At 38.1% G+C, this 72,089-nt stretch overlaps 1 protein-coding gene across 1 annotated transcript; it reads right to left on the bottom strand.

Annotated features, from left to right (window-relative positions):
* Positions 1–37,792: 37,792 nt before the first annotated feature.
* Positions 37,793–44,572, bottom strand: LOC121378626 (zinc finger protein Noc-like). Its single transcript, XM_041506890.1, has 2 exons — positions 44,177–44,572; positions 37,793–40,221 (listed from the first exon to the last, which is right to left on the bottom strand). The coding sequence occupies exons 1-2, from the start codon at positions 44,237–44,239 to the stop codon at positions 38,722–38,724; spliced, it is 1,563 nt and encodes a 520-aa protein (XP_041362824.1). The 5' UTR covers positions 44,240–44,572; the 3' UTR covers positions 37,793–38,721.
* Positions 44,573–72,089: the final 27,517 nt, after the last annotated feature.

Below are 72,089 nucleotides of genomic sequence, written 5' to 3' on the forward strand. Positions count from 1 at the left end.
AATTCCGACATCGAAGTAAGTTATTGGAGCAGGTAGTGTCATTAAGCCTTCTACAGCATCTCTCAAAATCGGTCTTCACACAAACGAAGCAGGTGCCGCCGTCTTAATAGGAGGAAGTTACAAGACAAGATCAGCAAGAGATTTTCGTTTATTCGAAAAGTAGACGATTTCATTCTTTTTTATTACGCTGGCATTGTACGGATTTGTATTTCTTCGGCCAGATTACTCATTGTAAATTCAAGCGTCACCATTTCGAGCTGTGAGAGAGAGAGAGAGAGAGAGAGAGAGAGAGAGAGAGAGAGAGAGAGAGAGAGAGAGAGAGAGAGAGAGAGATGATTCTGGTATATTGAGTGATTGCTTTAACAAAGTTAAAACAAAATATGCGACACAGAACATCTAAATTTGGCGCACAAACAGTTTATTGTTATTTCAATTGATGGTAAAATGTTTAATTTTACCAAATTTAATGTCAAAATGTATTTTGTCATTGCGAAATTGAACATCTACAGTATGTGACGAAAAGTATAGTCGACTGGCCCACCTTCTTTGGTATTTGTCCTGTAAGAAGATACGTTTTGGTCTCTTTGGTTTTTGTCATTTTCATTTTGTCAGACACTCGTCGTAGTTTCCATTGGGCTACTTCTCGGTACAGCCAGTGCACCACGACTGGTATATCAAAGGCCGTGGTATGTGCTATCCTGTCTGTGGCATGATGCATATAAAAGATCCCTTGCTACCAGTGGAAAAATATAGCGGGTTTCCTTTCTGAGACTATATGTCAAAATTACTAAATGTTTGACAACCAATAGCCGGTGATTAATAAATCAACGTGCTCTAGAGGTGTTGTTAAACAAAGCAAACTTTAACTTTCATCCTAAAAGAAATAACTTACGGGCCGTAATGGAAGAACATGGTGCGCAAGATGATCTGCGTTTTAAAGGGTTTGTTTCAAATGTTTAAGATGTCACAGACTGACAGAGACTTTGTAACGACTGTAATTATAAACAGCAAGGGTCTCTTATATACACTTTCCCATAGGACAGAACGCGCATACCACGGCCTTTGTCGATATACCTGTCGTTGGGTTCTGGGTAAGACGGGTTTTAACAGAACTGTTACCATGTTATTGAAACATTGGATCTGAATGTAAATTTACAGTCCCGACAGAAGTAAATGAAACCGGAGGAAGATGTATAATGATAAATAATAGCCGATATTAAGAAGAAGAGAAAAAGATGTAAATCACTTTAAACTATGTTCTGAGTATTGTTATAACTTTAACTTTAAAAACCCAAAGTTCTCTTTATTATGTTTAAACAAATATATTGAAGGGTATGACAACAGCATTTTATTACAAATATTAACAATGAAAATAAAGATTCGTAAATACAAACTTTAAAATACGTGATGTCATTTTATGTTTGTCAAATCGTGATGACTCATATTTAGTACAGACAAAGTCATTGGTTTGTAAGCACCAAATCGTCCATTGATATTGTACCTTACACCAATGCATGACACCTTCTCGGTGAGAAATTATGTTTGTTTTTTTAAATTATTTCCCCGGTTATGAGTGTTGATACAACGCGGTGTCCATTGCACCACTTGTATGTCACCTTCTGACAGGACATCATCGTGTATATTTCATCGCAGCTGTCAATCAACCTTAGGAGAATACCATATAAGACCATTGCTGTGCGTGTGGCTCTAGCTTGCCTGACAGGTTTTCATGCAGATTTGGCGGGAATCCGTCAGTGAAATGTTCGCGTGTTTTTCATCTGTCACGGCTTGACGTGGACATCTCAACACGTGTGTGGCCCCACTGAAACACCGGTTGATATGAATCACAGATAACATGTTATCGATGTCTGTAGCCAGCTGTAGCTAATAATGAAAACAGCGCGTAAAATAAGTAAGATTAGGTTTGATTATGTGATGATGGCGGTGGTGATGGTGATTGTGGTGGTGATGGCCACCACGGTAGTAGTAGGAGAAGTAGTAGTAGTAGTGATGGTGGTATTGGTACTGGTGGAGGTGGTGGTTATGATAGTAGCAGCAGCAGCAGCAGCAGCAGTAGTAGTAGTAGTAGTAGTAGCAGTAGTACCAGTATAGTAGTAGTAGTATAGAAGTAGTAGCAGCAGCAGTACTAGTATAGTAGTAGTAGTAGCAGTAGTAGTAGCAGCAGCAGCACTAGTATAGTAGTAGCAGCAGCAGCAGCACTAGTATAGTAGTAGCAGTAGTAGTAGCAGCAGCAGCATCAGTAGTAGTAGTAGTAGCAGCAGTAGTAGTAGTATAGTAGTAGTGGTGGTTGCAATAGTATTACTGGTGGTAGTAGTAGTAGCAGTAGTAGTAGCAGTAGTATAGTAGTAGTAGTAGTAGAAGAAGAAGCAGTATTAGTTGTAGTAATACTAGTGGTGGTGGTGGTGGTGGTAGTAGTAGTAGTAGTAGTAGTAGTAGTAGTAGTAGTAGTAGTAGTAGTAGTAGTAGTAGTAGTAGTAGTAGTAGTAGTAGTAGTAGTAGTAGTAGTAGTAGTAGTTAGATTTGGTCCTGTTGACAAGTATTTGTTGTTATGTACTTCGTCCAAAGCGTTATGTTGTTAACATGTTGACTATTTATAAATTTTCTGCTTGTTGGTTTTAGCCAAACCGCGAATAACAGTGCATGCCTCGGGGTAAATACAGTGTTCCGTGTAAGCCGGAATGTTAATCCGGTAACTGGTAGACGTTTGCCAGGTAGTGGGGGTAATCTCGAGATTATCAGTATAATCTGATAACCGATAGGATTAAGGGAGCCGTCAACCTCGATAGGTAGCTAAGTGGATTAGAAAATTAAAAAAACACTGAGCTGGATTTATGAAAATATTGACATACATGTCATATTAGTACGAAAATAAATGGCTGTCTTGGACATATCTTTCCGGGGAACTGTTAAGTGTCCATGAAAGGCGTGCTTGAAACGTATGTCTTGGGCAGATCCATCCAGAGTACTCATTGGCGTAGCCAGGATTGTGTATATTGGGAGGTCATCCACATTGGAGGAGGATGAGGATGGGGCATCCACACTCTTTTACACGTGTTATGGGGTAATAGGCAAAACGGTGGGAGAGGGGGATGTGATTGGGTACCACCACACACACCCCCCCCCCCCCCCCATGGCCCTCAGCTTGCTACGCCGATTGCTTTGAAATGTAATGGTTCATACAGCGATCCCCCATTTCAATCAAATCTGTATTTTCTATTTCTTACATTTCCTCCAAATACAGGTTAAACATAGTTAAAGGTTTGCTGTTGTTGTTGTTGTTGTTGTTGTTGCTGTTATTCTTGTGTGTGTGTGTTGTCGTGTTGTTGTTGGTTTTTGGTGTGTGTTTTTTTTTTTTTTTTTTTTGGGGGGGTGTGTGTTCATTGTTGTTTTTTGTGGGGGGGGGGTTTAAACGGCACCTCTAAAATCTCATCTTGACCAAGTTTTGGGAAACAAATAACCATGGTTAAACTGTGTGCTTTTGTTTAAAACTTAATAGCCCATGCCTTTCCTATTAAATGTTTGATGAACGACTTGTGTATTAAAGGTGTAATGTAATATATATCCACCGTGGTTATGTATTGCATTGCACCATTCATCGGTCTGCCACGTTTTTACTCTTTTGATCTAAACAAAACTGTTGATGGATGATATATGTAAAGCTTAAATGTTATGTAAGCATTTCAATTCAACACTTAAACCTTTTCACGTGCAGCCATTTTGCAGACGAACACCAAACATTTGCCCTCAGTTCGTGATGTGTTGCATGAAGAAGAAAAAAAAATAGCCGCCTTTTCATTTTCTTTAACATGCATACTACGAGGCCTAATGACGTATAGCTGGAAAAAAAAAACCCATAAAAAATCTAACTTACGATGCATGAGTGTATTTCAATAGTGAACCAAGCATTTTAATTTCTGTATCAAGAGGCATAATGAAGTTTTAACGACAGAAAGATTAAAGCGCAGAAGATGGGCCGCGTACATTTCTATGGAGGCCATAAATCAAGACATGTATGTTATTTTAATATCTCATATTACTGTGAACGGCCTTTTTATTCTATTAATACCTCTAAAGGAAAAGCTACGACTGCATGAAATTATTCCAAATAACAATAATTGCGATCATTATATTTCATTTAATTCCCGATAACGTGACAGGTTTATGCATAAGTGTCTCTCCATTAGCACATCGTCTCGGCTGATTAGCATATTACGTCATATCCGGAGGGAGGCCTTGAGGGGTGTTTGTTGCAACTGTACCAAACGTGCTGGTGCATATTTGTGACCGGACTGTATAATTTAATGATGATAAATTAGTCATGAAATCATACTGACGTGTAAATGAGTAAAGATTCCGCGCCTTTAAATAAACCCACACTGATTGTAAATGCGATTTGGCTTACTATACGCAAAGTTTAGGGACAGGATAATGCTCAGTCGATATAGGGTAGTTGGGTCATAGGATACAACCCTTTAAAGAGACAGACCCTAGTTTTTAAACAATACGGCGTATTTTTCACTATTAAAGCTGTTGTTTTTGATTGTTTTTTTTTTTTTGTGTTTTTTTTGTTTTCGTTTTTTTTTTTGGTTTTCGGGGTGTGTGTTTTTTTGATAATTCAAATCAGATATTACTAACATTTTATTGTTTAGAATATCCACTTCCATACATCCAAAGTGTTTATGGTAATCCTGGTGTTTGCAATGCTACAAAATGCTTTTGTTATATATAATTCTAAAACCGCAAGTACATCTGAGAAGTAACGGTTATAGAGACAAACTCTAGTCTATTTTAGAGGATATTTCCCCGTTTCAGCGTCACAGACTCTTGTTTCGCTCTATTGTAACTTTATCCAAATGTGTTACAGGGCCCCGTTCAACGAAGTGATCTTAGCCCTAAGATTACCGTAAGCGCATAGCTACCCTATGCACTTAAGTTGATCTTAGGGCTAAGATCGCTTCGTGAAACAGGTCCCAGGATCGTAGATTAACCAAGTGTCTATTTTCACTGGTTTAATCTAAGGTGGTACTTTTAAGGTGATGTCACACGATTCGAGTGCCTCGTACGAGAATAGCTACGAGAAAAGACGATTGTGACAAGACAAATATTACGATGTCATCGGTTGCTATTCTTGTTCGAGGAACCCGTATCGTGTGGGGGACGGGACGTAACCCACTGGTGAAGCGTTCGCTTGCTGCGAGGTCGGTCTAGGATCGTTCCCCATCGGTGGACCCATTGGGCTATTTCTCGTTCCAGTCAATGCTCTACAACTGGTTTAACAAAGTCCGTGGTATGTACTATCCTGTCTGTGGGATAGTGCATATATCCCTTGCTGCTAATCGAAAAGAGTAGCCCATGAAGTGGCGACAGCGGGTTTCCTCTCTCAATATCTGTGTGGTCCTTAACCATATGTCTGACGCCATATAACCGTAAATAAAATGTGATGAGTGCGTCGTTAAATAAAACATTTCCTTCGTATCGTGTGGCGTCGTCTTTAGTAAACCCATTGTTCTTTTTCTCTCGTCCCGATCCGCACCATAATGACTGATATATCAAAAGCCATGGTGTGTGATGTCCTGCATGAAAAAGTGCATATGAAAAGATTCCTTGTCGCTAATGGGAAAATGTAGCTGGTTTTCTCTGAAGACTAGGTGTCAAAATGATCAAATGTCTGACATCCAGTAGCCGATGAGTGAATTATCAATGTGCTCCAGTGGTGTCGTTAAACTAAACACAGGCTTTAACGTGGTACTTTTGACTGTAAAATGTGGTATGTATGGCGCAAAGTAAAGAACTGACGGTAGCGTTGTACCTATACTAGTGTTAATTTATTCCCCTTGACTATACTTTAAAGGGACATTCCTGAGTTTGCTGCAATGTTTAAGATGTTATCGACTAAAAGAGACTTTGTAACGATTGTAATTACATATCAAATATATTTTTCTGCATAAAATATTAGTGGTTGTATATCAAACGTGTTTCTGATCGTTCTAATATTTGTAATAGGTTAAATTTCATTTTATTTCCTAAAATATAGTTTTTTCGTACGTACAAAATTATTGGAAGACAAAATCGAGTTTGGGTTTCTTACAAATATTAAGACGACCAGAAACACATTGAATATACAGACACTGATATTCTAAACAAATTTTTTTATTTAATATTTAAGTTTAATCGTAGAAATATTTTGTTAGTCGGAAACATCTTACAATGCAGCAAACTCAGGAATGTCCCTTTAATTAAACCTACGTTAATAGCCAACAATATATGAAATACTATTTATTGAACATAATGCCCTAATAGTGAACCCTGTTAAGTGTGGTATGTTTTAAGACCACAAACACAATAAGTAAAATAATAGGCATACATGTATATGGTTTACTGTTACAGCTGATGAGAATATGTAGCACAATACCATAAGTTAAGTAGAACTTGAGATAGTTTCAGAGTAGGCAAAGTAAAGAACTGACGGTGGCGTTGTACAACGCCACTTATACTAGTGTTAAGTTATTCCTCTTGACTACAGATACAAAACTCCCGCGGTAATTAAACTGCCAACAGCCACCGTGATACAATTTACAACCATCTGTGATTTGTAACACGACGATTAGACGGGGCTATAAGCTGTTTTATTTACCACCCACTGACGGGTGTTTTACTGCGATATATCACAGCCACAGGAGCACATGTTAAGAGTGTTCGACCTGCCTCGATAGTACAGTGGTTAAGTCATCGGTCTTAAGGATGTCAGATGACGGGTCAGACCCGTAGGAACCAGGGGCATGTGTGTGTGTGTGTGTGTGTGTGTGTGTGTGTGTGTGTGTGTGTATGTGTGTATGTGTTTGCGCGCGCCCCAACTCGAGGACGAAAATATGCTGGTTTTTTGTCCCACTCTATGTAAATAAAGATTAAAATGTAGTTTGTGTCTCCACCCTATTAGAGATTGTGGTTTCCTGCACTTGCAATTTTGCTCAATCATCCAGCCCATCCCGCCTCCACTCCAGATATGGTTTCTACAGATCTACGTTGGTTCGTACCCACCTCCACTCCAGATATGGTTTCTACAGATCTACGTTGGTTCGTACCCACCTCCACTCCAGATATGGTTTCTACAGATCTACCTTGGTTCGTACCCACCTCCACTCCAGATATGGTTTCTACAGATCTACGTTGGTTCGTACCCACCTCCACTCCAGATATGGTTTCTACAGATCTACGTTGGTTCGTACCCGCCTCCACTCCAGATATGGTTTCTACAGATCTACGTTGGTTCGTACCCGCTTCCACCCAGAGTTCTGTGTGGTTTAAGGTCACAACACCGATTTCTCTCTCGCTAACTACTAACCACTAACCAATAACTCACAATCCTCGACAGGCAACCACTATAGATTTAAATTGCGTGCCCTGAACACAGCGTGCTTGAGCTTTAATTGGATTATAAACATCGAGTTAACTATGAACCATTGCTTGAAGAACAAAAAAAAAAGTACTAAAATAAATTACGTATCCTTATCCAGTAGGCCTCTGGTTGTCTGGCATTACTGACTCGCTATCTTGAGATACGTCAGATGGGAGTAAAGAGCAACGCTTGATGTGATATCGGTAGCCTCACGTGTCGGTAACACGCCACAACGCGCTCCCTTTCCTCTTTGAGCGGCCTCTGCCGGCGTATTACCATGAACTCTGTCTAATAAGTTTGTCAACCGCTATCTGCTTATCTGGCGTTACCAACCCCATCGAAGCTGTTTACCAGTCGACAATATCCATCTGGTTTGTAAGGGTTAAATTATTATGACTGAGGAACAAGGCACGTATGTTTTGAAATGTTGATTGTGTACATTTTTATTTCTTGGAAAGTAGTGGAGATAGTTGTTAACAACTCATCACCAAACAGTAATTCATATTAAGTGTATGTACGCCTATATTTCCATGTCAGTCAAAGAAAGGAACACTTTTCCAGTCGAACTAGGATGTGGAAACCCTGAATGAAATTTGTTGACTCACAGGTCATAATTCATCATTCCTTTTACTATTCTCTGTTATTTATTTGTTTATATTTTGTTGGCGCGTTTTGGTTTTGTTTGTGTTTCTTTTTTTGTTGTTGTTGTTTTGTTGTTGTTATTGTTGTTGTTTTTTGGGGGGTTGTTGAGTTTTTGGGGTTTTTTGTTTTTTCTGGGGGGTTTCAGTGGTGATTCTTTCGTTTCTTTTTTGTTTTTGTTTTGATTTTATTTGTTAGATTTTCTGTATTTTTGTTTGTTTTGTGTTGTTGTGGGGGGGGGGGGGAGGAGAGGTTGGAATGGAGGGGAGTTCTTGTTTTGTTTTGTTTTTGTTTTTGTTTTTGATGGTGTTTGCTTGTTTTTTAATGTTTTCTATTCCATACCAGTACAGAGATACGAACCCAGTCCCTCTCCGATAACTAAATGACTGCATCGTTGTTAATGCCGGTATCATTAACACTCGTACATTACCACACTTCCGTTTGGAATCGTCTTAATACTTTATATAATACACTGCGTCTAAATACGAACATGATAGATTGTTTTGCGTTACGTGACGCGTTTACGTATGCGCTTTTTTTTGTTTGTTCCCGCGGCACACCTGGCGAAATCTACTTACTGACTCCATCCATCTCTCGAGGTATAACTGCTTACTTTATGGCTGCTACTGGCGGGAGTCCATCCATTACTTCACTAATGCCCGCTCTTCCTGATGACGTTTGGCGTAAAACAAGAGCCCCACACATGGGGTTTTATTTGATGAGAAAGAGCGGTGTCACTCCGGGCGACAGTTTGCAGGTATCTTTTGAAAAGTTACGCGAACAAGCATCTGTGATAATTAGCCTCTCGGAGGAAGCTGGTGTCAGCTGTTTGCGTACACTCGATTTATCAAGCGTTTTAAGACGGGTAATACATCGCCGTTGTCTGTTTCACTGCCAATTGTAATATATTTCGTACAGCAGACACAACATAAAATATATTAGTCACCGGTGTTGTTGCCATTCTTGTCGCGCGTCAGGAAGTATTTTGGAGTGGCATCGTGTTATAATAGAGTAGGGGTTTAGTACGAAACGTATTGCACTGTTCAAGATTAAATAAATTTCGTAACACACCTGTATTTTGGAGTGACGTCTTGTTATTACAGTGTAGGGGTATAGTACGAAACGTATTGCACTGTTCAAGATTAAATAAATTTTGTAAAAAAAAACAATATTAGCAACAGCCATTAACCTCTACTAACCAATAACGTCTAAATACTAACATCTAACCCTAACATTTAATGTTAGTCCTGGACAAACAACCCAAATAACTGAGGTGTCTGTACAGGGCAGTGAGTTTGAACGATAATCGGATATAAGGACATAATAGATTAAAAATTTAAATGAACCGAATATGAATAATTGTTCTTTGCAAGATAATATAGTTATTTGAATACCCACAACCATTCTGGAAAGAAATGAAGAAAAACAAACAAAAAAAGGTGGGGAAAAAACAAAAACAAACAAAAATGAATTAATAAACATGATCGTTAGGTTCAAATGTATGTTTAACTTTCACAAACCTGACCGTTCAACATTTCCCCATGTTTTCATTAAGCCATTTTATTATTTGGTCTCCCTGTCGTTTTCCTGTCTGCTAATTGGTCGGTGCCGAACTATTTTGGCGTACTTTTGGCATTTAAACAAGAGAGTAACTAGCTTCCGTTTGGCTTAGAGACGGTCTCACGCCACACTTATGTATAAACACGTGCACTATTTTCAATTCGGCAGATCAAAGCGGCACTCGACCAGTGTTAACAACATTCAAATGTTAGCGCTGGGTGTTATCGGGTTGTCTGGTCCCTTAACCCTCTGTCATTAATATTGATTTTGCGGGAGACATAACGTTTGAGAGAGTCGTTAATCATGAGCTTTATTGAAATAAGTGTCTCCTTGCTTCTGCTGGCTTCTTTCAAATATCGCATAAATCTAATTCCATGCGGGCATCTGGTCTCTGATCAGAAGGCATTACCTTACTCAGATATGTGCATTTTGGTAATAGCTATTAGCGCCGACAACCAGAGAAGCGCTGTGAATTCTATTCCAAGCCAGTTGCGTGGTCTGCTTTCATCTGAGATAGATCGGCTGTTTCCGCTTTTGAACTCGGGTGTTTCCGCATTCGACCTCGCGTGTTTCCGATTTTAAGATCAGGTGTTTTCGATTTTAGACGAACATACTCTTTTCTCTTTTTCTAAATTATTTCCTTACTGTAGATTGTGGTAACGTTTATTAGCGCCGACAAGATAAGCGCTGGTGGTCTTATTCATACCATTTGCTGAACCTACTTACATTTGAGATACATCGGTTGTTTCCGCGTTTAAAACCGGATTCTTCCGTTTGTTAACAAACATACCCGTACGTTTTCCTTATTTCTTCATAATGTATTTTTGGCAGTAGCTTCTGTTGTGTGACTGGTTTGCATTTGAGACAGAATGGTTGTTTCCGCGTTTAAACTTGGGTGTTTCCACTTTTAGATAAATGCAGGCTTAAGCGTGATATTTTGTCTTCGTTATGCACTTTGTTGACAGACGAAACGCATTGAAGATATTAATTTCAGCCAGATGCGTCATGTGGGATAAAACTCGGGTGTTTCCGCTTTTAACAAAAATACCCCCCTTTTTCATTAACTTCTTTCTCAGTTAGGTGAATATGTTTGTGATAGCTGTCAATGCCTTGTAAAAAACACCCCACAAAACAACAACAAAAACAACAACAACAACAGACGTACTTGCGGGGTGCATATACAAAATAGTTTTACCATCTATGCAAGGATTCGAACGCAGTACCTACTCGTCTTAACTGTGATAACGTAACTTCCGGTGGGTACGGGATGTAGTTCAGTGGTAAAGTGCTCGGCAAAGATGCGATGGCACCTTGGATCCATCGCCCGTGGGTTGGTCAGTCGGATCGTTTTCGATCCAACCAGTACCCCGCGACTGTCTGTGGGTTAGTGTACATAATATACAATACTGCTAGTATACATTACTGTTGGTTGGTGTGAGTAGCCGATGACGCGAGAGCGGGTCTCCCTCTTAACCCCCCCCCCCCCGTCTGTCTGTCAGTCTTTGTGTGTGTGTCTGTCTGTCTGTCTGTGTATGTCTGTCTGTCTGTCTGTCTCTCTCTCTCTCTCTCTCTCTCTCTCTCTCTCTCTCTCTCTCTCTCTCTCTCTCTCTCTCTCTCTCTCTCTCTGTCTGTCTCTCTATCTCTCCCCCCTCTCTCTCTCTCTCTGTGTGTGTGTGTGTGTGTGTGTCTCTCCCTCCCTCCCTCTCTCTCTCTCTCTCTCTCTCTCTCTCTCTCTCTCTCTCTCTCTCTCTCTCTCTCTCTCTCTCTCTCTCTCTCTCTCTCTCTCTCAACCAAATATCGAAATAACCACAGTTTAAAATGCGTTGAGGTGTCATTAAACAAACATTCCTCTTCTTTCTCTAATTTGATGTCTTTTGTACATGATTCGTTCATTTTCGAGGGAATATCTCCTTCATGTACTCATCCGTAACCCAGTTAGTGCAAGAACAAAATTGCTATGGTACAGAAGAAAAGAGAGAGGGAATCTGGTATTTAATGACTACAAAGTACTCTCGACAAAGGAGAGGCAGAAGAACTCCATATCTCTCCAACAGCGCTCGCCTCGTCCATCAATTAAGGTGATGTATTACAAATGTGAGTGATGAAGAGCTATGTTCTTCCTACAAACAACTGCGTTCAATCCATCACAAATTGCGCCTCTAATTATCCCGCCCTGCCATCCATCTCACGTCTGCTCGCAGCCATTATCGTCTGTCAGTGTCCATCAGCATCACGTCTGCTTTATCTTACACCTATCGCCAGTCTGTCTATTGACAGGCGTGCAATTTGTTCAAATTGTCTTAGTTCCGCGCGGGAGTACAGCGTGCAGCAAAAACTCCACTTTCTACGCTAGCACGCTGTGTGACTCCCTAAAGGCTCATACCAAGGTAAAATAGATCAATATAGCAACAAAAAAAGCGCCCCCGAAAACATTTAATTACATCAGCCAACTAATTAATATAATTGGCTGTTATAGAGTCATTACCGACAAGATGCTACAACTATTTTCAATCAGTACAAATATAGTATCTTGGCGCAACGTCAAATGATCATAATTAAAAAAAAAAATGTTGTAATATACAGCCACAGCAACGCGTTTTTGTTTATTTTAGATAAACGCAACGATAACCGTGGAAACAGTGTTTGTGGAAGTCGAGTACTTGTCAGTGTTGTAGATTTAAAAACAGTCTGAATCCAGATAAACAGTATGCTCAAGTAAATGATCATAGGCGTAGCGACACAAAGGCTTGTAGTTTTTTGGCCTCACTTAGATCACCCAGCCTCTAGCCCCCAACCTATAGGCTCCAGCCTCCAATCTCTATCCCCCAATCCCGATCTTCCAATCTCTAGTCTCTAGCCTTTAGCCCGCAGTCACCAGTCTCTAGTCCCCAGTCGCCATCCTCCAATTTCCAGTCTCTAGCCTCTAGCCCCCATCTTTCAATCTCCTGTCTCTAGCTCCCAATTTCCAGCCTCTAGCCCCTAGTCACCAGTCTCTAGTCCCCAGTCCCCATCCTCCAATTTCCAGTCTCTAGCCTCTAGCCCCCATCCTCCAATCTCCTGCCACTAGCCCCCAATCTCCAGCCCCTAGCCCCCAGTCTCCAGCCCCTAGCCCCCAGTCTCCAGTCAGTAGCCCCAGTCCCCAGTCTCTAGCCCCTAGTCTCCAGTCACTAGCCCCCAATCTCCAGTTACTAGCCCCCAGTCTCCAGTCACTAGCCCCTAGTCTCCAGTCACTAGCTCCCAGTCTCCAGCCATTAGCCCCCAGTCTCCAGTCACTAGCCCCCCCCCCCCGTCTCCAGTCACTAGCCCCCAATCTCCAGCCCCTAGCCCCCAGTCTCCAGTCACTAGCCCCCAATCTCTAATCTCTAGCCCCCAATCTCTAGTCTCTAGCCCCCCAATCTCCAGTCTCTAGCCCCCAATCTCCAGCCACTAGTCCCCAGTCTCCAGTCACTAGCCCCCAATCTCCAGCCACTAGTTCCCAGTCTCCAGTCACTAGTCCCCAGTCCCCATCCTCCAATCTCCAGTCTCTAGCCTCTAGCCCCCAATATCCAGCCTCTAGCCCCAGTCTCCAGCTTCCAATCTCCAATCGCCAGCCGCCATCCCACAGCCTCCAGTGTCCAGTCTCTAACCTCCAGTCTCCTGCTTCCAATGTCCAGCCTCTAACTCCCAGTCTCCTGCCTTCAATGTCCAGCCTCTAGCTCCCAGTCTCCTGCCTTCAGTGTTCAATATCCAGCCTCCAGTCCTCTCCCTCCAGTGTCCAGTTACTAGCAACCAGTCCCATGCCTTTAATGTCCAATCCCCAGCCTCCAGCCTCCAATCTTCTGCCTCCAGTGTCCAGTCTCTAGCCCCCAGTATTCTGTCTCCAATGTCCAATCTCCAGCCTCCAGCATCCAATGTCCAGTCTCCAATCTCCAATGTCCAGTCTTCAATGTCCAGTTTTCAACCTCCAGCCCCTAACAACTAGACTGTAGCTTCTAGCCCCCAGTCTCCAGCCCCCCAGTCTCCAGCCCCCAGTCTCCAGGCTCTATCTCCCAGTCTCCAGGCTCTAGCCCCCAGTATCCAGCCCCCAGTCTCCAGGCTCTAGTCCCCAGTCTCCAGCCCCCAGTCTCCAGGCTCTAGCTTCCAGGCTCTAGCACCCAGTCTCCAGGCTCTAGCCCCCAGTCCCAAGTCTCTAGCCCCCAGTTCCCAGTTTCTAGCCCCCAGTCCCCAGTCTCTAGCGCCCGATTCGCAGCTCCTATCCCACAGTCTCCAGTCTCTAGCCCCAGTATTCAGCATCTACCCCCACCCCACCCCCTCTCAGTATCCAGCCTTTAACCCCCAATCATCAGCCTATAGAGTCACCCTTCTCCAACCTCAAATCCCGAATTTCCAGCTTCTAGCCCCCAGTTTGAGGTGCTCAGTTGATCCATTCATCTGATTGAGTTTTTTCTCGTTCCAACCAGTGTACCACAACTGGTTAAAGGCTGTTGTATGTGCTTTCCTGTCTGTGGGGGGAAAGTGCATATAAACGATATTTTGCTACTAATGAAAAACATGTAGCGGTTTTCCTCTGTAAGACTATGTCAGAATTACCTAATGTTTGACATCCAATAGCCGATGATTAATTCATTAATCAAAGTGCTCTAATGGTGCCTTTAAACAAAACAAACTTTTATTTTATTACTCCCGGTCTCCAGTTTCTAGAGCCCCCAGTCTCCAGCCTCTAACCTCTAGACTTCAACCTCTACCCCTCCCCCTAATATCCAACATCTACCTCCAATCTTGTTCCTCTAACATCTAGACTTCAGCCTCTACCCCCTCCCCCTAATATCCAGCCTCTACCCTCAATCTCCTGCCTCTAACTTCTAGACTTCAGCCTCTACCCCTCTCTCCCTAATATCCAACATCTAACCCACAATTTCCTTCCTCTAACCTCTAGACTTCAACCTCTGCCCAATCCCCCTAATCTCCAACCGTTACCCCCAGTCTCCTTCCTCTGACCCCCCTTCCATCCAACTTCCATCGCCAGTAGATGCCAAAGTTAACTGCTACCCCAACCCCAACCACTTTTATGTGACTCATATACAAGTTGTAAACTAGCTGCACGTATGAAATAATAAATAATGATCTCGGATTACAGGAGTTGAACTCTTAAATAGCATTACATAACTGTTGTGCTTTCATTGTCGAGTCATCCCTTCATTGACGTCACAGTCTACATTTTCCGCGTTATAGTTTTTGAACCGAAAAGAATAGCTCCAAGTACAATTTTTTTTTTTTTTTTTTAATTATTATTATTATTATTATTGGTTTTTGTTTTTGCTCTTTTTTTCATTTCAACTTATTTTCGTGCTTATATCTAATAAAGTTCAAGCAAGCTGTCCTGGGCACACACCTCAGCTATCAGGGCTGTTATTCCAGGATAGTGGGGATTAGTAGTTACTGGTCAGTACTCATTGAGTCGTTAAAAATCGCTCTGGATGAGAACTAGTACCGTGCTGCGAACCCTGTACCTATATCCGATGGCTTAACCACGACACCACCGAGACCGGTTTTCATTATTATTATTGATGTACAACGGGTTTACTCTATTTTTATATTTTGGTGAAAGTTAGGATTATCTGTGTATACATTATACAGTACTAGTAAGACAAATACTGTGCTGAGTATCATTATTAGAAATATACAAAATCTATTTACAGTGGCGATTAAAGAATGTGTTAAATTTAAATAGCCTGGGTACTATTAAAACTGGAATTATTTTATCTATTTAACATATGTATAAACAACCTTTATTATATATTTACTATATAATAATTATAATTTTTCTAATAGTTTGAGGGGGAAAAAATATTTATTATTTTGAGCTTTCTTCGTCGTGTGGCCTTTCAAAGTTATAAAAAAATAAGCATTTCTTTGGTTTAAAACTTGTAGGTACAGTTATAAATTATACACATCTTGTAGTGCGCGTGGGGCCTGGCGTAGCCTAGTGGTAAAGCACTCGCCTAATTCACAGTCCGTCTAGGATCGATACCCGTCGGTGGGCCCATTGGGCTATTTCTCGTTCCAGCCAGTGCACCACGACTGGTATATCAAAGGCCTTTGTATGTACTACCTGTTTGTGGGACGGTGCATATAAAATACCCCTTGCTAATAATATAAAAATATATCGGGTTTCCTCTCTATGACAATATGTCAGAATTACCAAATATTTTACATCCAATAGCCGATGATTAATAAATCAATGCGTTCTAGTAGTGTCGTTAAACAAAACAAACTTTATTTATTTGGTGCATATAAAAGATCCCTTGCTACTAATGGAAAAATATATCGGGTTTCCTCTCTAAGACAATATGCCAGAATTACCAAATGTTTTACATCCAATAGCCGATGATTAATAAATCAATGTGATCCAGTGGTGTTGTTAAACAAAACAAACTTTAACGTGTTTGTACTGCGCGTAAGCGGATGCTATATCTGTTACACGGCACCCGATTGGATGGTAAGCTGGTGTGCTTATCGAGACGAGAACTGGGGTCGCTGTTAACCTCCAGAAGGACATTCTCAAAAGTTTAGATCCAATCTCTGGACACTAATGCCCGACATGTGGCTAGCATTACAATGATTCCTCTGTTGAATGGGAACACTAACGAAGATTAAAAGACAAAATACGAGTATCTGGTTGGAACCCCGTTGTTCCCAATGACATTCGACTGATAACGAATAGCATAACGTAGTAAAAGAAAGCAAACATACCATTTCGTTTTTCATCAAGTTGAAGGCATGGCGAGATGAAAATAATGGCAGTAGTAATATATAGTGTAGGGTTGCGATGAGATGCGATGTTGATAAGGTTTATAACAATATATAATTTATTAATGTATGTTTTGGTGGGGGATTTTCAATAGATGTATTTAAATTATTTACAAAGTAACTAAGTCTAACGTATGAAGGCGTTTGCGAATAATAATAACAGAAAATTAATAAACGTTACTTGGGGAAAAAAGAACTTCATAGATCGTGTAAATATATATTGATTATTTAAGAGGGAAATTCATTATTAATGCCGTGTATTAATCATGTACAGGCGTGATTCATGTTTCTGGTTTAAAAACTAACAAAATGAAACCTAGCTAAAAAAATAAATAATAATAAAGCATTATGTAATTTTTCAACGAATGTTGAAATGCAAACCAAGAGAAATATGCTATATCAAATAACAAAATAAAACCTACCTTTTCAAAAGTAAAAAAAAAGAAGTTATGTTATGTATGAATAAAAACAAAGATGCAAATAAATTATTGTGACATTGATTAACATTCTAAAACGGCATTCTTGAATTAATCATTCTGTTGAAAATGGTTTCTTTCAATTCGTAAATACGGAGGCGGGGGTGGGGGTACCTTGGCGGCAGATGCGGGGAGCGATGGTTTTATAGTGAACCCATTCGACACCTTTATTCTAATAAACTATACTATACTATTCAGTTCTAGCCAGTGTCTGGATACCTGCTGATCTGTGTCTTAGCGGTCACCTAGTGGTGTAGCACTTTCTGATTTGGCAATCCCAATTTTAATGTATACAATCTGTTTTGTTTAACGACACAAAAAGAGCATATTGATTTATTAATCATCGGCTATTGATTGTCAAACATTTGATAATGTTAACATGTAGTCTTAGAGAGGACACTCGCTACGTTTTTCTATTACTAGCAATGGATCTTTTATATGCACCCTCCCACAGACAGGATAGCACATACCACGGCCTTTGTTATATCAGTGACTCATGGTGCATTGGCTGGAACGGGAAATATCTCAATGGGTCCACCCTTTTAACGTAGAGCAAATAACAGTTTTGTAGATGGGATTTTTAATTAGCACAATTAACAGAATCTCTAGATCCAAGAGCAATCAAATGTGTTATTGCATTGATCTTTTCTACATTCACCGGCCTCGGTGGCGTAGTGGTTAGGCCATCGGTCTACAGGCTGGTGGGTACTGGGTTCGGATCCCAGTCGAGGCATGGGATTTTTAATCCAGATACCGACTCTAAACCCTGAGTGAGTGCTCCGCAAGGCTCAATGGGTAGGTGTAAACCACTTGCACCGACCAGTGATCCATAACTGGTTCAACAAAGGCCATGGTTTGTGCTATCCTGCCTGTGGGAAGCGCAAATAAAAGATCCCTTGCTGCTAATCGGAAAAAGTAGCCCATGTAGTGGCGACAGCGGGTTTCCTCTCAAACTCTGTGTGGTCCTTAACCATATGTCTGACGCCATATAACCGTAAATAAAATGTGTTGAGTGCGTCGTTAAATAAAACATTTCTTTCTTTCTTTCTTTTTCTACATTCTGGCTGTTGGTTAGTTTATGACGCACTGGATGCAATTGTAATATTTATGACAATGTGTTTTTAAACATTTGGAACATGTAATAAATCACTTAGGACTAGGCAATGTTAATAGAACGATCAAAGGAATAAATGTATAGATGTTAGCGACACCTCAGCACACAAAATGAGATACATCTGCTATTAGATGTCAAAGTGAGTGGCACATTGTAAAAACCTAGAAGGGAAAGGGTTAAGAAAAAGATCAGAAAGGTCTGTAAGGACATCTAACCTGAAAAATAAATTTGTAATTTAATTAAAGACTTTGCAGGAGACGTTGGACTGAAATGCGCGTCTGTGGGTAAATGGTGACAAGTATTATAGGAAATAGTATATAAATTCATGCCACCACGTGCGACGCTATGGACCACAAGGGCTTTATGGGCAACTCTATACCCAAGAAATGGCATCAAAGTAGTAAAACAAGAATATATTTGGTTGTGGATCGGTTAAACTTGATAAACATTAAATCCTTATTGCCTAAAGGAATAATAGATCTATAGTAATATCTCGCAGTGCGCACGATTTATACACTGGTATCGCACTGTGCAACATCTGCGTAACAAAAAGAACTGGCGCCATGCTATCGGCGTACGAACTTAAGGTTGTTTTTTCTGACATATCGCGAAAACCTTTGGCTTTGTTCTTGTTTTACGAGAATATTTTTTTTCTCTCTTGTATGCTCGGATTAGATAGGTTTGTGAAATACTATGTGATAGAAGACAAAGCGGGCCTAAGAGACCTCGTGTCATAAATCAATACAATTGCCAAGTTATTTGTCATTAAACCATGCGATAGTCGCTAACTTTTTCTATAGGGTTTTTTTTTTTTTTGCTGTTTTTCTCTCTCTCTCTTTTCTTTTGCATTGTCATGATGAGATTTGCAATGTCCATGAAACAATTTGTCATTGTATAACATAAAGTGTATGGAGTGAAAGTAACTAAATTTGAATGGAATAGTTTAAATAGAATACGTTTAAATGACTGGAACAGTGATAAATAATAGGAATGAATCAAAGCTAGATTTGAATGAATTAATGAATAAATAAATAAACTTGGTTTAATTTTCCAATCTTTAAAGGGAATGTCCTGCGTGTTCCGTCATTATAATATGTTTTCTACTACAAGAATAATAATTTATTAACAACTACAATTACTTCTTAAATCACTGTACATATATCCAATGTGTTTCCACATGTGTTTTTGGTCTCGTTAATATTACCTTGTACTCATTGGGCTATTTCTCGCTCCAGCCAGTTCACCAAGACTAGCATATCAAAGGCCGTTGTATGTGCTATCCTGTCTTTGGCAAGGTGCATATAAAAAATCCCTTGTTACTAATAGAAAAATGTAGCGGGTTTCCTTTCTGAGACTATATGTTTGATATCCAATAGCCGATGATTAATAATGTGCTCTAGAGGTGTCGTTAAAGAAAACAAACTTTAACTTTCATCCTGAAAGAAATAACTTATGGACTGTAATGGAAAAAAAATGGTGCGCCAGATGACCTGCATTTTAAAGGACTTGCTGCAAAAATTGGTTTAAGATGTTGCAGACTAACAGAGACTGTAAGTCAACATTACCAAATGTTTGACACACAACAGCCGATGATTAATAAAGCAATGTGCTCTAGTGGTGTCGTTAAACAAAAACACATTTTGCTAATATTTGCAGTAGCCCAAACTGGGTTTTAGCTCCAGATAACTTTGTATGTATCAATATATATATATATATATTAGGAAGTAAAATGAAGTTTCGGTTATTACAGACCTCGGTAAGACCAGAAACAAATAGTTTTACAATGCATAAAATAAATTTCTATCAACCACAACTGTTGGGGTTTTTTTATCCTGCAATCACCAAATATAGTGGTAAAATACAATGACTAGGGAGGAAAGAAATGTTTTATTTAACGACGCACTCAACACATTTTATTTACGGTTATATGACGTCAGACATATGGTTAAGGACAACACAGATATTGAGAGAGGAAACCTGCTGTCGCCACTTCATGAGCTACTCTTTTCGCTTAGCAGCAATGGATCTTTTATATGCATCATCCCATAGACAGGATAGTACATACCACGGCCTTTGTTACACCAGTCGTGGAGCACTAGCTGGAATGCAAAATAGATATAATGACTAGATACATTGGGGGGGGGGGGGTAACTGACCAAAATATATACCTTTTATGGACGGAACTGCGTGTACCTTTTCAGTAGTTGTAATGTTGCATATCCTTTTTTGACCATTTGATGGTTTTGATTTTTAGAAAACGTTTTGATGAACATTTTTATTTAAAACATAAGAAATAAATTGTTGTTATTTAACAGCTATGTTGTTTTGGTATGTAGATATTGTAGGCTGCCAGGCATTCAACTCTACACGGCATTCAAACGGTAAACGGTTCATTTCATTTACTGTTCATATGACGTAGGACTACAGAGTCTAATGGGCATTTGACTAAACAGTGGTTGATTCCATGAATCTCTATCTAGTGTCTCGACTATATGAGGATAGCCACTTCCGAGGAGATCATTTACTGGAGATTTCATCCCTCTTGCACTGCCACAACGAGGTCTGCCACTCCAATCCTAGTTTACTAATCAGTTATTCTATATGTATCTAGGACATGCTGCAATATGGGGACTAAATTAATTGTTATGTGTAAATGCTATGCAAAACAAAGCCATGCGCTGTTATCTTGATCTACTAAAATGTGCTCCAAACGCTGCAGTTGCTGGAGATATGGGATGGACACCAGCGAGTGTAAGACAATCAAGACATTGGTGCAGAACACTCAAACTCAATTTTAACAGGCTCAATTTTAGAGTTTTTGAATGGTCGAACACTACATCAGGAAAGAAATGTTTTATTTAACGACGCACTCAACACATTTTATTTACGGTTATATGGCGTCAGACATATGGTTAAGGACCACACAGAGTTTGAGAGGAAACCCGCTGTCGCCACTACATGGGCTACTCTTTCCGATTAGCAGCAAGGGATCTTTTATTTGCGCTTCCCACAGGCAGGATAGCACAAACCATGGCCTTTGTTGAACCCGTTATGGATCACTGGTCAATGAGCCTTGCGGAGCACTCACTCAGGGTTTTGGAGTCGGTATCTGGATTAAAAATCCCATGCCTCGACTGGGATCCGAACCCAGTACCTACCAGCCTGTAGACCGATGGCCTAACCACGACGCCACCGAGGCCGGTGAACACTACATCAGGTTCACATTGTAAAAATTGACATTTTAGATTTCACAGAAAATTGAGTGCTCTGGGTTTTAATAATACAATGAATCTTTTTAATATTAAATCCAATTTCAACAACAGAAACGGAATGAAAAGCATTACATGGTTTCAAAATTAAATGGACAAATGTTTTGGAACGTAACACGTCTACTAGACAAAAATAGAGGAAATAAACTCGTACTTATAGAACTTTTAAACATGTTTTTACTACTGAATATTATGTTACTATGCCTGTGTAAATACAATACTTTTTTTAAAATGTTTTTGATAGTCTTTTAATAGTTTTAAAGTCTCTCATAGAAGCGGCTTGTATAATTTTACTGCTGTATTATTGTATTATTACTGTTGAACTCTTGTTTTTAAAAATTTTAATCAGCACACAAGGTGAGACGTAAATAAAGAATATGTATGTATGTCTGTCTATCTGTGTGTGTGTGTGTGTGTGTGTGTGTGTGTGTGTGTGTGTGTGTGTGTGTGTGTATTTGCTTAATTGTATGAAAGCATTAAATTAAGTTATTTTAAAACTGTTATTATCATGACTAGGAATATCGATCGAAGCTTACGCACTACTAGAAATCGACCGAAATCAAAGCGGCAGAAATATGATTTTAAATCCAGTTTGATGATAATTACCAAAGCAAGCGTAATGGCTTACATCAACCACGGCCGTGAAACAGTATCGCATAAGGCGATCGTAAAACTAACATTTACGTGGTAATAATCGTAAAAATATATAATTAATGGGTGTTTAATGACGTCCTAGAACGTTGAAAATAGGCGGCGATCACAAGATATGATGAATTAATGAATGGACATTTTAGCAATTTTGACATATGAAAGCTGTAAACATAAATTGTAATGCAACAGACATATAAGCTGGGGTTTTTCCTTTAATTGGATAAAATTTGTGATAAAATGGACGATTAATGTATAGTGTCAAGGGAAACCAATAAATGAATCACTCGGTCGCGCACCAGTTGTATCTCAAAATCACCCATTTTATGTGTGTGGTGTTTTCATGAATGTCTTATTTTCGTGTATTCAATATTTTCTTCACGTATAAGTCTGTGCTTGATTGAAACATTACTGCATATAGTATGCATATAAGAGGACTGGACACAAGTTATTCAACTTACAAGACCATCATCTATTTACAATATATTACAACAATATCGGCGACTGCAACTATTATGAAGAACATAGACACTTAAAACAAAGTAAATACATACAAAAAAACGCAAAACAAATAATGTGAAGGTAAAGAGGAAGAAAGAAAACAAGGGAAATGATAGTATAATCAATTGTTTTGCTCTGGCGGCCCGACATTGATAATAGATACTTGTAGATAGATAGGTACAACTAATTGCGCTCGTTTACGTCTGTTTAATTGCTCATAACTCAAAAATAAAGAACAAATATGCATAGACCTTATGCATATATGTATCAAATCAAATTTAAAATATCAACATGGTATGTACATTAGTATCACCCTAAACGTATGCATGCTATATTGGTAGTAGCCCAATTTTATAGGTAATTTCAGCCAACGGTTTGTCGCTAACGCTTGCTGTACACAGGTTTTTATGCTATACATTAAAACAAATGACTACTTTGTAGACATTTAAGTGAAAATCGTCTGTCTGAAGACAGGCCTGCATTTGTACCAATAGCTATTTCATTGCATGTCTCAGACCACACTTTTTTCTTCTCTTAATGATGGATGTTCTTTTGGTTCATATGCTCAAGTGATGCAGTGCTATAAGGTTGAAAAAGGTCTCCCCATGCTACTTCGCAAGACAATATTGATTGATTTTCGAATGCAAATTCGACAGAAGTGTTTACAATCGGGGTAATATGGCGCCGAGCTTTTGATCAACCTAGGCTTTATGGTTTCATCAAGTGTTTTTGTGCTGTGGTGCCGTGTTAATATAAAGCGTGCGCAGACAGACACACACAACACTTTCAATATCATGCCATTCGCCATCTTTCTTCGAGATAATAATCAGTCGTATAAAGGGCCGCTTCTTGCATGAGAAAACGGGCACAGAATGAGAGAATTGATTAGCATTTCTCTCGTTTTTACAATCCTACTCTTTAATGACGCGAAATAAATATGACACGATTGGAAAATCATCATGACAGATAGCCTACTATTACTCAATAATAGAAACGTAGTCGTGGGACCCGTTTCAACGATTGGTCTTTAATCAAAAGGCTGGAACATTTTTTCTCCCTTCGACCCGTAAAGACATTGCTTTTACGAAAACATCCAAGAAACCCAAGGATTTGGTTTGATGTTTAATCTATAAATTGAAGTTTTCCTGTGGAAGTTAGGCGTTTTATTTTGTAGTATATTATAAATAGTGTCATTTATTTATTTTTATTTATTTATATTTATATTTTTTCTATCTATCTATTTGTTTATTTGTTTGTTTACTTACTTATTTACATATTTGTTTATTTATTAATTTAACTTAATTTTTATTTATTTATTTATTTCCTTACTTGTTTGATTATTTATTCACTCTTCTCTCAATATCTCAATATCTGTGTGGTCCTTAACCATATGTCCGAGGCCATATAACGGTGCATAAGCTGTGTTTAGTGCGTCGTTAAACCGAACATTTCTTTCTTTTCATCCAGCTAACATGTACTGTCCAGTTTTCGAGAAACTTCACATAAAAGATCTCTTGATGCTAATGACATTTTTAAAGCGGGTTTCCGTTGACGATTACATGTCAGAATTATAAAATATTTCACATCCAATATCCGATGATTTTATTAATAAATGTATTCTAGTGATTTCATTAAAGAAAACAAACTTCAACTTTAACAGTTATTCAGTTAGACTGACAAACAATTGCAAGCATCTTCATGTTGTGTCTTGGGTTCTATCACCAGAATACTTCTTTGATGGCGATATTTAGGGGTTGTTGTTTTTCCACTGGATCCCATCACAACTTCGTCCATAGCGTATGTATATTAGGCTGTAACTGGAACAAGGAACTCCGTCCAAATAACCACGGTCATATAACAGGGATCAAACAAAACGTATGGAAAGTATTAGGCACGTTTCACGGCTGTTTTGATTCTCGGCGATCTGTTAAATGGGGGTACACCAAAGTTTCAAACACAGAAAACAAATTCTCATTTACCATTTCCGTCTGCTTCACTGAAAACGATGAGCATTCTTCAAAGAAGCCAACGTGAGTGATCGCTCGACACGCCATAAAATAAAACACGCTGAATGATTAATGTAGAAATATCTCCGAGTTTTAGTTAGTGAAAGTTAAAAACAACCCATACTTTGTGAAGAGCCAATGTCACGCCTATTCCCCAGTAAGATATCATTAGCAATAACCTTTCCTCTAGTTCTCGTCTATTGGTATATATTTGGCTGAGCTGAAAAACATATCTTTCCACTTTCGTTTGAAATGTTAAGTACAGCCATGCTGTTTTTTTCTTTAATATACCGAGCTGCACCTATCGGCCGCAGGGTTTTGTTACCCCCTCCCTCTACAAAAAAAAAGAAGGAAAAAGTTCTTTTTGTTTTAGTTTAGCTCACAAATTTGCCCACACCTAGGAGAAGTTCGACTTAAAATGTGGACGGAAGACACGTCTCTCAACACCAGATTTGGTGGGCCTGTCGACGACCCCCGAAAGACGGTAAACTTCATCGCCTCATCCGGATTATTGATATGACGGCTGTAAAAAATAACAAAAAACAAATGAACACCGAATACGTTTACTGGCTGGAAAAGACCCTCTATTAGTCTACCATCTTTCGGGGATTTAAAAAATAATAATTCTTGATTTCTTTTTTTTCTTCTTGTGTGTATTTGTAGGTTTTTAGGTTGTTGTTGACGTTATTTGTCTGTGTGTTGTTATTTTTAGGGTTTTTTGGGGTGGGGGATTGTTTTAGTTATTTTAGATCATATACAGCCCTGAGCGCTCGCACGAGGTGCTCTATATAGGATTTTTCCCCATCAAAGGTTGTGGTATGTGCTGTCCTGCCTGTGGGAAAGGGCATATAGAAGATCCTTTACTGCTAATGAAGAAATGTAGCGGGGTTTGTTCTGAAAACTATGTATCAGAATTGCCATAATAATATTATGTTTGACATCCAATAGCCGATGATTAATAAATCAAGATTCTTTTTAACTTGTATCACTTACGTCATCGTATAAGTATTCCCACTTACATTAGTTTAATAACTTAAAGTTACAGTCTCTGGTTACCATATTATAGCATCATATACAAATATGAAATACAAGCTCAAATGCACTTTTAAAAAACTTGTGTGTGTTCGCTATCAACGGAGATCGTCAAATGTATACGCTCGATTCGTCGCCTGCGCAAATCACGTAAAATCCCAGTTCTACTGGCGTCCCGCTAAATGAAGAAAAACAAAGCTGGCCATTGCGTCTGTAGTTGACCTAGATAATGTAGATAAGCGAGCATTGCAAAGCTATATAATCCCAATTTTCCCCTTTTATACTTTAGGTGTTAATATTCAAAATTTCAAAATTGACTGTTATCTCTATTCCGAGTCAGACCACCGATCCTATCGGAGGCCGGACTCGGGATAGGCGTGTTCGAAACCCTAGTGGTATATGGACACGTTAATTTCTTATATGTACCAAACACAACTGGATCATCCATTCTAAATCCTTAAATAATAAAAATATCCCAGGGAATGCAGCTTTAACACACTGAGCTAAATCAACGAAGCCTGTTTTGTAAGACTAAACCAGGCTTTGTAAAGTTGACTCATTATGTCTAGGCCACGTAGGTGTATTGAATGGATGTTGGAGGACTCCAGTGTAAACGGTTATGAAAGTTTAAAATAGGTAAACTGTCACGACGTCGACGGCACCTTGTCAAAACATTCTTTGAAAGAGATATTTTATATGCACCATCCCACTGACATATGAATATGTTAATATGTTAATGGGTTTTGACGTTCAGTCTGAGTTAGCTACTCGTTTAATGTTAAATATTTGATAGACACATGTTTTAATGTATTTGTTTATTTGTAAATTTTTACGCTTTCGATTAATTTTCTTTTTCATCACTCGCACGTTTTATATTCATAATATGATTTGTTGTGTTTTAATATCTACTATTCTATTCAAAACATTAATATTTAATATATTTTTTCTGTATGCTAACTAAAATAAATAATGCTATAGTTATAAAATAGGAAGTTTATAGAAGAAATGTATTTGAACTGAGTTGTTTTGATGAAAACAATATCCAGATTGTAGGTTTTTTTAAAGGATGATTTTAAATATCGGGTGATTGATTTTTTTTTTTTAATGTCCTACTTGTTGTTGTTGTTTTTGTTGTTGTTGTTGTTGTTTTTGTTGTTGTTTAATCACGTGATATGTGTATGAAAGTCGTTAAACAACCAAGGTCAAGTTGTTCAAAGCATGGTAAAGCTAACCCTGGGTTAGCCTAGTATATTTCCTTTAAATATCTTTGTAAAATTGTTTTTATAAACTGTATTTAATTAGCTGTTCTAAATTAAATTTCAACATATTTTGTTCAGTTGTTCTTTGAAGGCATTTAATATCTGGTTTTGATAATTCAACTAACGTTTGACCAACTAGGCCCTGGTATTTTAGTGCCTAACGTCAGAGCTTGTCCAGTGATCAAGCATATTAATTTAAGTCATTTATTTACTAATATATGCACATACTTTATTAGCCATAAACATACAGTTCATAGGCATTACAAAATTGAAAATATAATACATATATCATTAAAAGGGGAACACACTTTACATCGTATGGACAAGGCCCTGGTATTTTAGTGCCTAACGTCAGAGCTTGTTCAGTGATCAAGCATATTAATTTAAGTCATTTATTTACTAATATATGCACATACTTTATTAGCCATAAACATACAGTTCATAGGCATTACGAAAATAAAAATATAATACATATATCATAAAAAGGGGAACACACTTTACATCGTATTAAATGCTGAAAATATTCACTATAAAATGTAATAATACATGTAATTATTAATATAATAAAGAGTGTATATAATAATGAGAATGTATATACTCCACTTACATAGTATCATGGCTCTGCGTGGGTGCACAGACTAAATATTTACGCAGTGTTATTAGCTGATTAACATTTTTAATGGACAAGATCTGTAGTAACTTACAAGAGGATGGTATGGTGTAATAATACGGTTTTGTGTACCTGATAGTATTGTAGAAAGGATGGACCAAAATAAAATGCTACTCATTTACTTTCATTTCAACTTATTTTCGTGTTTATGTCCTGGGTACACACCTCAGCTATCTAGGCTGTCTTGTCTCGGACAGTGGGTTAGTGGTTGGTGAGAAAGAAGAGGGCATAGTGGTCTTACACCTACCCATTGAGTCGTTAAAACTCGCTCTGGTCGGGAGCCGGTACCGGGCTGCGAACCCAGTACCTACCAGCCTTATGTCCGATGGCATAACAACGACACCACCGAGGCTGGTCTTGATACTCATCTTAAACAGCATTCATATTAATTTATTTACGTTATTTTTACTTACACGATTGGCTGTGTCAACCATATAGTAAAAAAAAAAAAAAAAAAAAAGCATTTGTATACATGTGTATATGTAATTTTATTTTATATACTGTATTCGTAGTATGGTTTTATATGTCGACTCACGCAGTTTACTATGACGAACATAACACTGTTTTTCACGATTTATTGTTGATGGCATTTAACTTAAAAGGACATTTTATAAAATATGTTAATAACATTTTCAAATACAAGCATATGCATCCTAAAGCATTCAAGACTTGATCAAAGCGTTTCCCCGCTAGTGATTTGAAAAACAGTTTACAGGTTTTGTTGTGTTAAAATTAATATTAAAGGAGAATTTACGAAAATTTATAATTTGCAATATATGTTTAGACTTTTAGAACCACACGCACGTCTTATTTGGTCCGCGTTTGAGACTTTAACGCTTGAAGAATACCTTTCGTAAATAAGGCTGAACGAGTTTTCCTGACAGTTTTGATATTAATGCGACTGCCTTTGATAAATCTGTATATAACCCCAAGTGACATAAATATTACAGGTATAAATCCCAGTGGTAAATTATTATCATTCAACCGTGAATATTAAAATATTTATATACGCTATATTTAAAAACGCTCCATCATGTTTTCTTTGATCCATCTACCTTTGAAAATAGTTCCATCTTATTATTGGTGATTGATTAAAAAATATAATTACGGAATACTGTGATCAAAACGGTAGTAACCCTTCCCCCCAAAAAAAAAAATAATAAAAAAAAAATAATAATAAAAAAATAATAATAATAATTATCTTTTTTAAATAAATAAAAAAAGAACATGAATCATTACAAAAAGAGGCTTATTTTTTTAGACCTAACATAGCTCCTGTTTGAACTAGTCGTTTAAACTCTGAAAAAAAAATGCATTTGGTATACAATTCACAAAAAGTCCCTAAGACACATAAATTAAAATGTTTTATTTGTTTTTGTTTTTTGTTTTTTTGTTTTGTTTTTTTTTGGGTTTTTTTGCTTTCCAAAATGAATAACTTATATAGTGACACCAGGTCTCTTTTGTAGACTAAGTTTTGCAATTACCATATGCTAGACAACGACATAATAATGTATTAAAATAATATTTTTACGAATTGTGGATCAATAAATGAATTAAAATACGACTTTTAACATCGAGAGTTGACATGGAATTTTGTTTTTAAATGTTCCTCTTATTAAATAGGACCGGCCTCGGTGGCGTCGTGGTTAGGCCATCGGTCTACAGGCTGGTAGGTACTCCGACTCCAAGCCATGAGTGAGTGCTCCGCAAGGCTCAATGGGTAGGTGTAAACCACTTGCACCGACCAGTGATCAATAACTGGTTCAAAAAGGCCATGGTTTGTGCTATCCTGCCTGTGGGAAGCGCAAATAAAAGATCCCTTGCTGCTAATCGGAAAGAGTAGCCCATGTAGTGGCGACAGCGGGTTTCCTCTAAAAATCTGTGTGGTCCTTAACCATATGTCTGACGCCATATACCCGTAAATAAAATGTGTTGAGTGCGTCGTTAAATAAAACATTTCTTTCTTTCTTATTAAATATACTCAACAAAATTAATTATGGGTTAGTAAACTGTTGGGTAAATCTTTGTTAGTATCATATTATTTGAGCAACTTTTGATCTCATATGACTTCTAAAAAAATCAGTAGGACCCGAGATACACTCGTAAACATCTTGCACACGGTAGGTGTTTCGTATATTTTACTGTTTATGAAACCTACAGAAAGGCGCATTCAGTTAGGATTCGTTATACGTTGGTTTGTAAAGACACTTGTCAGTTTGTTCGTTCTGAATTGTTTTATTTCTATCCATCTAACAAGAACATTATTTCACTTAGACTGCCATGAAACAAGCAGACAAAAGTTCTGTGTCAGGATATCAAATTACATATTCTTTGTAGAAGGCTCCAATCTTGTTTATATAAAGTGGCCAGCAGTGGTGAACTTGTCATAACACTCCCTGAACGTCTTAATCGGTTTCGTGGATTTCCGACAAGTGTCTTTAAGTTTAAGAAAGTTTAAGAATATCTTACAACGGAAGAAGCTGTACTTGTGTTTACCGTATTTAAAAGAAAAATACCCCCCCCCCCCCCCAAAAAAAAAAAAAAAAAAAAAAAAAATAATAATAATAATAATAATAATAATTAAAAAAAAATAATAATAATAATAATAAATAAATTAAATTAAATTTAAAAACAAACTGGGCATGAATTAATTTTCGTGAGTATACAATGTCATGTATTCCAGTGACTACTAATTAATACCGACTGTTATTGACGGTCTTCAAACTTTGAACCAGGAAATTACATTTAGTATGGAATATGGAATACTGAAGTTTGGTTTTGTGTTACATGTACGTATGATTAAATCGATCGGGTATTTTATTATTTATAATGTGACTATATAACCGTTTAATACGTTTAATACGTAATCATTTCTCAAAAAAATATTTTCTTCTAATTTTTAAAGAAGCGAAAATAAGTAATATTGACAATAAAAGAATTTGCAGGTCATTGTAAACATTTTATATATAATAATCATTCACAGCCCAATCTCCTGGTAAAGTTGTGTTAAAGGTGTTAAAAATATGTTATCGAGTAGGTTTTATATGCATAATTATTATTCATAATTATTCTTCATTTTATGAGATGCCAAACTAGAAAAACACCATAAATCGAAAATTAAAAATTAAAAATAAACATAAGACAAGCTATTTACTTGAGAATGATTCAATTAAAACCCTATGAGTTTCAGCATGAAACTTCAATTTTAATTATTTTATATAATAAAATTTCTTATAAAATTTAGAAATACCTCTTTATCAGTTTCTCTAATAATTTGTAAGGGCATGATCAGACGGGACAAATAAAATGCAATCCGTATTGATAAATCTCCACTAACGCATGACAGTGTTATTTTTCTGATATACACTTTAATACTATTTTAACTATTTGTCTCTCATAATTCCCTAAGAAATAGCTTTTGTAATTTTAAATTTGTTCATTCCATATCTTTATGGCTGTGATGTGCATAAGGTGAAACATTAAAGAGACTGTCTCTGAATGTGTTGCCATTGTAAGATCAGATGTATTTCCGACTAATAAAATATTTTAATCCAAATAATTCCATTTAGTCTCACAATATACCAATATATACATATACGCAGGCACGCAGGTACGCAGCTGCGTACCACATGAGATTACAAGTATTTTTTTAATTAAAATATAGCATGTAAATGCGTGTATGATTTATGTTTTATTCCGGGCACCTCTATATAACGGCCACCTGTCCATAACGGCCACCCAGAACCCCCCCCCCCCCCGAACGCATTTCTTTCTTTATTTGACCTCTCTAGAGCGGCCACCTGTCCAACGCGGCCAGCGGCCACTATTTTTCAGCAAAAATTAGGTCTGAACCTGCATTAGCGGCCAAAATATTCCCCACCCCCCATTTTTTTTTCAAATTCTTCCCACCATATATAATCGTACAGCGATTTAGTTCCCGATAAATCCCATCATTTTCTGCAGTGCTGCCATTGTTGTGTCACGTGACCGGAAAGTTTGGCGATTTTATTCGACTCAACAAATAATAAATTATTTTGATGTTATCATATGATGTTATTGTCGTAAACAAATATACGTTTACTAATACTAAGCATTATTTTAATCCTTTTGTTAATTTGGTAAATGTCAACAGCTGTTCGGTTCCGGCGCTTGTATAATTTGCATTCGTTAGTTCAGCTCAATCGTTACTCGATAACAAGGCGACTTCTCATTGGCTGTAGCCTAGGAAAGCAGAATGTATTACAGTATCTAAGTTGTTGCGGTATTATCAAAGGCATTTATAATCAAGGTGTCTGAGTAGTTCCTACCGTTAACTGGTCATGATTGTTGTTCACAAGCAGTTTGCACCAAGCGGCAAACATTAATGGATTTAGTTAAGCCGATGTGCTTTGGCAAATCGCGACCTTTGTTTACCAAAATATTTTTGTTTGCGGTTCGCGACGTAATCCCAATGCAAGTACCGTACCAACGGATTAGCGGCAACATAATACTAATAATGAGTAGAACATGTCACTTAAGTAATACATCCCAATTAAATAAAAGTAAATTTCAGTTTTGTTTTATTTATTTATGAACAAACTATGAAACAAAATGCCACCGAAAATTCGTTTTGCCTTAACTTTAGAACAACGAGTAGAAGTTATCAGGATGTCCGAGAAAGAACGTTTAAGTGCTAGAAAGATAGCAGAGCAATTTGGAGTGGGTCATACGCAAATTGACGGCATTTTGAAAAGGAAAGCAGATGTTATAGCCGACTTTGAAAATAACGTGCCACGAGCAAGAAAAAGACAGAAGAAGGCCACTGGCAATGAAGAGGTCAACATGCTTGTTTGGCAATGGTTCCAAGACGCAACGGCACGGCGAATAAACCTCAACGGACCGCTTATTAAAGGGACACACCCTAGTTACGGCTAATTGTTAACCATTACGGCGTTGTTTTTCGCTATTAAACCCATTTTTCACAAATAAAATTGCACTTTACTTACCGTTTATTATTTAGAATATACATTTCCATTTACCCGAAGTGTTTTGGGGTAATCCTGGTGTTTGTAATACCACAAAATGCATTTTTCGTATTTCTGAAAAACTCACGCGCGTCTGAGAAAAAACCGTTGAGCAGACAAGGTCTAATTTATTTTTAGAGGGGATATTTCCATTTCAATGTCACAGACGTTGGTATACCACGTGACCGTTATCATTTTGGTTCGGTTTGTTTTCTCGTGCACGGTTCGCGCAATCAACATCCGATTTGTTGTTGTTCATTTGTGAGATTTTTTTCACAGTTCGTGAACATTTTCAGTAACAATAAAGTTCAGACAAGTAAGTATCTCAATACAAAACGTTACAAACCCTTAAAACCAATAATTTTGCTAAGTCCTACGATATCTGGAGAGGGGATACACCAGGACAGAACAGTTGGAACATGTCCAGGAGAGGTGAAAAGAACGCATCCCAAGTCTGTGAAATTTGTCGTGACGTAAGCATTGTTGTGCTTCGAGCGACATCTACCGGTGACATCAGAATGCAAACTTTCAAAATTATTTCAAGCAATTGGGACATGGGGAATCCCATGGTATTTATCGATATAAAACCTGCTTTTTCACTCCATTTGATAAAAACGTGATCTAAGTGTGTTACAGGTTTGTAGATTAACCAAATTATAATTTATTTTCGCTGGATGGAACTAGGGTGTGCGGCTTTAAGGAAAAAGCATTCACATTTGCTTGCTGCAACACGCAATCAAAAATCAGTGACTTTTATAAAAACTAAACATTTGTGAAAAAAATGTAACGGTGATGAAATTGTGCTAAATTAGTGACTCAACATTTGTGATTTGTGAAATTATTCATATTAATATGAAAGTGCTTAATTCTGTGACAAATGCATTCCAAACTAGAGACGTTTAAAGAACATTTTTTAAATATTTAATGTGACAGTGCTTAATTTATTATTATTGGTAAATTATATTGATTGAAAGTGCTTATTTTATTATATTAAATGATATGGAGGCAAACGTGCAAAGTGTTTTAATAAATACAATTACATGTACTTTTATTGTTTTATGTTGTTTTTCTTTTCTTGAGGGTATTGGAATTAACAAAGGAACTCAAACTGTTACAACAGTTAATAATAAGATTTTATAGAGAAATAAATTAGGATTTCGATTGATTATTTTGGGACCTATATATAAAGGCCACCTGTCCATAACCGCCACTTTCTGTTGGTCCCTTGAGTGGTTGTTATATACAAGTTCGACTGTATATATATATATTAATAACAGGTATAATAAATATAAAAAGGTGTCTTTTATAGGTAAAATAAAATTCATATTGACACTAACAATTTACACAGACAATTCGGAACATAAATACTGCACATGACAGTATTACACCTGGCAGGTGTGTTCCTAATTAGCAGGTGCAATAATGCAGTCAGTGACAATCAATTTCATATAGTCTGTTTTAAAGTTCCAAGTTTTGTGATTCATTCTGTAAAATTTCACCTATAAAAGGCACATTTTTTATTATGGGTGTTATTTGTATATAGTACTGGCCTGGGTGTTGTCATGATTAAGCCATCGGGCATAAGGCTGGTAGGTACAGGGTTCGCAGCCAGAGCGAGTTTTAACGACGCAGTGGGTAGGTGTAAGGCCACTACACCGACTTCTCTCTCACTAACCACTAACCATTAACCCTCTGTCCTGGACAGACAACCCAGATAGCTGAGGTGTGTGTGCCCAGAACAGCGTGCTTGAACCTTAATTGGATATAAACATAGAAACAAGTTGAAATGAATGAAACGTATATAGTAATAGGTCATCAAAATGCTAATTCAGTTTTAAAGTTTTAATTTCATCAATCAAATGTAATTAAAAAAACAAAAACATGATGGGATCTAATTTTGATTAAGACTTTACTATAATGAATCTTTGTATATTAACAACAACGGTTGGCGTCAATGAAATCAGTATCCAGACAAGGGTGATCTTTGGTACTTGTCTTGTAAGAAGATACGTTTTGGTCTCTTTGGTTTTTGTCATTTTCATTTTGTCAGACACTCGTCGTAGTTTCCATTGGGCTACTTCTCGTTACAGCCAGTGCACCACGAATGGTATATCAAAGGCCGTGGTATGTGCTATCATATCTGTGGGGTGGTGCATATAAAAGATCCCTTGCTACTAATGAAAAAATGTAGTGGGTTTCCTCTCTGAGACTATATGTCACAATTACCAAATGTTTGACATCCAATAGCCGATGATTAACAAATCAATGTGCTCTAGTGGAAGGAAGGAAGGAAATGTTTTATTTAACGACGCACTCAACACATTTTATTTACGGTTATATGGCGTCGGGCATATGGTTAAGGACCACACAGATATTGAGAGAGGAAACCCACTTCATGGGCTACTCTTTTCGATTAGCAGCAAGGGATCTTTTATATGCACCATCCCATAGATAAGATATCACATACCACGGCCTTTGGTGTACCAGTCGTGGTGCACTGGCTGGTGCGAGAAATAGCCCAGTGGGCCCATCGACAGGGATCGATCCCAAACCGACCGCGCATCAAGAGAGCGCTTTACCACAGGGCTACGTCTCGCCCTCAGCTAAAGAAGAACTTAAAAGAAACTGATGGGCTTCTGCTTAGAGGGTGGAATTTACTTCACTCGGTAGAGCGCTTATCTAAGGTGTTTCGGCTCGTAGGATCGAACCTCCGTGCTGGAGCCATCAAGTTTCCCCCCGTCCCATCCAATGCACCACGACTAATCTATGTGCTCAAGTAGTGTCGTCAACAAAGCAAACTCTTATTGTTTTCCTTTTTCGCCAGGTGAAGATTTAGAAATACTCTGACGTGCTTCTGCTTATTGTGACCCCACCCCATTTATTTTAATCTAGTTGCATTGTGACCCCACACCCCACCTCCACCCCCACCCCCTATTTATTTTAATCTAGGTACGACCTCTCTATTCACTGTGGGCTTAGACCTGTTGTGGAATACAAACCTATTCCCTATCCTGTCTGTGGGATGGTGCCTATAAAACATCACTTGCTGCTACTGGAAAAATGTAGCGGGTTTCCTCTCTAAGAACACATGTCAAAATTACCAAATGTTTCACATCCAATAGCCGATGATTAATAAATCAATGTGCTCTAGTGGTGTCGTTACACAAAACACATTTTTTATTATCGGCTATTAGATGTCAAACATGTGGTAATTTCGACATGTGGTCTTAGAGAGGAAACCCGCTACATGTTTCCAGTAGCAGCAAGGGATCCTTTATAGGCACCATCCCACAGAGAGGTTAGTAAATACCACGGTGTGGTGCACTGGTTGGAACGAAAGATAACTCGTACATAAAATCGTTATAATATGTACTGTACTGTCTTTGGGAAAATCCATTATAAACATCCCTTGGCGATTTTCGGTAAGAGTAACCCGAGTGGTGACAGCGGGTTTCTTCTCTCAAGCTAGACCAAGTGTCAAAATAACCATAATCTAGAAATCGAATAGCCCTAGTTTAAAATGTGCCAAGATGTAGTTAAACAAATATCCCTTCTTGTTTTTTTCCCCTTTCATCTACATTCCAGAAACTTCGCCTAGTCCTAGTTTAAAATGTGCCAAGATGTAGTTAAACATATATCCCTTCTTGTTGTTTTCCCTTTTATCTACATTCTAGTAACTTCGCCTAGCCCTAGTTTAAAATGTGCCAAGATGTAGTTAAGCAAATATCCTTTCTTGTTTTTTTCCCTTTCATCTACATTCTAGTAACTTCGCCTAGCCCTAGTTTAAAATGTGCCAAGATGTAGTTAAACAAATATCCCTTCTTGTTTTTTCCCCCTTTCATCTACATTCTAGAAACTTCGCCTAGTCCTAGTTTAAAATGTGCCAAGATGTAGTTAAACATATATCCCTTCTTGTTGTTTTCCCTTTTATCTACATTCTAGTAACTTCGCCTAGCCCTAGTTTAAAATGTGCCAAGATGTAGTTAAGCAAATATCCTTTCTTGTTTTTTTCCCTTTCATCTACATTCTAGTAACTTCGCCTAGCCCTAGTTTAAAATGTGCCAAGATGTAGTTAAACATATATCCCTTCTTGTTTTTTTCCCTTTCATCTACATTCTAGTAACTTCGCCTAGCCCTAGTTTAAAATGTGCCAAGATGTAGTTAAACAAATATCCCTTCTTGTTTTTTTTCCCTTTCATCTACATTCTAGAAACTTCGCCTAGCCCTAGTTTAAAATGTGCCAAGATGTAGTTAAACATATATCCCTTCTTGTTTTTTTCCCTTTCATCTACATTCTAGTAACTTCGCCTAGCCCTAGTTTAAAATGTGCCAAGATGTAGTTAAACAAATATCCCTTCTTGTTTTTTTCCCTTTCATCTACATTCTAGTAACTTCGCCTGTTCCTAGTTTAAAATGTGCCAAGATGTAGTAAAACAAATATCCCTTCTTGTTTTTTCCCCTTTCGTCTACATTCTAGTAACTTCGTCTAGTCCTAGTTTAAAATGTGCCAAGATGTAGTTAAACAAATATCCTTTCTTGTTATTTTCCCTTTCATCTACATTCTAGAAACTTTGCCTGCCCAATCAATGCACTACACTTTGCCTCTTAAAAACAAATGTGCAAACAATCTGGTATAAAGTGTGCAACCCGTCACAGCCAACGTAACATGATATAGGTTCTAAAACACGTTAAATTTATTACATTGGCAACCTGTCAGCTGGGCATAACAATCAAACGATTTCATACCGATTTTACGTCTGTGTATTCACTTATAGAAGGATCGCGGGGACCAAATTATTATATAGTACACGACACGACACGGTACGGTACATAAATATACCATAATATACGCTTCAATACAATAGGGGTCAAATACATAACATTACAATATAAAATTAGTTTCATTCATTATTCTTCTTATGCTATATTGCTACTGCCACGGTCACAAATATGGCAACTATAAAATGCTAACATAATTTACAAATAAAACCGATTTTTATTCTTATCATTATTATGCATTTACCATAGTTTGACACCCAAACATTGTATGTATTTGTTATGCAGGGGTATCGTTAAACATTTTTTCTATTCTATTCTATAATGATTATAGAATTGTTTTTATCTCCAAAAAATATACATGTATATAATAATACAAAAACAATTACTTTGATTATTTTTTTAAGATTAGTCATCTTTTATCGTATTATATCCAGAATTAAAAGTTATATTTTTCAACATATGTGCTGTTTGGGGTCACAGACAGGGTTTAGAAGGAAATTTACGGTTATGAATATAAAATGCAGGTTGCCGTGTCGTCAAATGTACTTTTATATATAACGTTATAAAGTCTTCTTTTTTAATGTAATAAATACCGCTAATGTTAAAAAGAACGACAATCAAAACGTATCATGATGTATAATTTCTTTACTGACAAAACGTACACGATCGTGCATTTCCATTACATAAATATGCATTTATTCATAAACATATACATTCAAAATGCACTTATAGCGTTTCATATTATTTTGTTAGTAAAAGGTATCGGTCATTTAATGGCCATCTGATCTGATAGATTCAAAATATGCAAATTAATAATGCTTCTATCCGAAATTAATAATCCAGATATTCAATCCTACACTGCAAGAAAACGACTGACTGTCTCAAAAACACATACAAAAAAATCTATTATTTTGATACATCTTCTATCACATGAGCACAGCAAGTTTAAAAAAACCATGATGGAACAAATTCTTTATCGTTAAAGGAGCAATATCAGCTTGTGTGGTATGAGTACAATTCACTACACAGCGTTTTATATGGTATATTTTCATATAAAGAAATAGTTTAACAAATTTGAAAGAAAATGAATCATTAAAGAAACAATTTCAATTTTCGACGAGCAAATTGTTGTTTGATGGTACCTTTTTAAATAACAACTCATTATACGAGACAGACATAAGGTTTAAAACAAAGAATTACAATTACAATTAAAGGTACACTATCCACTGAACACACACATGCGGATTTCTATATTGATTGTGATTTTTTTTCTCATCTTCCTACAAAATTATTTTTAGGTACAGTTTTGTTTATATAAAAAAGACAAAATATCAAGACCGTAGGACAAAATTCAGCAAATCTAATGGTAAAAAAGATTTATTAAATTTTATAGATTTAAAATAAACCACATGAACTAAAATAAATAAAACAAACAAACAAAATGTCAGTCTGGTAAGAACTGATAGCAAGTACACTATGATATTGTCCAAAAACCACAGAAATGCTTTTAAAATAGGATAGAGCCGATAGTACTCCTTTAACGTTAACACATTGATAATTTAAGGGACAGCAGCTCCCAGTCTCTGTCCATACAAAGTGTATGGAGAATAATACGGCGATAGTCCTGCATACGGCTGCCCTGGAGTCGGTGGAAGGGTGGGCAGTGGGGTCTTGTAAGGGTGGAATCTGCTGGAGGCGAGAAGACTGCTGACGGGACTCAAGCTGGTCGGGTAGCCTGCTCGTCTGAGGGACGTCGGGCTTGGCGGAGCAGCGCCAGACAAATGTCCGTGACAAGCAGACGACAACGCGGACGGGATTCCCAGCCCGTAAGAGGAAGGGAAACCCGTAGCTTCCGTGCCTGACGTGTGTGTCCTCAGATGCTGCAACAGCTCCTCAGACGACGAAAACCGCTTCCCACAATAGTCACTTCCAGCAACCCAGTTGCATATGTATGGAAGTCCTTGGTGAGCAGCAAGAGCGCTTCCTGGATAGAGAGAGTTCAGAGATTGGGGCAGCGATCCGGCTGCAGACAGCGAGGACAAGTACGAAGAGTTGGGTAATCCCAGTCCGTTCGACAAACTCAACAGACTTTTCTCGTGGGCGCACTGAGCGCACCCCGGGACAGTACAGGACGAGGACACGTGAGCGCTCTGTAATGTCAGCTGACAGTTTGCACAGTAGGGGTCTCTACACACTGGGACGAGAGTCGTCGCCCCTGATGGAGTCCTGACACGAGTGTACGCAACATACGGCGACAAAGCTGCTGCTGATGCTGCTGCCGCGTTGGCTTTCAACGCCGTGCTTTGAGCCGCTGCAGCAGCTGCCGTAGCTGCCGACAGACTGGCGTGTGCGGCCAGGTAGGCAGGGTAGCCGTGCATAGATGATGGAATGTCATAGGGACTCACGAAGGGAGGGTAGCCGTAATGTCCAGCAGCACCCGGCACTCCGCACAGAAGGGAACTGTGGTTGGCAGACAGCTTGGTAGTGTCCACTGAGGTGACCGGCGACTGTATCACTGTGGTGGGGACTGTGTTCGGTTTGTGGGAGTGGTGTGGAGAGAGAGAGTGAGATCTGGAGTGGTGATACGAGTCCTGGTGCTCCCTCTCCACCCGCGAGCTCTTAGACGGACTGTGGTGGTGGTGGTGGTCGTGAGAATCCGAGGACGACGACGACGACAACGACGATGATTTTGGCACACAACTAGAACTGGAGGTTTTTGAGGATGTTGGTGATAAATCCAAGTTTAATTTGCTTCCATGAGAAGAAGAAATGTCACCGTTCGTAAGCTTGTCGCTTCCTTCCTGTCCAGAAGAACTCACTGATGATGGAATCACTTTTGGAGGCACTGTCCTGAATCCAGGCTTTGAGTCTCTTCCCGAATCCTTCCCGTCGCCAGAGCCCGGGCGTTTGCTGCTGTCGTTGATGCCGAATTTATCGGGCGTTTTGGTATTTTCCTTTTTCTCCAGTGGAGGTATGATGGGTTTCGAAGGAGACGAGTCCTTGCCAATGCTGCTGCATGTCTGTGCCAGCAGAGCTAGTGGACTCTTCTTGGCATCCAGCTAAAAATATATAATAAAAGGACCTTTTAATACCTATAAGTTTTATATTTAACAAAAAATAAAAATACTTCAAAAAGTATAGCATATTCTTACCGAAAATACACGTTTTGCTCAAAATAAAAGAGTTCAAAATGTTTTCATTTTATTTTAACAAATTAAATTAAATTATGTATTGTGTGTGGATAAATTGGAATCTCGATCTCAATCTCTGTCTCCTCTCTCTCTTCTCTCCCTCCCTTCTCTCTCTCTCTCTCTCTCTCTCTCTCTCTCTCTCTCTCTCTCTCTCTCTCTCTCTCTCTCTCTCTCTCTCTCTCTCTCTCTCTCTCTCTCTCTCTCTCTCTCTCTGTGTTAGTCAACAATTTAAATAATTTAAATATATATATATATATATATATATATATATATATATATATATATATATATAAACTGGCGGAAAGCCTATAGAAATGTCTAGAATAGTACTGGTAACTATCACTACTGCTATATTTGCAAATGGCCCATTATTTCGGCAGCACATTATTAATTAAGTCAATATGCTGGCTTATTCGTAAAAAAAATTTCCTTTCTTATATGGGACATAACTGAAGATATTATATGTTCCCAACTAACACAGAGATTTAATATGGTTAGAATTACAATATAATAATTATTCACTGTAACCGAGACTGTGTTTGTCTGGCTTACATGACCAATTCTAGACTATTGACATCAGTGACTGCATTCAGATGTAAAATACTTAATGTTCAGTTAGACAAAACTAAATGTTAACGAGAAACTAATACATTGAAGTGAAATCTTGTATTTCAGAATTTACCGGTTTATTACAGAATTTAAAATCCAATATCAATTGCCAGGTCTATTTCATGGAAGAATGTATCCATTTGTCCAGTGAAAAATAACAGAAAAACATATCAGCAAAGAAGACGAAATTTGTTTTGTTTAACGACACCACTAGATCACATTTATTTATTAATCATCGGCTATTGAATGTCAAACACATGGTCATTTTGAGTCAAAGAGAGGAAACACGCTACATTTTTTTCTATTAGTAGCAAGGGATCTTTTATGCACCATCCCACAGAGAATGAATGAATGAATGAATGAATGAATGAATGAATGAATGAATGAATGAATGGTAAAATACACATCGGTTATTGGGTGTCACATCCCACAGAGAGGATAGCACATACCACGGCCTTTGATATACCAGTCGTGGTGCACTGGCTGGAAATCAGCACAGATGACAGTGCAAGAGTACACAACGGTGTTAAAACATTTACTTTATTATCACTAATGTCGGTATAATAATAATTTGAAAAATATCTGTTGTGAACAAATTTCACATTGTTGTATACAGGCAGGCTTAACATTTTTCAGTGGTAGCCTGGAAAATTACCTTAGTAAAAAAAACGTGAGCCCCATAATTTCATTAAAAATAAAAAAGACAAATAGAAGAGTTAATGTTAACTGTTTAAGAAAGCCAATTTTTTATATTATAGATTATATATACCATTCTATAGCCAGAAAAGGTTTACATTGCCTTGTAACTTATCTATTCTAATGAGAAGGAATGGCAAAGTGCAAAAGAAAACCAAAAAGAAGTTAATCCAGTGATCTCTTCACAATAATTAATTCAGCATTAAATCTGTTATTTTTAAGCAAATCAATCATACTTAATAGTAAACTGGACGAAAAAACGGTGATATGTGTGTTATTTAAAAAAAAAAAAAAAAAAAAAATTGCAATAAAACAATCATAAATTGGAAGACGTGCTGTGTTGAAAAATAGTCGGCGTAATATTGAAGAAGAAAAAAAGAGTTAGTCAATACGCTGACGTGCTGCTGGATCAACAGAGGACGGAGTACCAGTCGTGCGATATCCCAGGAATCAATATGGCGCCAGGCGGATTGATTTTCAATTACTAAAAGACTTGACCAAATTGCTACATAGCATTAATAGGAAGGCGACAAGAAGCGTAACGTGGCCGACAAGACGACTCGCGTTAACACGCCGTGCCCACGTTTAGAAGACAATGGCCGACCATGATGGATCATGGTGACGATGACGACTGGATGAGCGTGTCTTCCTGGTTGGTAATGGGTTCATATCTCAGTAGCGGCTCCAACCAGTACCACGAGTTACAGAGAGCAAGCGAGCAAGCATTGATTAAAGATGCCGTCTCCGGAATAATTTTAATATTTAAAGATTTTCCATCACAATACCGTGACAGCATTAGGCCCAATGTGGAAGTTGTACAGTTACAGTGCATTCACATTCCAGTGTTTCAGAACAGATATGTTAGACACTGTGGCAGGAGTCGAAATACTGCCGTTCCGACCGGTTTTTGCCCGTTAACATCAACACGGGTCGGTAGTTTTTTTTGTTTGCTTGTCGTTCAAGTCAGACTGGCAATTATTGTTTCTTTTATATTCGCACATTAGTTTGAATCTATCATGCTTAGTCCGGGCCGGAAGAATTTGTAGCTTTCCAGAATGAATATCCGGCAAGAATTTCAGCCAATTTCGACCCCTGCTGTGGTATGCGGTATTTTATCCGAGAAAAGGTACATAGAAAAAATCATTTGCTACTGGGACGACAGCGGGTTTCTTTTCCAATACCCATTAAGAACTGTTTTGGCCAGTCTGCCCAGGAGTTCGAATTGGGGGTCCAGAACAGTGTACAGGGACATGACATGATGTACCTGAATATATAATCGGCATAAGAAATAAACTGCCATCAGTTTTCATTTACAACTGCAATACCGGCTTTCCATTCTGGTATATTACTCACTGACATTAATGGGGACAAAAAAAAAGAGTTATTATAAACTCGTCTTTTGAACTTTCGCTGTCAACAAACATCATAAACTGCTTTGAAAATAGTTCCGTTTTTTGTAGTAGCCCGAATCCCCTTTATTCCGATTGTGTTATACATCATCGTTTTAATTCATCACATCTAACCTACATTACACATTATAGCTAAACATAGAACTCGTGGAAAGACGCGTCATGGTGGGGAAAATGCACGTTATGATCTGTTATAGATGTTTAAACTTATTACAAATATTCTGGAGATTGCCCCTTTAATCAGATGTCGTCCACCGCTAAAGTGAAATGTTTTCATGTTGGGACATTTTCAACGTTAGTATTTACTGCTTAACACGAATGTATCAATGTAAGTCGACTCCTTAGGGCAACAACCACACACAAGAATACTTTCATTATTACAGCGGTTATCACGAATCAATGAAACAGTTTTCTTATTACAGGGATTTCTCTTTTCTTCTCTGAAAGGCTGGAGGCAGTTGTGTGGAGTGAAAGGGTGTTTGGCGAGTCGCTTAACAGTTGACATAAGAAGCGGTTGGGCGCGGGCAGCGCCGTGAACGGGAGCAATACATATCGATCCGCCCGCCGAGAAGTAAACGAGAAGTCTTAAAGGGACGTAACTATAAAAGAGCGCAGTTGTGCGCCTACAAGTGCGTCACTACGTGTGTGTTTATCAGCGACTTCCAACATTCCCGGGCTTGGTGTATAGAGAGCTCACACGTGGTACAGCGCGTTATTTGACTGGTCACTTTTAGTTGATTTGTTACATCACATCTCCTTCACCACCAGTGCTCCACGACTGGCATATCATCAAAAGTCGTAGAATGTTGTCCCGATGAAAAATTCAAGTTTTATAACTTACATATATAAGTATTTGAATACGATTTTGTTGATGATTATTTTATAACGTTGTTATTTGTCTTTAAATCTCTCTAATGCTTTTAACTTTCCAAAAAGTTAAATCGAAGTGGTAAAACAAATGTAGACTAAATGTAGAATAAACTACAATTTACGTCATTGCTGATATTTAAAAACCAGTTCACACCACTAATACAACACACGCACATGCATACGCAAGCGCACACACACAAACAGTTGAAACACATTCATATGAAATGTTCATTACTTACTGTAGTTGGTAGCGGTTCAAAATAGTCCGGGTGTAAATACTGAGACACACTTGATGTTAACATTGTCAGTGGTACAAACTCCAGCTAAGCAGCAATAACAACAACACTGAAAACTTAATTATTAAGATCGTTCAGTAATATATATTTTTTTTTAAACTATAGTATCCATAGCAGTAATTATCCAATAAAGTAAACAGCACCAGATGTATTATCAACAGAGTCACTATTTCCCAGCGCGTATGTTTACACCGCAGAACACCAAGCGCACTTGTCGAACGTCAATCAACGACTAAACGTCGTCAGGAAAGCAGCACACATTTCGTTAGAGCACGCCGTACAACAAGCGTGGGACACCGACTACAGCACTTGTGAATTACTTCGCGCGATTCCGCGGCTTTGTCGTCTGCTAGCGGAATCATAAATAAAAGCCGGTCTCACGCTGTGATTGGAGGAAATGTGCGGCGTGACGTCAAATTTGATGAATGTTTCCCCGCTGATGAATAGCTCCCGAGAAAGCAGCCAACCACAGCGCGCATTTATAATTACTTTGGATACAACCTGGCATTGCCCACGGGGTAGAGTCATCCATCACGTTGATGGGCCGCCTGTCACTCAAGATGATATGTGTCGCCTCGTGCTGTTAATGTATACATTGTAAAAAGGCAATAAAAGATGAAAGGTTTGTTGAGGAGAGCAATGGTAAATGCACACAAAACCCACCGTGTTTATCATGCGCCTCGGGGAATCCCAACCCATCGCAGATAATTTGTTGTGGTCGGCCATTGTCATGACACAGATATAGGTGTGATGTGGTTAACGCCAGTGTGTATTTATTCCCTTTTACTTTTATTTGTCTGGGGGAGTTGTGGGTTTTTTGTAATTATGAGTAATGGCGTGTAGTAAATGTACCATGTAGACAGGAATGTCGAGGAGAAACACGATGAAACCACAGCAGAACAGTACCTAGCGTACAACAATAGTGCGGCCGAGTGGTCAAGATATTTTAATATATGGCCTACAAAAAAATATTAACTGAAAATGGAACTTTTTCATGTTTTTTTTTTGGACGGGGCAACTGACCCTGACCCCCATCCCGATAAGTACATCCCATGCATGTGCAGACGGAGGTGGGGTGGAGTCAGGGTCGAATCTCCTCTGTTCAAAGCTAATTTCCTTCTCTTTTTAAATATATTTTTGGAGAGAACATCGCCAGAACCGTCTTAGAAACGTACCTCAGCCATTAACACAAACAAAGAGTCATTTTTGATACACGAATATACGATAAAACCAGACATTTTACTTTATAAATACGATACCAGAATTTTAAATGATTTTATTTAATTTTTGGTTTATATTTTCTGCGCAATCAAAATCCATATATACTGTCAGTGTGTGACACAAGCAAGAAAACCGAGAAGAAAACCGTTGTCACAGTATGAACAAGATTGTGATGACTATAGCAGTGACATGATAGAGTGGATTGTTTTTTCTTGTTTTTCAAAAATGAGATCTGTCTTCTAGATGTTTGTAAATGTCCTACGTAGATAAAGATACTGCAGGAAAACAGGCTGTCACCACAGAAGATTACACTCGTAAAACATGGATAGTGTCTTGTTTTTTCTTTTTCAATGCGGAACATGCTGGGTTTTTTTTTATCCGCGTTGCGTTGCGAAGCCAAGCCAATAAGAGTAAGTTATTCTTATTTATGATTTAAAAAACAAAACAAACAAACAATTTTTTTATTTTTTTTTAAATAATAAATATCAAGAAAACCCCACCTTCTTCGACTTGGAACGAAGATTTATGTTTGTTTGGTTGTTTGTTTTTTTTTCGTTCTTCTTGTTGTTTATTAAACGGTTTTTTTTGTGTGTGGGTGGGTTTGTTTGTTGTTGTTTTTTGGGGGGGGGGGTTAAAGATTAATTTACCCGACTTCTAAATATTGAATATACAAGTGTAAACTATTCCTAAACTAGTCCATTAAAAACTGAATTCATGCTCATAATGTATACATATTTAGACATACACGAGCTTGATATAGTACTGAGGCAGAGATAGGGCTTTACCTAGCTAAAAATAATCGAGGGCGGGGGTGGGTGGCAACAGGTGAACGTTTACAATAATGTTTGTCGGGAACCGTTCAACATGATCAAGCACCGCAGGAGTTGTAACGTGTGGTATGGGACACCCCGGCCAGTGCGTGTGCCAGAAATTGTTAATGAAGGGGTCTACAGTTTTTAGGGGGTCGGGTCATTATCCCAGGAAAATACATTGAAAAAAATTGGAGCGATAGAGGTCGACTCCAATTTTTTTTCTCTATATACACGCGACTCTGGACCCTTCCACATAAAACGTTATACTCTTTTTCTACAATCTAATGTATTTTATGGCTGCAAGTAGACTAGGGTTTTTTTTATACCATCTAGACAAAAGGTGCACTTTTAAATTAAAAGGGCATATAATTCCTTTTTTCCCCAATGAAGGTCACCAATATAATATATTTGCTTGTCATGCAATAAGGAATACAACACACTTTTTATAGTGTTTTCAGTGTTATAAAGTGATCACGAAATACGAACACGTGTTTTTGTAACCCGTCCACGTGTGTTTAGACTGTCTAGACAATTTAGATAAACGTGTTGCGCAACGTTCAACAAACAGAGTACGCGTTTAGGTGGTGTCACGAATCCTTAATCCGTTTTACATTACTGATGAATGATGGGGTGTTTTCACTTTCTTTAGTCTGTCGTGGATGTTTTGTGGTTAAAACATGCAGTTAAACGAATACTATGTGACCAGTACTTACAAAAATGGAATAGTGATAAATTTGACTCATCGAAAGGTATTAACTACAGAATGTTCAAGCATGAATTTAAATTAGAAAATTATTTGTTGAAACTCAACAAAAAATGCTAGAATTCTTTGTAAATTTAGAACTGGAAATGTCAGACTTCCTATTGAAACCGGTAGATGGTTTAATATTGAGAGAAAAAACAGAATATGTCACTTGTGCAACACTGATGTTGGTGATGAGTTTCACTATATTTTTAAATGTACGTCTTTAACTACTGATCGAAATGTGTATATACCTAGTTACTATACCAATAGAGCAAGTGCAATTACCTTTTACCAGTTATTTTCTACAACTAAAAAATCACTTTTGTGTAAACTATGTAAATATTTGCAAATTGTCATTGAGAGGGTCAGTCTTCCGGGTTAATATTACTTAAATAGTATGTCCATTACTACTACAGAAAACACTTTGTAACTTATTTTGTTTATATTTTCTCCATACTGCACTCGGTGCAGTTTATGAGAATAAAATTCTTGTCTTGTCTTGTCGGGCTGAATACTAACACAGATACCATTTGTTTCTCCCTCCCCCCCCCCCCCCCCCCCCCCCCCCCCCCCAACGTGCCAACAACAAGACTTTTTGATGAAGCTGTATGTTTCGTGGTTGTCTGTAAACATCTGGTGCTAGATTTCTCTTGGAAGGTCGGTCAAGTTTTAAAATTAAATTTTGTTTTGTTTAACGACACCGCTAGAACACATTGATTTATTAATCATCGGCTATTGGATGTCAAACATTTGGTAATTTTGAAATATAGTCTTACAAAGGAACCTGGCTATATTTTTCCATTAGTAGCAAGGAATCTTTTATAAGATATGATAAAATAAAATTTTATTGCATTTAAACATTCCACATGGGAACAGAGTGCACAAATAACATCAAAAAGTTGCAATATCAACAAACAATTAATGACTATAGTTTTATATACATATATACATATATGTGTATATCACTACTTCAATCTATTCATTATATTGGAAAACCAACTTGCAAATAACATCTATGCTGGCTGGGTCCTGATTTTTCATAATAAAATGCACCATCCCACAGACAGGATAGCACATACCACGGCCTTTGATATACCAGTCGTGTTGCACTGACTGGAACGAGAAATAGCCCAAAAGGCCCATCGACGTGCAACTTTTAAAGGGGAAAATCTACAGTAATCAGCAAGGGTGTACAATGCATAAAATGTATCGAGAATGACACTAACGTGCATTATCTATATGTCAATCTACCACCAGGTCTAACATTAAACTGACCAAGAATTACATGCCCCATTACAAAGTAAAGAAAAAAAAATTGTATTCATTTGATAAAAAAAAATGGATTTTTCGGGGCATTTCAAAATTCGAGAAGCGGGTGTGCACCCCAGCTCCCTCCTCTTGATGTTGACCCGACAGCAAGTTGGGTACGGTTCTAGGTATGGGTTTGTACACAATCTTTTATTGAAGAATTAGTATTATGATTTTCCTTGAGGTCCTGTTCCAACCAGTGCCCCCACGACTGGTATAGCGAAATTCGTGGTTTCTGCTATCCTGTCTGTGGGAAAGTACATATAAAATATCACTTGCTGCTAATGGTAAAATTTAGCGGGTTTCTCTGATTAAAAGATCAGTGTGTTCTTAATGATTTGTATACGTAATCCATAATGCTTATGAGTGATCGGATACGCAGATGCATACGTACGCACGTATGCAGACGTATAAATGGAATTTACTAAACCTATTTGCATAGAAAGTTATTGTTACGGGATTACGCATTGCGGATTACGTTTACGCACATGGATTCCGAACTGAACTGAACTGAACCGAACTTTATGTACTCTCAGTGCATATAAACGACCCCTTGCTACTAATGGGAAAATGTGGCTGGTTTCCTCTCCGAGACTTTATGTCAGCATTACCATGTGATAGCCTATGATTAATAAATCAATGTGTTCTAGTGGCATCATTAAAAAACATTCTCTGTTTGGTTTTTGTTCCGTCCTAACCAATGCACCACCAGTGGTATATGCTGTCCTGTCTGTATGAAGGTGCATATTAAAGACCCATTGTGATAATGGAAAAATGTAGCGAATTTCTTTTGAAGTCCGTTATATATATCTGAATTACCAAACGTTTGACACCCAGCAGTCGATGATTAATAAATCAATATATATATATATATATATATATATATATATATATATATATATATATATATATATATATATACTAACAAACCACAAACGGAATTTGCACCTAAAAGTGCAACGGTTACTAGTATCTGTTGCGTAAAGGACTGCGGGGTTCAGGAAAGATGTTTGTTCTTGTTTAACGACACCATTAGAACATATTGATTTATTAATTATCGACTATTTAGATGTCTTAGATAGGAAACCCGCTACATGCTTCCATTAGCAGCAAGGGATCTTCTATGTGCATCATCCCACAGACAGGATAATACATAACACGACCTTGGATATTCCAGTCGTGGTGCACTGGTTGGAACGAGAAATACCCCAATGGGACCACCGAATGGGATCGATCCTAGACCGACCGCACATCAGGAGAGCGATTTACCACTGGGCTACGTCTCGCACGTGGAAAAATACTGTGACCACCCGTTGTACACAACCGTATCGGAGTGAGGGAGATGCAATTGTTACGGAGGGAGGGGAAGGAAACAGCTACGGAGAGAGACTGACATAACGGCTGCGTTAAGGGCAGCGTGTAGGAATCCCTAGCCGAGAGCTAAGAATGCTGTTTCGTGGTACACGGCAACACACATCGTAACGTAGTTACACGAGCAAACATATGAAAACCTCCATCGCCTGCTGCAATCTGAAGAGGTCGGGTTCTCGCTGGCCGGGGTGTTTGGCAACAGATTGAGACTGGCGTGTTGAAAGACACTTGGACTCGTGCTCCACGGCTGTGACAATGCCGCGCTAAGATCAAAGCGAATCTGCACGATGTCTATCAGTCCCCATAAACAAGCTGGGTAACTTAATCCTCCTCCAGATCCCTATCCTCCATTGCTTTCCCGGCCTGCAACCGCGCGAGAGCCTTGTCTGTCCGTCAGTCAAACACAGCGCTATTCTGAGCTGACGGTAAATAGATAGTTTGTTGCATCGTTTTCACTAATAGAAGATAACATGTACCGTAGACGAAATGACCAGGGACGAAAAAGACCGTTGACGAAATGATCAGGGACGAAAAAGATCGTGGACCATATAACCTGTAACCGATAAAATTAGTTTTCTTTGATGGCATACGGCTCCGCTAGAAGTTGAGGGGGCGGGGGGGGGGGGGGGGGGTATCCACCCGTATGTATGAAATGTTCCCAAAGTTAAGGTCAAGGTAAAGAGGTTTAACGAGTACGTTCAGAGCAAACTGTTGTAGCGTACGCCTGTCATGGGCACAAGTGTTGACTTAGCCAACTCTTCCTTCCAGAACAGGAACGGTGGCGTCGTGGTTAGGCCATCGGTCTACAGGCTGGTAGGTACTGGGTTCGGATCCCAGTCGAGGCATGGGATTTTTTAATCCAGATACCGACTCCAAACCCTGAGTGAGTGCTCCGCAAGGCTCAATGGGTAGGTGTAAACCACTTGCACCGACCAGTGATCCATAACTGGTTCAACAAAGGCCATGGTTTGTGCTATCCTGCCTGTGGGAAGCGCAAATAAAAGATCCCTTGCTGCCTGTCGTAAAAGAGTAGCCTATGTGGCGACAGCGGGTTTCCTTTACAAAAACAAACAGTGTCAGAATGACCATATGTTTGACGTCCAATAGCCGATGATAAGATAAAAAATCACTGTGCTCTAGTGGCGTCGTTAAATAAAACAAACTTTACTTTACTTTATTTCATTGCATAGAAAACCTTAATACACATTTGATAGTGGGCATGTGCTGTTGGTTACACAGATATTGCTGTGAGATAGTGGTTAGTTGTCAGGCGTTAGTGAGAGAGAAGTCGACGTGGTGACCGTACACCTACTCATTGAGTCATTAAATTCGTTCTGGGTGGGAGCCAGTACCGGGATGCGAACTCAGTACATACCCAGCCTTACGTCCTAAAGGCATAACCACTACGCCACTGATCGCGGTCTCACATGCTGGGACATCTTTAACCCCCCCCCCAAAAAAAAAAAAAAAAAAAAAAAACTTTCCCTCTCGGCTTTCAGAGAAAACTTCCCTATTCCGGTGATTAACGCTTAACTAGCTACAAGTAAACACACATGTCCCACCGTTTAAGGGTCCGCCCAGATAGGGTTGGTTGCGAGTCTTTTTAATACGATACCACGTGCGCGGCGACTTCAAAGGGAAGGATATGTCAATCAAAGTGTATTTGACAAGAACATGATTGACAGTGTAATTAGGTGAAATGCTCGCTGACTGCGCCCGAACGTACTGCCTCGATGTGTGGTCTGGCCTCGTTCCATTATAAGGGTGGTATCGGTTTGGAACTCTATTATGGATGTCATACAAAAAAACACACACAGGCTTTGCGTGAGAGGTTACAGGTACCTCCATATGAAATGTATATTATGTCTCGCAAGGGTTTTGTATGGCGTAACTGTCGGTATGAGATAGACTATATTAACCAAGCTGTAAATGTAAATATGTAACTCTATTAAGTTACCAGGTCAGTGATATAGTGTAGTTTAGTGTATCAAAAAAGTATTTGAAAATATTTCGGAACACATTTAAAGTTTGTTTTGTTTAACGAAACCACTAGAGTACATTGATTTATTAATCATCGACTCCTGGGTGTAAAACGTTTGGTAATTCAGATATATATATATATATAACGGCTTTTGAAAGAAATTCGCTACAGTTTTCCATTATCACATACAGACAGGACAGCATATACCACTGGTGGTGCATTGGTTGGGACAATGATTTATAAATTATAGGCTATTATAGGTTATTAGATGGTAACGCTGACATAAAGTTTCGGAGAGGAAACCAGCCACATTTTCCCGTTAGTAGCAAGGGATCTTTTATATTCACTATCCCACAGACAGGATAGCACATACCACGGCCTTTGGTATACCTGAGTTTGACTAATGCACTAGCCCTCGGTCCCGGTTAGTGAATTGTTTTGGCACTAGCCAAAGCTTCTGTGAGGGCTAGTGACTTATCAAAACATTTGTCGAACACTGGGTATACCAGTTGTGGTGCACTGGCTGGAACGAGAAATAGCCCAATGGGCCCATTGACGGGGGTCGATAGGGTTCACTGAGGTAGTTCGATCCTATGGTGCAAGCACCTCAGACCAGCGCTCTACCGACTGAACTGGATCCCGCCCCGAAATAGATTAAATTAACACAAATTGTAAATGTAAATTTAATGTAAATATGCAGCTTTATTTAGTTACCTGTTCTGTGAAAGACTATGCATGTAATATAGTTTATCAAAAATGTATTTAAAATATTTCGCGTTACTTTGCGGTAATCACATACTGTATGTAAATATTTGAAAAACTCATTAAGCACAGAATCATTAGGTGTATTATATTTTATATATTTCATATGAATCATGTATATCACATGTACTACAGCAGATACAGAGGCATTGTTCGGGTTTACCACATTCTGTCAGCTTATACCATGTACCTGAAGTACGCATTAAGCACATACACGTTATTTGTATTATATTTTATATATTTCATATGAATTATGTATATCACATGTACTACAGCAGATATAGAGGCATTGCTCGGGTTTACCACATTCTGTCAGCTTATACTTGAAGTACTTATTAAACACAGACTCGTTAGGTGTATAATAGTTGATATATTTCATATGAATCATGTATATCACATGTCTGATATAGAAGCATTGCTCGGGTTTATCACATTCTGTAAGCTTATACTTGAAGTACTCATTAACCGCAGACCCGTTAGGTGTCTTGTATTTCATATAATGCATATATTTCATATTAATCATTAATATTACACGTATAGGAGGGGCAGTCAATTCTCTTTTCTTCACACTATACCATTGCCTTGCATCGATCAATAGAATTAATATCTAATACGATGTTTATCAACGAATGAGAGGGAAAAATTGCTTTCCAATGATATTTTTATGACTGTTTTATGATGATAATTAGCCTAAATAAATCTCGTCATGGTAATTTAATCTCCTGCTCCTATCTTGTGGTTCTGTATTTTGTTATTTCGTTTATGCATTTACCTTAGTTTCCAACCAAATAGCCAACGTATTTGTATGTTGGGGCGTCGTTAAACATCCATTCATTCTGTATTTTGTTGTATTGGAAAGTAGGAAGGATGTAGCTTTTTCTTCTACTGAATTAGACAGACAGATAGACGGACAGATAACTTATTAAAGTGTCACCGCATGACAACATACAGCATATAAATATAAATAATAAAATTGCAATACTCATTTATGAGAGATAACTTTAAATACGCTGTCTTTATGAATACTTTTTAACACCCCCCCCCCCCCCCCCCCCCCCCCCCCCACACACACACACTTTCCGCCCTCACCTTTATATGCCCTGTCATTTCTTTTCGATCTGGTATCTCCTCTTATTTTTCAACTTCGTTTTCTGTCCACCTCCACATCCTAGTCCTTGTCTCTCCAACCGCGACAGGTGCTTCCCTCTTGTGGCTATCTGCGCCACACACGTGTCATTTCCCATCAACTTTTGCAAGACAAGACAAGCATTTATTACACTCTGGCCGCTGATCAACGAGGAATATATGGGAGGAATATATACGTATACAATTTATAACATTGCAGGCTGGCTTTTGCCCGAATTAAACAAAAATGTCCGAATCTGGATAACTACATTTATTCATGTTAGCATTAATACCAAACAGCTATATATGGTTGGAAACGAATCACTATGTATTTTTGCATGGAAATACATGGTTAAAAGGTCTCAGGTTAGCACATTTTGCTCGAATATCTGTATCATTTTTGCCCGAATTTGATGTTTTGCTCCAGGACTAAGGGGGGGGGGGGCAGTTGCCCCCTCCATCCCTCCCCCCGTCTCGTACGCTTATGAATACATGTGCATAGTTATGAACATATACACATAATGCAGTAGTTTGTTGTGAATACTAGTACACACACACACACACACACACACACACACACACACACATATATATATATATATATATATATATATATATATATATATATATATATATATATTCAAATGAGGGGCTGCTGCAGGATTTGTTATTAGGCTGGAGTGCAACGACAAAAGGGGTACATACATTATTTTAAAGATACATGTATTGCATGCAGACGAACGTCTCCCAGAAACATCTAGCAGACCAAGATATATCATCGTCATTTCCACTAAAAACAAATACTTTCATTATGCACGTATTTTTATTTTTAACAGACTGGCGTTTGAAGAAGAGAACTCAAGCAACAATACCTTGCCTCCGCGTCTGCATACTCACTAACTCTACTAGAAATAAAATGTTCATCTTTTATTACCATCCGTATTATGAAAGAAAATCTCTCCAAAATATCAACACGATTTACTTTATAGCTATGCGTATAACTAAACGTATGTGTCTTGCATACTTTTTGCACATGTAAAAACCTTTACGTTGCTCTGACTCGTGTGCAAAAACGCCTTATTCTACTCCGCATTACCTAAGCGCGAACTTGGAAAATACACATCAAATCAAATCAAACATGTTTTACGTCTGCTCTCAATTTTGTTTTTTTAATTAAAAACATTTGGTACAGACGATGAGAACCAGTCGCGAATTTGACTGGCAGTGTGGCAAACACCGTGCGTCTTCCCAGCGTACCGCCGGCGGTCTTGAAACACCATATGTATGCCATCAGCTCACCTGAGAAATCCGGCTGGGATATGTCGGTGTTTGATGAGCGTGACCTCGGGTCGGGAAAGCTTTTTGAAGGATACAACATAGCTGTCACGGCTGTCACCAGACATCACAGGCCGCCGTTTGATCTTTATCGCCAGCGATGAAGTGAGGCTGGGTTCTTTTTTATCACGACAAACACGATAACAGGCTGTCTCCGCCTAGAGTGTCGAATCTAGCCCTTCCCTGGAAATAGTAAACATGGAGTTGATTGTATTTGAGGATGCTTTTCAGTAAGTAAACTTCAAGGTCGAGGGAGAAGAAAAACAAAAAAAATAGGGTGGGTTGCTTGGGTTCAGCCATTTTGATTTGTATGTGTATGTGTGTGTGAATCGTGATGTTACAGTATTGTAGTTTACAGCGCGTTTCATTTCTAGTGGTGGGCACGATCTACTGAAACCGATATCATAAGATTGTGATAAATTATGAATGAACATATTGTTGCTGTTTTTTGTGATGGAGGTTTTTTCAATTACTGTATCACAGAAATGTGTCGGGTTTTGGACGCCCGAACGGTATCATTTTTCAAAAACCTAACGACACAAACTGCATCTGTTGTTTCAGCACCAGTTTTATATCCAGCCACAGCGCCATCTGGTGGCTAGACAGAAACAAACTTGACTGTTGGCATATATAGGTGTTCTATCAGTTAATTATTTCCGTGATCACCACTCTGACATAGCAGTATGTGGATAGCCTGTCGTACACTGTACACACTGTTCTATAAAATGATCCCATACGGCGGATACATACTTTTGTTTGATATTCAGCCCTCCTTTTTTTCTTCTGTTAATTATTGTTCTTCTTCTTCTGCTTCTGCTTCTTTTTATCATCATCAGCATCAGAATCATCATCATCATCTTTTCTTTTCTTTTTTCTTCTTTTTGTGCTTTTTTTTCCTTCTTCTTCTTCTCTTCTTCTTCTTCTTCTTCTTCTTCTTCATCTTCTTCTTTTTTCTTCATCTTCTGCTTCTCCTCCTCCATCATCTGCACCTCCTTTTTCCTTCTCACTTATCCTTGCGGTTCCGAATACATCTCTTAACATTGCAAAATGAACCACTAACATTTAATAATCCATGAACCCCTTATCCTGTACAGACAGTCCAGATAGCTGAGATGTGTGCTCAGGACAGCATGGTTGGACCCTAACTGAATATAAGTATAGAAATCAAACTGGTATGAAATGGAACGTTTCTCCCAGGGTGAAAACAAATGTATTCAGTACCACCCTCACCCCGGTAGCCGTATGGTTCTTCTCCCAGGGTGAAAATGTCTTCAGTACCACCCTCATCCCGCTTCCCTTATGGCTCTTTCTCCCAGGGTTAAACATCTTTAGTACCTCACCCTGATAGCCTTATGGTTCTTCTCCCAGGGTAAAAATGTCTTCGATACCACCCTCCTCCCGCTACCCTTCTGGTTTCTCTACTGATAACCACGTGGCATGGCTGTGGAATCGACAAGGACAGAGTTTGACCTCCAGGAGTTCCAAAATAAATAATCATCTTCGTCAGAAGAATTATTGGTAATTGGAGTTGATAGCCCAACAAAAATATTCTACTTGTCACGTCCTGTTCTCACGCATGCGTAGTTCAGGCCTGGAGTAGTTATGATAGATGTCCCAAGCAGCTAATAACAACACGCCCGATGGACACAACATGTCGGATTCAATCAATTTCACCTCTGATGAATGTCTCGGTGGACGCCAGTGACATATTAACGGACGCTAGTTATGACGCTCGAGAAAAAGAGATTAAGAACATGATGTAGCTCGTTGGTTTCAGCGCAAACATGAGGTGTGATTGGTCGTAAGGTCGATCCCAGCAGATGGACTCGATGGGTTAATAACCAACACACTGCGGCTTGGAGCTGGGATATAACAGCGGTAGATCGTAAACCTGAGGCTGGTAATGGTATTGACTTGGATCGTGTCCAGGTACCGAACTATAGTGAGTTTAACGACTCAAGGTGTCGATGTAAGGCCACTACACCGACTCTCTCTCTCTCTCTCTCTCTCTCTCTCTCTCTCTCTCTCTCTCTCTCTCTCTCTCTCTCTCTCTCTCTCTCTCTCTCTCTCTCTCTCTCTCTCTCTCTCTCTCTCTCTCTCTCTCTCTCTCTCTCTCTCTGTCTCTCTCTCTCTATGTCTGTCTCACTCTCTCTCTCTCTCTCACTCTCACTCTCACTCTCACTCTCACCACTAACAATTAACCGCTAACCTGCTGTCATGAGTAGTCAGTCCAGATAGCTGAGATGTGTGTGTATGCCCAGGATAGCGTGCTTGAACCTAGTTGGATATAAGCACTAAAATAACTGTAAATGAATGAATGGAAATGAATGAGTGTGCAATACTGGAGAATCCAAATGAAGCTAAAGGACTGGGAAAAAGTGGTCGTCATAACATTATGGGCGATAGAGGGTCAATTTTATAAAAATGCTGACAGATCTAGCGAACATAAAACTATATTTGGCTCAAGTTAACTCGAATTTTTTTACTTGCCTTTTGTACTGGTTTAACAGACCATTCAGTCATTGAATATAAATCAATATAAAAACCTATAGACATAAAAAGAATTTGCATTTATTTGTAATTATACTACAGCTGCTATCAGCATATTGTGATGAAATCCCCTTTGGCTATCATATTGTGCAAAAAACTATCAAAAATACTATGATGAAATTTTCCTTTGCAGAAACCAAATACATGTATCACTGTATAAAAAAATAATTTACACTTTCCTTTTCATGCAAGTGAAGTTAAAACCACCACATTTAAATGTTAAAAGAACGCGAAACTCTTTTTATCAAAGGGTCAGGCCATCATGCAAATAAGGAGTTTGTGAAGATTTATTTCAGCATTGTTGTATTTGAATTTGTAGGGTCAACTTTCAGTGCTGTCTTGAACTCAAGGTGGCAATAAATTCCACCAAACGACAAAGCACCAATGGACAGCTTAGTTTTAAAAGCGGAGGAATGGAAACCTTGTGCTAATCAATTTTAACACCGTCTGTGTATGGGAATATCATCTGTCTTCGACTCCGTCAAGCTTTGTCATTTAGGAATTAGCTATAACCCCTATAAGTACCATTACCTGTCACGCCGTGCCTTTGATCTCGCCGCATGTTATTCCCATAAAGCTGGCACAAATGCCGTAAGTGACAATTTAGAGTCGTTGGAAGTCACAAATTAAAATCTGTTAGCTCTCTGGGCTTTTGTGTGCAGGTGTCGCCACTTAAAAAACATGGCTACCTTTGCAATTCTGGTCAAAGAATGTCACTGCTTTGATGTCCTGTCCTGTATCAAAAAGAAAAACGACTGACTTTAGATCATTTTATTTTGATCTTATATTGACTTTATAGTGATGTTTTATGGCAAAGATGACTGCCCTTTAAAGTGCCTTGTGGACAGTCAGTGAAATCAGCGAATTATTAACAGTAAATAATACAAATGTGTTTACTTTTAGTAGGACCATGTATACGTTTATAATTAGAATAGTGTATGTAGAAAATTGACTGGTGTTAGAATATGATTATATGCTATAAATGTAACGTGTCTGTAGAATAAATTAGACAGTGTGAATATGAAAGCAATAACCAGCCCGAATAATATCCTAACATTGAATATGATGGGCAACAACAACAGACGTGGTCCATTGTAAGGAATTTTATACTGTTTCATTTAGTTTAAACGAAGACTGAATGGTTGATAACCTCATATTTTGGTTGGTTTAATGTATTATTCAGAGACATTAGATATTCAATAACCATACTATAGACATATGTAAAATATCGACTGAAATGTAGTCTGAAATACAGCTACACTATTACTGTACATGTCTGGGCGGGATATAGACCAGTGGTAAACAGCTCGTTTGGTTCGCGGTCGGTTTGGGATCGATCCCCGTAGGTGGACCCATTGGGATAGTTCTCGTTCTAGACAGTGCACTACAACTGGTATAACAATGACCGTGGTGTGTGCTATCCTCTCTGTGTGATAGTGCATATAAAAGATCCCTTGCTACTAATGGAAAAATGTAGCGGATTTCCTTAAAGGGACATTCCTGACTTTGTTGCACTTTTTAAGATGTTATCGACTAACAGAGACTTTTTAACGATTATAATTACATATCAGATACATTTTTCTGCATAAAATATTAGTGGCTGTATATTAAACGTGTTTCTGATCGTTCTAATATATGTACTAGGTTAAATTTCATCTTATTTCCTAAAATATAGTTTTTTCGTACGTACGAAATTATTCGAAGACAAAACCCAGTTTGGGCTTCTTACACATATTAAGACGACCAGAAACACATTGAATATACAGACACTGATATTATAAACAAGAAAATATATTTAATATGCAAGTTTAATCGTAGAAATATTTTAGTAGTCGGAAACATCTTACAATGCAGCAAACTCAGGAATGTCCCTTTAACTAAGACTATATGTCAAAGTTACCAAATGTTTGACATTCAATAACCGATAATTAATAAATCAATGTGCTCTAGTGGTGTCGTTAAACAAAACAAACTTCTTTTCTTTTTTACTGTACATGCCTGTAAAATACAAAATAGTGACCTTTTTGTTTAGCTTGAGAAGACCTGATATAACTACGCCATGATGGGTCTTGTTTTTTTGTTTGTTGGTTGGTGTTTGGGGTTTTGGGGGGGTTGGTTTTTGGGTTGTTTTTTTATATTATTCCACCACCACTTCCAGTCAGTTTTTAGATGCATGTGCATCTCCCCCCCCCCCCCCCCCCCCCCCCCCCCCCCCCCCCTTCGGTCAAGCGAATTTCATTTTGTTCCAATATATTTTCTGGGGAGCAGGTCTCGAACCCTTCCCTCCCTTAGAAACTTCGCTCGACACGGTCTAGACCCCACTCCCTATACACACGAATGGACACAGCCATGTCGTACAACTGTATAATACGAGAGTTTGTTTTGTTTAACGCCACCACTAGAGCACATCGATTAAGTAATCATCGACTATTGGATGTCAAACATTTGGTAATTCTGACTCGTAGTCAACAGAGGAAACCCGCTTCATTTTCCTAATGCAGAAAGGGATCTTTTATATGCACTTTCCTACAGACAGGAAAGCACATACCACGGCCTTTGACCAGTTGTGGTACACCGGTTGGAGCGAGATTTTTTTTTTTAGTTGAACAGATCAACTGAGGTGGTTCGATCCTGCGAGCGCTCGCTCAACCGACATAGCTAAATCCCTCCCCCGTATAATACGAAGTTTAAATGTTCTTTTGAAAGAAATTAGCCGTGACCAGACAAGCTAAATAGCAAATGAGATAATTGTACATACATTTCTCTCTTGAAAAATTACCTGCAATTTTTTGTGTGGTTTTAGCAGGTGGATTTCTATTTCACCTGCTAGATCTAAAGAAAATGTTTTGCTTTTCGCCTTTCACAGATCGCTATTTCGAGCCCTGCGTTATAATTTCAACCTCTGTAATCTTCAATGAACAGGATATGCGTTGATTCGCAAAGTTGCAATTGCATGATTCACTCCTAAATTGTTAATGATAAAAATTAAAATGTATCGACATAGCTAGTAATATAACTTTCGTTAATGCGTCGTCGACCTAAGATCGATCTCTGTCGGTGGGCATATAGACATATCTGATACATCGACAGAAATGTAGTCTGAAATACACCTACAGTATTACTGACATATCTAATACATCGACAGAAATGTAGTCTGAAATACACCTACAGTATTACTGTACATATCTGATACATCGACAGAAATGTAGTCTGAAATACACCTACAGTATTACTGTACATATCTGATACATCGACAGAAATGTAGTCTGAAATACACCTACAGTATTACTGTACATATCTGATACATCGACAGAAATGTAGTCTGAAATACACCTACAGTATTACTGTACATATCTGATACATCGACTGAAATGTAGTCTGAAATACACCTACAGTATTACTGACATATCTGATACATCGACAGAAATGTAGTCTGAAATACACCTACAGTATTACTGTACATATCTGATACATCGACAGAAATGTAGTCTGAAATACACCTACAGTATTACTGTACATATCTGATACATCGACAGAAATGTAGTCTGAAATACACCTACAGTATTACTGTACATATCTGATACATCGACAGAAATGTAGTCTGAAATACACCTACAGTATTACTGTACATATCTGATACATCGACTGAAATGTAGTCTGAAATACACCTACAGTATTACTGACATATCTGATACATCGACAGAAATGTAGTCTGAAATACACCTACAGTAATACTGTACATATCTGATACATCGACAGAAATGTAGTCTGAAATACACCTACAGTATTACTGTACATATCTGATACATCGACAGAAATGTAGTCTGAAATACACCTACAGTATTACTGTACATGTCTGGGCCAGACGTAGCCCAGTGGTAATGCGCTCGCTTGATGCGCGGTCGGTTTGGGATCGATCCCCGTCGGTGGACCCATTGGGATGTTTCTTGTTCCAGCCAGTGCACCACGACTGGTATATCAAAGGCCGTAGTATGCGCTATCATGTTTGTGGGATAGTGCATATAAAAGATCTCTTTTTACTAAATACTAAATGAAAAGTGTAGCGGGTTTCCTCTATATGTCAAATTTACCAAATGTTTGACATCCAATAGCCGATGATTAATAAATCAATGTGCTAGAGATGTCGATAAATAAAACAAACTTAACTTTAACTCGACCAGAGTAATTGTTAACTTACCTATAGTTTAGCTAGATTTATATACAGTTAAATAATAAAACTCGTGATTTCTCAATATTATTTTGAATCCAGGATAAGTCTAGTTCTACATTCAAGGACAAAAAATAAGTTCTTATCTTGAAATTATTAATATTTATATTTTTTTAATGCTTTGAAAAAACAAACAAACAACTTTAGGACATTGGAAGGTCATTATTACCTGCGTACAAATCAAAAATATACATTATTATTATTATTATTATTATTATTATTATTATTATTATTATGCTGTACAAGGCTGCGCATATTTACTAATGACTAAATTCCCGTATGTAATTTGCAAGACTAATCGCGTGTGTAATCTAGCATACCTTAATATGGTAATCGTCGATTAGGTCATGCTTCTTTTCCTGAACAGAATGGTTAAAGAGCAATTAAGTTCATTTGTCGGAATAAATTTCACTCGGATAGCCAGTCGGCTGAATTAATGCCTCCAAAGCTGTGATAACTGGCAGATTAGTATTACTCCGCCATTTTCATAAGCTCTTAATAATATTTGGCAGGAATTGTGTATGCGTAGCACAATTGAATTATTAAGCGTGATATACGTCATTCAAATACAGCATTTTGGTTAAATTTCACAGTTAAGCATGTATTGAACAGGTCAGATTTTAATCAAGAATATTATATTTGTTAAACGATTGTTTAAAAACTTGTTTATTAAATGCGACGCATGTCGTTCCAATACAGCACGGTGCTAATGTTGGGTTAATCTTAAAGTTAAGCCTTTATAAACGAGGTCAGATTTTAATGAAGAATACTATATCTGTGATACGATTGTCTTATTAAATGCGATACACGTCGTTCCAATAAACAGGGTGCACATTTTGGGTTAATTTTAAAGATAAACCTAGGAAAGAGGTTATATATTATAATGTGATACGATTTTCTTATTAAACGAGACACATAACAAGACACTAAAATACATCGCATTGACTTCATTTTAAAGTTAAATTTATAAAAATATGTCATATTTTGTTTAATCAAGAATATTAAACCTATTGAAGTTAAACTTACAAAAAAGAAGTCACGTTTTATTTATTCACGAATATTAATCATGCATTAGCAGGACATTTTGGATTAAAGTTAAACTTATTAAAGAGATAATACTTTAATCAACAAGACTGATATTGTCTGTGACACGAATGAGGGTCTTATTAAAACAACACACGTCATTTAAATAATTCACTAGGACTGTTAGGGTTAATTTGATTTTGCGACCCATGTACCTCAAGCGAGCGCTCCATTCGGACAAAAAACGAAACGTACATTTTACTTCATTTTCGAGAAATAAAAATAATATTTACAGTAATTAAAATTTTGAGTTAATTAAGCAAATATTAACCTTAAAATCTTGAAATCATTTCATTTAAATTCACATGAAAAATAGTGCATTCCTTATTTCCAAAATGGTTATATCCTATTACAGCCAAACAAACGTTATTAACGAAACATTTTACATTCTGTCAACCAAAAAACTATAGCATATTTTTTTGTTTAATTGCACAAAAATTATAATTAAAAATTAAAAATTTATTTTAACAATTTAAAAATTCTTTAGCATTTCTGTGGTATAATGGTGTAAATTGTTTCCTTGCACAAACATTTTAATTAAAAATTAAAAATTAATTTTTATAAATTAAAAGTTCCTTAGTATTTGTGTGGTATAATGGTATAGCATTGACTGAACCCCAACAGCTTGATGCGCCGTCCAACTGATGCCTTCACTACACCCTGCTGTCGTTGATGGATGGGAACCAGTCGTGAGCGCAACCTGCCAGTCCTCGTAACGACAGACCGAGACATTCCCCTCAACTCGAGCGCACCAACGTTCATCTTAATTAGCTATGCAAGTTACACCCGTCGAGACTCACCACGGGCCTCGTTTATCAAGTCCACATCCTATACCCCACCGGTTTCATCCGGCCCATTAAAGAGGAGTCAGTTACGTAGCTGTTACGTCATAATGTTTTATTCAGTAGGGTCTCAAATCACAATTATTATTTTTCCTTCATGTGGTACAAAGACCTTAAAAGTTGCGACTGGTTTTATTATAGTGTTTATCGTCACTTGCTTTGTAGTTTTGTAATCGAAACAACGCTAATTAGTATTTATTTCTAATTAATTGAGATAAGTGCAACTTCTAGTCATTAGTTTGGAGAGAACTATTTGAAGTTACCTCCCTTATTTGACTTGTTCTCACCCACAGTTCTTTGAAATTGTAGTATGGTTATATAAAAGTGCATTTGATTGTTCATAATATACCGTTAGTCTTCATTTACATCAAATAACCAAACAAAGAAATTATTTCAGCTAGACATGGAATTAATGGTGTAATAGTTGTCGTAAATTAGTCCGTCTTTATCAGCCCATAATTGTGATTAAATACCAAACAAATATCTCATGATACAAACTATGTACTGCACGGTAATTTCTCATAAGGTTCGTCAACTCCGAACGACTTGCAGTAACGATGTGTAGTATGTATATTGATTGTGATTAGTAGTAGGAAATGCAGATATTTTTTAATTTCTGTCAGAGCACATGTCTAAGGGGTGGTGGGTTATATTTGTGACCCGAAATGTCCGAAAGAAACGTTTTTCACAATAGAGAAATTCTATAATAATCCACAGAAATACCTTCGATTTAACAAGTCTAGATTTATCCGAAACTGAACTCGTTGTGATTTAGGAAATATCACAACAGAGCTCGACAGAATGATACCGATCGTTTCTACCAGTAGCATGGTATGAACACACCTTTATGTATACAAATGACTGTGTCAGATCATATGCACTAAGCAAACGTCCTGCCACAAAATACACGACGATTTACCACCAGTCGAGCTTTACAAGTGTCAGGTTGCCAATTAAAGTCGTCGATAACAATAATATGACCATTACGACCCACCGACAGCGTCGAAAGCTACTGGTGTTTTGGCATCGGTCTGCTAATCACGCTTAATGCGGAAACAAGGCATAACACAGTGCCGAGGTCTCTTGTCACGAATTTCGACACACGAGTGGTCACTGATCTTAAACACGTAACCTGCTATTTGGTGAAGATTACTGTCATAACATTGCTGATTATCTTTACATGTTCGTAACGTACACATTCATGTGGGGACGGGGCAGGAGGGGAGGGGTAAATGAAGCTCAGTAGAGAGCGCTCGCCGTGTGGTCTTGGGGTACGATGGTTCTAAGGATCTATCCTTCACGGTGGAACCAACAGTTTCTTGTCCATTCCAACCGGTGTTCCAAGACCCAAAGGCCAAAAAGCTATGGTATGTCCTTTCATGTCTGTGGAAGTGCCTTATTTCCAATTAGCTCACGGATCTTTCTGTAACTGGCTTCTTCCCCGGTCCCAAACAGTGCTCCACCAAAAGCCGTGTTAATACAATTCTTGTTACTGGAAAATGCATAGAAAATAGTATTTGCTGATGTATCTGTAGAAGTAACGTTAGTAGTGGCAGTGTGTTTCTTATCTAACACTTGCAGCTACGACTCCAAATAGACACCAAAGAACTGTACCGGTAGTTTAAAATGTGCTGAGGTGGAGGTGTTGTTAAACACAAATTTCTTTCCATTAGTTGACACGAGCAAACAGCATGTCGTATTCAGCTGACCCCTCCGTGCCAATAGTGATTCCAAGCCCCTCAACACCAAACTCTAGGGACCTGTCGACGACCTTCGGAAGACGGCAAACTTCATCGATACATCCCGATTACTGGTATGACAGCCGTAAAACGATTGAACACTGAAGAAGAAGAAGAAGAAGAAGAAGAAGAAGAAGAAGAAGAAAGAAGGAGAAGAAAAGGAGGAGGAGGAGGAGGAGGAGGAGGAGGAGGAGGAGGAGGAGGAGGAGGAGGAGGAGGAAGAAGTCATTACTAGTATCTTCAGATGATGAAAGTTTCCTGCCAGTAGTGTCTGGTTGAATGGAAGGACAACAGGAATATGATACATGTATAACGTTGGCTTTACTCAGATCTGTTGACGGAAATAACGCTGGTTAACAGTAAGATCTGATTCCAGTGAGACTAATTTCTATTGGACGGTTTAAATCCAAATAAAAACAAAGCGAAATAAAAGAGAAGTAAAACTACTGTTGTTTGGTGTCTAGCATGTGCTTTAGGCACCATGTAATTTGCTCATACAGAAAAGTAGCAAGGGTCTTTGGATTGCCAATTGTGGGCACTGGTTGAGACAGAGAGAAAAGAACGGCTCACCGATCAATCATACAACCTACCGCATCTCAGTCACCTACTCAGTTTTATTCTAACCTCAATTCAAATAATGTTTTACTTTACTTTGGTTTTTATTTTATTATTTTTTATTCTTCTTCTTATTATTATTATTGATTTATGTTTTTTGTTTTTTGTTTTTTGTTGTTGTTGTTTGTCTATTTTATTTTATTTTTATTTTATTTTATTTTGTTTTGTTTTGTTTTGTTTTGTTTTGTTGTTTGCTTGTTTTTTTTCTTTTCTGTTCTGTTCTGTTCTGTGTTTTGTTTTGTTTTATTTTGTTTGTTTTTTGTTTTGCGTTTGTTTTGTTTGTTTGTTGGGGTTTGGGGGATTACATTATTTTATTTTATTTTATTTTATTGGTTAATCCTGAAAATGTTTTGTCTGACTCATCTCCACCCTCTTCTTATAAGCACGTACGATCCAAACGTACAACACACAACATCTACTACCGGTATTTAAGTGTGTTGTTTAAATTTGTTGGCATGGCATCATATCTATAGAGTATCAGTCAGAACGAACGCACTAGTAATAAAACTCGTGCTATCCACATGGAATCCTCATATAAATCTACCCTAAATGTCAGCATGGTGCCAGAAAAACGTCCAGATAGTTAATCAACCGCCATTACGATTCGTTTTTACAGTAAAGAAAAATTACGTTTATACCAGTTTTATCAATTTTTATCAAGAGAGCTGCGAGTCTACGCTAGATTTATCGTCAGTGTTTGTGCTGCCGGACGCAGACAAATCACCTTTTGATGGTCAAATAACCAAACTGTCCTGGAAAAGGGTTGTTCACACACAACGCGCTATACACTCAACAATTAGACGTCATTTAGAAGCTATATACCGGCCGAGATTAGACTGAGGGTTGTTGACAGGGAAGTGTAAGTAAGTGTAGATGTATTCTAATGTTTATGAATTAAGGGGCCCTAATCTAGAATCCAGCCATGATCCCCCTACGGGAGTTTTTCCTCTTCGTGGCGCAAGGGCGGGAATACATTCTCAAGGAGGTTCCGTGAATCTGAGGGTGGAGAATACAGCACAATCGTCTGTGTCTCGTAATAAATTGTAAAACGAGGTCTATAAGCGTCTGTGATGATGTTTTTAAATGTTTTGTGTTGTATTGATAGGTTGGTGTAATACATAATGTATTACTGGCTAGTTAATTGGTTCTGACAGATCAACATAATATTATATCCGTTGTGTGTGAATATATAATGCATGTCTTTGTTTGACACCCAACAGCTGATGTGTATTTTTGTTGTTAAACATTCATTCATTTATTCATCACATCTCGATATGTTTGAGTGTTTTTGAAGATTTTTGTATATATGCTTCATTGTGTTAGCGTGTGTGTGTGTGTGTGTGTGTGTGTGTGTGTGTGTGTGTATGTGTGTATGTATGTATATATGTATATGTATATATAAATATATATATATATATATATATATATATATATATATATATATATATATATATATATATATATATATATATATGCGACTCTTTCACAGCGGTTTTTATTATGTTTTTTTTAGTTTTTGTGTTGATCCGTCATTTAATTTTGTTTGATACCAAATATCCGATTGTTTTTTTGGGGTTTGTTTTTTTGTTTGTGTATGCTGGGTTGTCGTTAAATATTCAATTCAGTTCAGTTCAGTTCAGTTCAGTTCAGTTCAGTTCAATTCTTACACAGCATTAAGGAATTCGGTTTTTATTGCTTGCTTCGAAATTGTAGTCGATTGGTTCAGCTTAACGTATATTCGTGCGTACATCCAATTAACGCTATCCGGCAAGGTGTGACAGTAGCTTAACATTCAAGCATGCTGTGTTTGGCACACACACATTAACACACACACACACACACAGAGAGAGAGAGAGAGAGAGAGAGAGAGAGAGAGAGAGAGAGAGAGAGAGAGAGAGAGAGAGAGAGAGAGAGAGAGAGTGACGCGTACATACACAGACACACACACACACACACACACACACACACACACACACACACACACACATATTCAGCTACCTGGGCTGTCTGTATTGGACAGTGGGTGAGAGGTTAGAAGTCAGTATGATGGTCTTAGACATCCACACTGAGCCGTTAAAACTCGCTTTGTATGCGAACCCGGCACCTACCAGCCGATCGCTTAAACTGCTAGTTTCAGTCCACACTGAGCCGTTATAACTCGCTTTGTATGCGAACCCGGCACCTACCAGCCGATCGCTTAAACTGCTAGTTTCAGTCCACACTGAGCCGTTATAACTCGCTTTGTATGCGAACCCGGCACCTACCAGCCGATCGCTTAGTCACTGATCCTATTCTTTAAACACTACGGGGTATTTTTACTATTAGAGACGGTTTTGATCACTGAAATCAGACATTACTTACAGTTTATTGTTTACGTTAACCATTACCGAACATTCCAAGTGCTTCTGGTTACCCTCGTGTTTGAAATACTACGAAATTAATGTTTTATTATTTTAAAAACGCACGTACCTCTAACAAGTAATTGTTATGAAGACGAGCTCTGTTCTGTTTTTAAAGTGTATTTCCCTGTTTCAACGTCACAGACTTTTGTTTCACTTTATTTATAACTTTATTCAGATATGTTATAGGTTTGTAGATTTAACTAAACTTAGTTTAGTTTCACGGACTAAAACTAGGGTCTACGATTTTAACTAACACGCCATTTGCGTACGGATCAAGACTACACAGCATAACTCCATGTGTTCTAATGCAGTAATAAATAACTGATGAGGTATAAAAAAAAAAAAAACCTACTAAAAACCCTGACACCACGATTTGTTCAAGATATATTTGTAGCCCAGTGAAGACAGGGTAATCAACGAAGAACAACAACAACGTACGAAGTGGCCCAGTGATCCTGCCAGTCACGGGTTATCCGATACAGGTTAGTGTTAATTGAAATTGTTTTCTTACTCTTCCTGAGACACAAAGTTATCTTCCCTCTGACAACCTCGACCTACCACGTATTCCGCCCAATAATTGCTTTATTAATATTACTCTGTGACTATGCAGGTGCAGATCTAAAGGTGAATGAAGGGGGCGCACCTATCCCCCCCCCCCTCCAACATCGGTGTGTCCTGAAAGTTCAATGATGCATGGATGTATATAACTATTTAGTTTTCGTTTTTATTTTGGCTTTTCTGACAAATACTGCCTCTATATCGAATGTTAAAATACTTTAGAATACTGTTGGTGCCCCTTTGTGCGTTTCACACCACCTTTTAAAATTCACGAATCCTCCCCTGCCTCGAGACGTCTACGCTTTCCTTTCTATCACAAGAAGACTTCTGGTGAAATCTATTGCACGATTTCAACGTCATTGATGCGTCTTTATGTATCAATACACACTGCCGTATAACAGTTTAGTCTGAAATTCATCGATAGAAACAAAATCGTTAACCCTAAACTGATTATACAATACATATCTTCACGCTAGAAGGTAAAACAAACCGTAACATGATACAATGACACAATTTACCCGAGTAAGGAAGGACATGTTTTATTTAACGACGCCACTCAACACATTTTATTTACAGTTATATGGCGTCGGACATATGGTGAAGGAACACACAAATATTGAGCGAGGAAACCCGCTATCGCCACTTCATGGGCTACTCTTTTCAATTAGCAGCAATGGATCTTTTATATGTACCATCCCATAGACAGGATAGCACATACCACGGCCTTTAATGTACCAGTCGTGGTGAACTGGCTGAAGCGAGAAATAGCCCTATGAGCCCACCGACGGGGATCGATCCCAAACCGACCGCGCATCAAGCGAGCGCTTTACCACTGGGCTACCTCTCGCCCCCAATACCCGAGTATGCGATTACACAAATACATGAGAGCTGTATTAAACTATTAAGCCCTGACAGGGCTGGGGCCAAAACATATTAGTGGGCTACCCCTGGAACACAGGTTATCCAAGATGGAGTGAAGAATGTCTTCGAGGTTTTTGTCCGCTTACTTAGAATTGTTTGAATTCAAAATCAGGAAACGGTATGCAGTTACTGGTAATACTGTTGTTGAAACAAGCTCTGGACGTGTACTTATATACTAGTTGTAAAGTAAACTTTTACATACAATTCGTATTGCATTGGCACGTCGTTGATGTCTTCAGACATCATTGGGGGTCTTGCGTCCAGACTTCAAAGTTTTAAAAGCAGGCAACCTGCATTTGGGAAATGAATTTGAAATCATATTAACTGATTTAGGACATACAGAGGCTCTGGTCAAACATATTTGAAGAAGAAGACGGTTTTACGGTCAACAAAGCTTCATTCTAAGTAGCCGTCTGTCTTTCCTCTATCGGTCTTGGATGCCGTACGTAATTCTGTAGTCCTATTCTATTCATCCACGACATCACAATTGTGCTCTTGCATCTGGTTGTAACAGAAAGCGCAACATGTTATTAAAGCAGTCTAAGCCTGCCCTGTAATTGATTGTCTCGTTCAAACCAGATGCCATTTTGCTTTCGAGCAAGCATCTCATTTTGAGCGAGACTACCGGGCATCCTCGTCTGCAAGCATGATGGCGCGAAAAGTCAACCCCGCCCTCTCATCCGTCTCTTGATGTTTGATCCATTCTCGTCTGTCAGCGAGCGTCAGCCCGCGGTCTGCCTTATCTAGAGTGTGCCAAGTTTATAGTTTACAGCTCCTATAATTTGTTGGAAACGATGAAATATCTGTGATCATTCCGGTGATTAGTGGTATCATTCATCTGGCACCCCATCAACATGTCTGGTTAACTTGAACAGACGACATACTGCACTGTGAGGCCTTCTGGGAAATTAATACATAGTTTAGGAAGTGCTGAAGACACATACCAGTCACTCGATAAGCGTAATTTGGTTGGGCCATTTGTATTTCTTCTTTACACCCCCGGTCTCCGGGTGGTACACGGAACGCGATTGGATGAAGCGAACACGCCATGAAGCTTGATTCTATTTTTAATAATTTCTCTTGATTGCGTGGACGCAGTTCTGTCTGGACTGCCCACTGTGTTTAAATTAATGAGAAAGAGCATAAAACGAAGGGTTTAGGTAGGTTAATATAGACATAAATATGTCTAAATAATTTAAAAGTTTTTTTGTAAATATCCATATGTAATATAAGTTGTGATTATCGTTTCCTGTAATAATGTTTGAAAGTTAAGTAAAGAGTAAAATGTAAATAATTATCAATAAACAAACAAACAAACAAACAAAATAAATATATAAAATAAAATAAAACAAAATAAACGCTATGAAGAAAAGTGTTCATCATTTTGGCGATTCTATTTTGGACTATTTTTGTGGCATCAAGTCTGAACATTTGATTAGGACAATATTATATCTGCACAATGCAGAGTCGAATGAGCATTTGGTAAAATAGTGGTTGATTCCATATATCTATATCTAGTGCCTCGACTAGTATATAAGATGTGACAGCCACTCCCGATGAGATCTTTTACTGGAGATTCCATCAAACCATTAAAAACATGTAAAACATTTTAATCAAACCATTAAAAATTCAAAAACATTTTTGTGGCAGTATGAAGCATATTTATTTAACTTTTATTGACGTAATTGCAGATGTTCAACAAAGTGCATACTAGTAAATGCGGTGGCAACCTTACGACCTATTCTATTTCATTTCTACACGTATACGTCTGAAATCGTTAGCACTGCTACATAAATGAATGCTTCTCTTTGAAAAACTGTATATCAAGGTACGCTGACAACTTGACCGTAAAAATGCAGATCTCAAACTTCATGGAGATATATTTACGAGCAGTTAGATCGGTATTTGGAGTCATGCTAATGCAATGGATATTTCACTTGCCTTAGAAGAACGTGATGATGTAACAGTAGATTTAAGAGAACACATGTTCTGCCAATGAAAATATGACGCTCATTTAAAACATCAGAAATAGGCATCTGGTATATTTTGTTTTTCTTAAAGATCAAAAGAAACCGATTCATGTACCGGGTTCCTAATTTTCAGTTATTCATATCAATATGAAAGAACATATGTTTTAGGAGAACATTACTTATTTAAGAACTATAAATAAAACAGAAAAACTAAAATGTTTCAGCACTTCTCAGTTAATGAAATTTTAAATGATTCTGTGTGTAGCTGTTGTATGCGATGTATTGCTG

The sequence above is a fragment of the Gigantopelta aegis genome, chromosome 8, assembly GCF_016097555.1.
Source record: "Gigantopelta aegis isolate Gae_Host chromosome 8, Gae_host_genome, whole genome shotgun sequence".
Classification (NCBI taxonomy): Eukaryota; Metazoa; Mollusca; class Gastropoda; order Neomphalida; family Peltospiridae; genus Gigantopelta; species Gigantopelta aegis.

Coding starts and splice junctions, on each gene's coding strand:
- LOC121378626 (XM_041506890.1), bottom strand. CDS start 44,239: ATGTTAACATCAAGTGTGTCTCAGTATTTACACCCGGACTATTTTGAA. Junction 40,222..44,176: donor TTGAACCGCTACCAACTACA/GTAAGTAATGAA, acceptor ATATATTTTTAG/CTGGATGCCAAGAAGAGTCC.